Source organism: Lolium perenne, chromosome 1 (assembly GCF_019359855.2).
Source record: "Lolium perenne isolate Kyuss_39 chromosome 1, Kyuss_2.0, whole genome shotgun sequence".
Lineage (NCBI taxonomy): Eukaryota > Viridiplantae > Streptophyta > Magnoliopsida > Poales > Poaceae > Lolium > Lolium perenne.
Genome location: NC_067244.2, coordinates 17,484,264 through 17,556,352, shown reverse-complemented (window position 1 = coordinate 17,556,352; position 72,089 = coordinate 17,484,264). Strand labels below are relative to the sequence as shown.

The 72,089-nt window shown below is 42.9% G+C and overlaps 1 long non-coding RNA gene across 6 annotated transcripts; it reads left to right on the top strand.

The window, feature by feature from the left end:
• Positions 1-50,877: 50,877 nt before the first annotated feature.
• LOC127342970 (uncharacterized) lies at positions 50,878-56,910 on the top strand. 6 transcript variants are annotated; one of them, XR_007876995.2, is made up of 4 exons: positions 50,878-52,508; positions 52,802-53,281; positions 53,373-55,696; positions 55,782-56,910. It is a non-coding gene; the product is annotated as an uncharacterized lncRNA (long non-coding RNA). The 6 variants fall into 6 exon arrangements; XR_007876994.2 differs by having other exon boundaries at positions 55,772-56,910; XR_007876992.2 differs by lacking the exon at positions 55,782-56,910 and having other exon boundaries at positions 50,882-51,316; positions 51,445-52,508; positions 53,373-54,288.
• The last annotated feature ends 15,179 nt before the right edge of the window (positions 56,911-72,089 follow it).

Here is a 72,089-nt window from a genome sequence, read left to right as displayed (position 1 = left end):
AGAAGCGATAGCAGTATTTAGGAACAAGGCCTAGGGATTAGACTTTCACTAGTGGACACTCTCAACATTGATCACATAACAGAATAGATAAATGCATACTCTACACTTTTGTTGGATGATGAACACATTGCGTAGGATTACACGAACCCTCAATGCCGGAGTTAACAAGCTCCACAATTAATGTTCATATTTTAGTAACCTTATAGTGCAAGATAGATCAACATAACCAAATAGATCACATCAATACCATCATAGTAATAGTTAACTTCACAATCCACAAGAGATCATGATCATAGCCTACGACAAGAACCACATGGTGCACGCACTTGTCACCTTTACACCATGCAGGAGGAATAGAATACTTTAATAACATCACTAGAGTAGCACATAGATGAATTGTGATACAAAACTCATATGAATCTCAATCATGTAAAGCAGCTCATGAGATTATTGTATTGAGGTACATGGGAGAGAGATGAACCACATAGCTACAGCGAAGCCCTCAGCCTCGGGGATGGATTACTCCCTCCTCATCATGGAGGCAGCGATGGCGGTGAAGATGGCGGTGAAGACGGCGGTGGAGATGGCTCCGGGGGCAATTCCCCGTCCCGGCAGGGTGCCGAAACAGAGTTCTGTCCCCCGAATTGGAGTTTCGCGATGGCGGCGGCGCCCCTGGAGTCTTTCTGGAGTTTCGTCGATTGGTGTCGAGGTTTTAGGTCACGACGGCTTAAATAGGCGAAGAGTCGGAGTCGGAGGGGCCACGGGCTGCCCAAACCATAGGGGGGCGCGCCCCCCCCTGGCCGCGCCGGGGTGTGGTTTGGTGGCCCTGTCCCCCTTCTCTGGCCCTTCTCGTGTGTTCTGGATGGTTCCGGGAAAAATAGGAACCTGGGCGTTGATTTCGTCCGATTCCGAGAATATTTTGTTACTAGGATTTCTGAAACCAAAAATAGCAGAAAACAGCAACTGGCCTCTCGGCATCTCGTCAATAGGTTAGTTCCGGAAAACGCATAAAAATGATATAAAGTGTGAACAAAACATGTTGGTATTGTCATAAAACAAGCATGGAACATCGGAAATTATAGATACGTTGGAGACGTATCACGCCACTGTCTCCCCTTCAGCTCCCCCACTGGCACGCCGTTAGGCTGCCCCACTCACTGCCTGGCTGCTCGAGCTGCCGCTCGAGCCGCTGCTGCTGCCACCCGATGCCATCGCCATCGTGGTCATCGGGAAGGTGACGAGGAGGAGCCGTTTGATGACCCACAAGTATAGGGGGTGTATCGTAGTATTTTCGATAAGTAAGAATGTCGATCCCAACGAGGAGCAGAAGGTGTTGACAAGCAGTTTCGATGAAAGATTCACTGTAAATGCTCACAGACAAGTATTCAGGGGGTTTTGATGTAGCAGATAAACAAAGTACGAGTAAGTAAAGTGCGAGAGTTATAATTGCAGCGAGTGGCCCAATCCTTTTTAGCACAAAGGACAAGCCAGTTTGTTTACATATAATGACCAAACGTTCTCGAGGACACACGGGATTTTAGTCTAGTGCTTTCGCTACATATGGCTAATTAATCTTCATTGTTTTGATAAATGTTGTGTGGGTGAACCTATGCTAATGTACCGCCCTTCCTAGGACTAATACATACTTGTGATTATACCCCTTGCAAGCATCCGCAACTACAAGAAAGTAATTAAGATAAATCTAACCACAGCCTTAAACTCTGAGATCCTTCTATCCCTCCTGCATCGATATACCAACGGGGGTTCAGGTTTCTGTCACTCCGGCAACCCCGCAATTAGCAAACGAGTACAAGATGCATTCCCCTAGGCCCATAAAGGTGAAGTGTCACGTTGTCGACGTTCAAATGACACCACTAGAAGAATAACACCACAACTTAAATATCATAACATTGAATATTACTCAACCATGGTTCACTACTAACATTTAGACTTCACCCATGTCCTCAAGAACTAAACGAACTACTCACGGGACATCATATGGAACATGATCAGAGGTGATATGATGATGAATAACAATCTGAACATAAACCTTGGTTCAACGGTTTCACTCAATAGCATCAATAACAAGTAGAAATCAACACCGGGAGAGTTTCCCCTATCAAACAATCAAGATCCAACCCGAATTGTTACAGCAGTGACGATGTACAGCGGTGGAGACGGCGGTGATGATGATGTAGATGATGACGATGGTGATGGAGATGATGTCCAGCTCGATGACGGTGACGATGGCGTCGATTTCCCCCCTCCGGGAGGGAATTTCCCCGGCAGATCTTAGCCTGCCGGAGAGCTCTTTTCTCTCTGGTGTTCTCCGCCCCGCAGAGGCGGCTGTGACTCTTCGCGACTGTCACCCAATAATCATGAAACATGCAAAATAGATGAAATAACATAAGTATCATCTCCAAATACAAAATATATCAATGAATAACAGCAAATTATGATATAAAATAGTGATGCAAATTGGACGTATCAACTCCCCCCAAGCTTAGACTTCGCTTGTCCCCAAGCGAAACTGAACTCGGTAAACAGGACCACATGTTTATGGAGTGAAGAGTCGATAAATAAAATACGGACAAGAAGCATCATATTCATTCACACAAGACATTCTAGTAAACAACTTCCTCATATAATTCAACTTGAAACAAGTATAAGGTAATCACAAGTAAAGGTGCATAAGAAATCATAGTTGGTGATGGCAAACTTCGTTCTTGGTCAGAGAACAATTAACAGGTTATACTTATCTATCGAGCAGCGCTCTCATGTTAAAGTTTATATGGCACAACTTGCATACTCAATCATAATAATCTCCTCATAATCATCGATAACTCTCAAAGCTTTATTCATTCGGATAAAACTTGTACTAAACAGGGAAGAGTAAAAGACATGATGAAGTAAATCACAATATAGATGGTTTGATCACAACAACTCAAATGCTTGCTTGAGATGGAGGGAAATAGGTTTACTGACTCAACATAAAGTAAAAGACAGACCCTTCGCGGAGGGAAGCAGGGATTAAATCATGTGCTAGAGCTTTTTCAGTTTTGAAATCATATAAAGAGAATAAAAGTAACATTTTGAGAGGTGTTTGTTGTTGTCAACGACTGGTAGCGGGTACTCTAACCCCCTTGCCAGACAAACTCTCGAAGAGCGGCTCCCATAAAGTTTTATTTTGGGTTGGCACTCCTTCCAACCTTTGCTTTCACAAACCACGGCTAACCGAATCCTCGGGTGCCTGCCAACAATCTCATACCATGAAGGAGTGCCTTTTATTTTAGTTTTATTTAGATGACACTCCTCCCCTCCTTTGCTTTCTCAAGCCATGGCTAACCGAATCCTCGGGTGCCTTCCAACAATCACATACCATGGAGGAGTGTCTATTTGTAAAATTATGAAAGTTAATTAATCGGGGTTGGGAACCCCATTGCCAGCTCTTTTTGCAAAGTTATTGGATAAGTGGATGAAGCCACTAGTCCATTGGTGAAAGTTGCCCAACAAGATTGAAAGATAAAACACCACATACTTCCTCATGAGCTATAAAACATTGAAACAAATAAGAGATATTAAATTTTGAATTATTTAAAGGTAGCACACGAAGTATTTACTTGGAATGGCAGGAAATACCATGTAGTAGGTAGTTATGGTGGACACAAATGGCATAGGTTTGGGTTAAGGTTTGGATGCACTAGAAGCATTCCTTCTCAGTACTGGTTTTTGGCTAGCAAGGTTAATTAGCAAGCACAAGAGTTGAGGGAAACAAACAAATATACATGTGATAGAAACAATCATGCATCTTTCTTGTAAGCACAAACAATTTTAACTTCAGAATAATAAGCTATGAGCTAACAAGAAAAGAAGACAATGAAACAACTGCACGTATTTCTCTTTTCTACTTAAACCTCAAAGTGTTATTGCTATTGACCAATGCTAAGTTTGCCAAAACCAAATAGATTAACTCAATGCTCCCAAAGTGATACCAATACTAATAACAAGATCAATCATATAATAGAGATTGCAAACTAAAATAAGATGCGTAATATGTAAATGATAAGACTTCTCATTAATATTCCCTAACGATAACTCACACCAAGGGATACATAGACAACCAATTAAAGGGGAGATACTTCCACACTGCAACCCATCTTATATGATAACTTCCCTACTCATGATATGACACTACTTGATAGTAAAAGTAAAAAGGTAGTGATGATGTGATACCGCTACACTCCCCCAAGCTTGGAACAAACCAAGGGGATTCCAATACCGATGATGAATTACTCCTTCGGCGGTGGTGATGATGAATTCTCGACAAGCTTCTCAACAAGCTCCTGAAGCTCATCAATCTTGTACATGAGGTTGCGGATCATCTCCGAATTGTGCTCGACGCGATTAAGAAGTATGTCCGACGGCGAGTCCCAATTCTTGGAGTTATTTCCCCACCCTTCAAATTCAGGCTTCATCCTTCCTGTAGTGTTAGAACGATCTATATCCCAATTGCTAGGCAATGCTGCCTTGGGAGTCCTTTCAATTTGACTATTGTAAATTAGATTGCAGAAGGGGTGGTAAGTGCCTGAAGAAGATGTCTTTGGAGCTAGGTAATGATGTCGAACCCTTCCTCCGGTGCGAATTATTGCGCTGCTCTTTGCACTAAAAGGGTTATCCACCACCTCGATACTTGTGATGGTAGCACGCGGGTATGCGGGCGAGTCTTCCTCCACTTCTTTTTCATCTTCTTCCTTGACGCTCTCGTCCACCTCTTTCCACTCGGGATCTTGAATATCTTCATCCGAAAGCCCCTTGCCCTTGTTCTTGGAGACCATGGTGCTTCTAGATTGAGAACAGATCCTGGCAAAAACAGCTCGAAACAAAACACGTCGAGAAAACGATATACGGACCTCCAGGGGTCCGGGGGATTATATAGCAGGAATTTTTACGGCATAAGGAAAGTACCAGATCGAACCAGAGTCGGAGTGGGGCGACGAGGTGGCCACCTCATAGGGCGGCGCGGCCAGGCTGGGGCCCGCGCCGACCTATGAGGGCACGCCCTCGTGCGTCTCCTCCACTCCGTTTCGATCTCGTAATTTTTCATATTTTCCAAAAACAGCAAAAACATTGTTCGGAAAGTAAATCGTAAACTTTTTATTACTGTACTGTTACCTATTCGAAGTTGAGTTCTGGCGGACTGTCAATTTGACCTTTGATGAAAGCCTCCGGTGTTTCCACTCGAATAACATCAACATCTTCATTATAAGAATCACCTGAGATATAATGCTTGAATCTTTGTCCATTCACCACTTGTGTGGCATTGCCTTGGAGAGAGCTAATTTTAATTTCTCCTGAACGATACACCTCCTCAACAACATATGGTCCTTCCCATTTCGAAAGTAATTTCCCTGCAAAGAATCTGAGACGAGACCGATACAATAGGACTTTATCCCCAATATTAAATTCTCTTTTGATAATCCTTCTATCATGCCATTTCTTAACTTTCTCTTTAAAGAGTTTAGCATTTTCATAAGCTTCACTTCTCCATTCATCTAGAGAACTCAATTGTAGCAACCTCTTCTTACCGGCAAGTTTAGGATCTTTATTTAGTTCTCCTACAGCCCAATAAGCTTTATGCTCTAGTTCTAAAGGTAAATGACAAGCTTTTCCATAGACCATTTTATAAGGTGACATTCCCATCGGATTTTTATAAGCAGTTCTATAAGCCCATAGTGCTTCCTTCAATTTACTATCCCAATTCTTTCTAGTTTTATTAACAGTCTTTTCCAAGATAGATTTAATCTCTCTATTTGATAATTCTACTTGCCCACTAGTTTGAGGATGATAAGCGGAAGCAATTCTATGATTAATACCATATTTAGCAAGAGTTTTTCTAAAACCACCATGAATAAAATGAGAACCTCCATCAGTCATAATATATCTAGGAACTCCAAATCGAGGAAAAATAATATCTAAAAGCATTCTTAAAGAGGTCTCACCATCAGCACTTTTTGTAGGTATGGCTTCCACCCATTTAGTAACATAATCAACAACAAGTATATGAGTGTTACCTTCTGAAGAGGGAAAAGGTCCCATGAAGTCAAATCCCCAACAATCAAACGGTTCAATAACAAGTGTATAATTCATAGGCATTTCATTGCGTCTGGAGATATTACCAACCCTTTGACATTCATCGCAAGATAAAATAAACTTCTTTGCATCTTTGAAAAGAGTTGGCCAATAGAAACCTGATTGTAGAACCTTTTGCGCGGTTCTATCTCCGGCGTGATGTCCTCCATAAGCACTACCATGACATTTACTTAATATCTCTTGTTGCTCATATTCGGGAACACATATTCGCAGAATACCATCCACTCCTTCTTTATATAAATGTGGGTCATCCCAAAAATAATGCCTCAAGTCATAAAAGAATTTCCTCCTTTGCTGAGCTGAAAAGGTTGGAGGCAAGTACTTGGAAACAATAAAGTTAGCATAATCAGCATACCAAGGACTGTCTCGCGAGCTCACCTTTATTACAGCCAATTGTTCATTTGGAAAACTATCATTAACAGGAACAGGATCATAAGCAATATTTTCCAATCTAGACAAATTATCAGCAACAGGATTATCAGCACCTTTCCTATCTACAATATGTAAATCAAATTCTTGCAACAGAAGTACCCATCTAATAAGCCTTGGCTTAGCATCTTTCTTTTGCATAAGGTATCTAATTGCAGCATGATCAGTATGAATTGTAACTTTTGAATCAACAATATAAGATCTAAACTTATCACAAGCAAAGACTACAGCTAACAATTCCTTTTCAGTAGTAGCATAATTTCTTTGAGCAGCATCAAGGGTTTTACTAGCATAATGAATAACATTCAATTTTTTATCTACTCGCTGTCCAAGAACAGCGCCTACAGCAAAATCACTAGCATCACACATAATTTCAAAAGGTAAGTTCCAATCAGGAGGTTCAACTATAGGAGCAGTTGTTAAGGCTTTCTTTAGAGTTTCAAAAGCTTCCTTACAATCATCATCAAAAACAAAAGGTACATCTTTTTGAAGAAGATTAGTAAGAGGCTTTGAAATCTTGGAGAAGTCTTTAATAAATCTCCTGTAAAACCCAGCATGACCAAGAACACTATGAATACCTTTAACATCCCTGGGGTAAGGCATCTTCTCAATTGCTTCAACTTTAGCTCTATCAACTTCAATAGCTCTCTAGGAAATTTTATGTCCCAATACAATTCCTTCATTAACCATAAAGTGGCATTTCTCCCAATTAAGAACAAGGTTAGTTTCTTCACATCTCTGCAAAACTTTATCAAGGTTCCGCAAGCAATTATCAAAAGATTTCCCATAGACGGAAAAATCGTCCATGAATACTTCTACAATACTCTCGCAAAAGCCATGGAAAATAGCAGACATGCATCTTTGAAAAGTAGCAGGAGCATTACATAGACCAAAAGGCATACGTTTAAGCATAAGTTCCATAGGGACAAGTGAAAGTGGTTTTCTCTTGATCCTTTGTTTTAACAGCAATTTGTGAAAACCCAGAATAACCATCAAGAAAGCAAAAATGAGTATTTTTGGATAACCTTTCTAACATTTGATCAATAAAAGGCAAAGGGTAATGATCTTTCTTAGTAACTTTATTAACTTTTCGATAATCAATGCACATTCTATACCCTACAACTACTCTTTGAGGTATGAGCTCATCATTATCATTAGGCACAACAGTCATTCCTCCTTTCTTAGGAACACAATGCACATGACTAACCCATCTACTATCAGCAATAGGATATATAATACCAGCTTCAAGAAGTCTTAATACCTCATTTCTTACCACATCCTTCATCTTAGGAATTAGACGACGCTGATGTTCAACAATAGGCTTTGCATCATCTTCCATATTAATGGCATGTTGGCAAATAGAGGGAGAAATCCCCTTCAAGTCATCAAGAGTGTAGCCAATAGCACCTCGGCGTTTCTTCAATATTTCCAATAACCTTTCTTCTTCAAACTCTGAATGCTTAGAACTAATAATAACAGGATATATTTTCTTATCATCAATATGAGCATATTTAAGATTATCAGGCAATGGTTTTAAATCAAAGACGGGATCTTCCTTTGGTGGTGGTGTTGTACCCAGATCTTCTACCGGTAAATCATGCTTAAGAATAGGTTGACGAAGGAAAATTTCATCAAGCTCATTTCTTTCTTCCCTAAAAACTTCACTCTCACTATTCTCTAAATGTTCTGCAAAGGATTATTAGGAGCAAGAGCAATAGATGCACACTGTTCAACTCTAAAATCATTATTAGGCGAATCACCTTTATAAGGAGTTTTGGCAAATTTAGAGAAGTTAAACTCATAAGATTCACCAGCAAATTTAGTCAAAATTTTCTCTTTCTTGCAATCTATAACAGCTCCACAAGTATTTAGAAAAGGTCTACCAAAAATGATAGGACAATACTTACTAGCAGCAGAACCAAGTACCAAAAAGTCAGCAGGATATTTAATCTTACCACATAGAACTTCCACATCTCGAACAATACCAATTGGAGAGATAGTTTGTCTATTAGCTAGCCGAATAACCACATCAATATCTTCAAGTTCACAAGAACCAATTTCGTGCATAATCTCCGTGTAAAGCTCATAAGGAATAGCACTAATACTTGCACCAATATCACATAAACCATAATAACAATGATCACCAATTCTAACAGATAGCATAGGAACACTTGTTTTCTTGGACTTATTAGGATGTGAAACAATATTAGAGGCATCTTCACAGAAAATAATATGACCATCCTCCACATTTTCAGTCACAAGATCTTTAACTATTGCAACAGCAGGTTCAACCTTTATTTGTTCTTCAGGTTCTATAGGTTTCTTTTCACTTTTATTAACCGCACTATTTATAACAGAGTACTCCTTCATTTTAGCAGGGAAAGGAGTTTTTTCAATATAAGCTTCAGGAATAACATGATCAACAGTTTCAACTACAACACATTTATTTATAGATGAATCAATTTTATCTTTATATGGTTCATGATACTTATCAAAGTTCTTCTTAGGCAATTCATAATGAGAGACAAAAGCTTTATAAAGATTTGCAGCAACTTGAGAATCAAGACCATAAGTAGCACTCATATTACGAAATTTATCAGTATCCATAAAAGCTTCAATGCATTTATAATCATAATTTATACCTGATTCCCTATCCTTGTTGTTCTCCCATCCTTCAGTATTTTCCTGGATCCGATTAAGAAGGTCCCTTTTAAACTCTTCTTTGTTGCGTGTGAATGATCCAGAACAAGAAGTATCCAGCATGGTCTTGTCTTGAAAAGAAAGTCTTGCATAGAAATTATCAATAATAATATTACCAGGAAGCTCATGAATGGGGCATTTGAGCATTAAAAACTTCAATCTCCCCCACGCTTGGGCAATACTCTCTCCATCATGAGGCCAAAAATTATATATGCGGTTCCGATCTTTGTGAATTTCACTTGGAGGATAGAACTTAGAATAAAACCGGGGCACAATATCATTCCATTCAAGAGAATCCCCATTATCCAGTAATTTATACCAATGCGCCGCTTTACCAGACAGCGATATAGAGAATATTTTCTTCCTCACTTCATCCATAGCAATACCTGCACACTTGAATAAACCGCATAATTCATGTAAGAACAGTAAATGATCTCCAGGGTGGACAGTTCCATCCCCTGTATAACGGTTATCCACAACACGTTCAATAATTTTCATAGGTATTTTGTATGGTATTTCTTCCTCACCTGGCGCCTCATCCACTACCTTTGCAGTAGTAGTAGATTTTCCAAATAAAAATTCAAGAGAAGATCTCTCCATAATGAATTATGGCAGCAGGCAGAAATAAAATCAGCACAAACAGTAGAAGTTTCCCTTACCAATTCCACTTACCAATAGCGCTTCACTCCCCGGCAACGGCGCCAGAAAATAGTCTTGATGACCCAAAAGTATAGGGGGTGTATCGTAGTATTTTCGATAAGTAAGAATGTCGATCCCAACGAGGAGAAGAAGGTGTTGACAATCAGTTTCGATGAAAGATTCACTGTAAATGCTCACAGACAAGTATTCAGGGGGTTTTGATGTAGCAGATAAACAAAGTACGAGTAAGTAAAGTGCGAGAGTAATAATTGCAGCGAGTGGCCCAATCCTTTTTAGCACAAAGGACAAGCCAGTTTGTTTAGTTACAATGACCAAACGTTCTCGAGGACACACGGGATTTTAGTCTAGTGCTTTCGCTACATATGGCTAATTAATCTTCATTGTTTTGATAAGTGAACCTATGCTAATGCACCGCCCTTCCAAGGACTAATACATACTTGTGATTATACCCCTTGCAAGCATCCGCAACTACAAGAAAGTAATTAAGATAAATCTAACCACAGCCTTAAACTCTGAGATCCTGCTATCCCTCCTGCATCGATATACCAACGGGGGTTCAGGTTTCTGTCACTCCGGCAACCCCGCAATAAGCAAACGAGTACAAGATGCATTCCCCTAGGCCCATAAAGGTGAAGTGTCACGTTGTCGACGTTCACATGACACCACTAGAAGAATAACACCACAACTTAAATATCATAACATTGAATATTACTCAACCATGGTTCACTACTAACATTTAGACTTCACCCATGTCCTCAAGAACTAAACGAACTACTCACGGGACATCATATGGAACATGATAAGAGGTGATATGATGATGAATAACAATCTGAACATAAACCTTGGTTCAACGGTTTCACTCAATAGCATCAATAACAAGTAGAAATCAACACCGGGAGAGTTTCCCCTATCAAACAATCAAGATCCAACCCGAATTGTTACAGCGGTGACGATGTGCAGCGGTGGAGACGGAGGTGATGTTGATGTAGATGATGACGATGGTGATGGAGATGATGTCCAGCTCGATGACGGTGACGATGGCGTCGATTTCCCCCCTCCGGGAGGGAATTTCCCCGGCAGATCTCAGCCTGCCGGAGAGCTCTTTTCTCTCTGGTGTTCTCCGCCCCGCAGAGGCGGCTGTGACTCTTCGCGACTGTCCCCCAATAATCATGAAACATGCAAAATAGATGAAATAACATAAGTATCATCTCCAAATACGAAATATATCAATGAATAACAGCAAATTATGATATAAAGTAGTGATGCAAATTGGACGTATCACCGTTCAACGACGCCACTCCCTGCCTCTCCCCTCTCTCCTTTCATCGCCAGCACCACCTACAGCCGTGCCTAACCCCCTCCGGGACCCTCTGCCGCGCAGATCTGCAGCGAGGAGACGACGACGGCGATGCACCGGCGACGCCCGTGATGCAGACGTCGCCAAGCAAGGCGACGACGACGTGTCCGAGCACCGCCAGGACGCCCATGAGCCGCACGCCCACGCCACCAAGCCACCTACGCCAAGCCACGCCACCGCCGGCCGATGGTAAGCCCCTGGCCGCCTCTTTCCTTCTGCGCCGGCGAGCGCCACGCGCACGTCGTGGACACGACGGCTCCGAGCCGTCGGATCCAGATCCAGCGGCTGCATGGCCCATGCAGCCACGCTGGCCATGCACGGCCTGGCCCTCCATGGGCCCCTAGCCCCTTTTTCTTTTTATTTTTCTCCGTCGCACGGAGAGCCCCACTGGGCCGGCCCATCACTGCCGCAACGGCACGGCCCAGAGCTTTCCCGCAAAACGAAATTGTTTAAAAAAATTAAACATCAAATAAAAATTGAAATCTGCCAGTGTACTTTTTGCAAATAACTTATGTTTGGTAGATCTAAACGAGGTGATTCCAATTGCAGTAGAACCAGGATAAAAATATCTATCCAATGCCACTAACCTTGTATTTTTAGGATTTTTGTACGATTTTTAATGTATTAAACATGACCAATGTATTCTGGTTAGTATTCTTAATTCTAAAAATCGGAAAATTAATATTTTTGAATGAATCCAATTGGGTTGATCTTGTTTTATCAATGTCCATATAGGAAAAATACTAACAGACACTGTTCATAAAAATTTAACACTGTTTGCTAGTGTATGTGTGTCACATGCAATGATAGAACTAAAATCTTATTGGTTTATTCAAACCTTTGACACCTTTTGATTTTAAAAATAACCAACACATCAATTGTTAATGCCAAACAACTCCCCTGCATGTTTTGCATCTTTTATGTAATTTACCCTTGGTTCTTATGTTGTGTATTGATTGTATCTATCGTTTACTTTTGCGACGCTAGATACGAACGAGGGTGAAGTAGAAGGGGAGGAGTTTGGAGAAGAACTTGAGGAAGACCAGGGACAAGCCAACCAAGGCAAGCCATCTTTGACCTCTGATGTGGTGTCCCTTTTGATATCATTTTAATGCTATCCATAGTCTCTTGATTCTATGTGTGTTGCTCTATCCTCTTGATGTCATGTATGCTTGGATACAAGCATGGTAACCCTAGTGGTTACTTCCTCTCCTTTTATTTTATCATGTTGAGAGCATGGCAACATGGCCGTGCTACCCCCTTCATGGTTATCTTGTATGCTTAGCTTGAGTATGCGTCACCTCGAGTCACAAGATACACCACACCCCTTTTATAGTATAGAGGTATCAATGCCATGATCTTGGTGTATTCTCAAATTGAGATGAGTACGCCTATGCACCCAAGTACTAATGTTTGGTTAATACTATAGTACATTCAAGTAGGAAGATAGCGTCACAAAATCTGAGAATTTAATCCAACATGTGTTGTCTCATACATGCTTACCTTAAGCAAGTATGAACTCTCTTTTTATCACTCACACAACCCCTCAATGGCATGATGATCACCATCTAGGCCATGGTGATATTGTTAGATTCTTCTCATGAAACTTTAGGTTGGGAACCCCTCAAGGTTTAACTTGTTGTAAATGTTTTGAGAAAAACCTTGGGTGAGGCAAGCTTACCCAAGCGTAAGGTTTATGAAATCAAATGACCTTAATAAAGAGGTTGGCAAGGTGTTGTATGTTGGTCGTTGGCCAAGTGGAAGTGGTGTGAGTTGGAAGGGTTTTAAAAACGGGCACTGCGTATAAGTGTTCGCCGTCACAACTTTACTTGCGCAACCACATTACTCAAAGTGGGCACGGGCTTAGTCGGACGTCTGTTGAAATTGGCATGAGCCACCTTCACAACTCTCTAGGAGGGTCACGATGACCTCTTATGCCGGGTTGCGCTCTGGAGGAGGTAATACACTATAGTTGCCTATAGCCGAACGATTACTGAGGGTCTTCCGTCGTGGTGCCGGAGATACGCTCAAAAGGAGGTATGCTGCCAGGGTGCCGAGAAGGACTCATGTCAAGGGAGACAAGCGGAAGACTATGACTGACTATCCGATACTCGCATACTTTAGTATGACCCCGGCAGATTTGTTGGTTCTTGTGGGGAAAGTGCGCGAACTCTGCAGAGTATCAATCTATTCTAATAGCCGCGTCCGCGGTCATGGATGGGTTGAAATGGCCGACCTTAACATGGGCTTGTGTTTTGTCTTGACAAATGTTTTGCAAAGGAAATGTTGTGTTGGATGTACCGGAAGGGTACGGGAAGGGCGTGTCTCGACCATATGGAGATGGTCGTGGAAAAATAAAACAAAGTGACGTCACTTTTCAAAAGGAAGGAGTGAGGCTGACTAAATCCATCCATAAAGCCGCCAAGGAAACGAAGTTCGTTCCCTTTCATCAAGTGGGTAAGGTAGGCAAACCACTTAAGCTTTGCCTTAGATGACGGAACAAAGCTAAGAAGTAGGCTGAATGGAAAAAGGAAAGGGACAAGGGTGGTCGTCGCTTGGCGCGAAGGCTGCTGGTTCGGTGCGGTACTAAAGGTCCTCGGACTTCCAGGCGGTTTTTCTTTTGGGCTGCTGTGAACCCTTGGATCTCGCCATGTTTCATGTAGAGGAACTCTTCTTTAACCAAGATATAGAGATGTCATAGGACTTCCCTAGCATTCCCATCAATTGAGATGGCGGTATGCTAACTCTTCTTTAACGAAGATATAGAGATGTCATAGGATATCTTTTGAAGTATCTTCTTTAACAAAGATATAGAGATGTCATAGGATCACCCCGAGTGTCCCCATCACTTGAGATGCCGGGATGCTATATCCACAAGAGAAACCGACTCTCTTATGCATGCTATATCCACAAGAGAAACTGATTCTCTTATGCATGCTATAGCCACAAGAGAAACTATTCTCCCTCTCTTGTCTCCTTTAGTTAGCATATGTTATCACCCTTGTGATGGTTTGCGAGTACAATTCCAAATGTGCTCACGGCTTTTGTCCCTGGCTATTTACTTGGCCAGACTATGAGGAGGACTATGAAGATGACGGAGGCTACCAGAATGACTATGCGACCTAGGACGATCTCCAAGTCAGCTGTCTGTAGGTCTAAGGCATGACTTGGGCCCGACAATATTGACGTGTATCCACTTCCGTGTTTGTGTGAACTTGCCAGAAGTGGCATTTGTGTAAGACTGGGTCGTGTGACCCTATTGTTGTAAGACTATTTATTCGGTACTTGTAATGGATGTTGTAATCTGGATATTCAGTTCGGTTATGTTCTCACAGCAGACTGATCATGGGGTCGTGAGTGGAATGCATAACAGGGTATTTTGGACAGTTAGTCCGGGGTCCCCACACAGGACCTCCTGAACTCCATGATGAGCAATGCTTGGGGGAAGGCGGATGTTGAACCTTCCGAGATTCAACTCCATAAGAAGGAAATCAGTGACTTCTTCGACCAGCTCCTTGTCAAGCGCAAGGTAAACCGATATTCCCAGTAGCCCCCAAGTATCGAGACGGAAACTAGCAATAGTTATCGCTTTGATACTTAGAGTAATATAAACTGAAAAAATTAAAGTTTCGTGGTAGCCCCCAAGCGTCATGGCGGAAATTTTCTGGCAATGATGCTTCGGAAGAATACACACAATATATGAATGCCTCCGGAAACTAATCCGAACACTGACTTTTTCAGGAGCAGCAGGCGCTGCACTATGAGCTGAACGAGAAAATCTCCCTGCAGCGCCACGTCACATTGAGCCAGGCGGAGGATATCCAGGCTAGCAAAGAAAGAATTTCGGAGCTGGAAAAACAACTGGCAGAAGCCCAAGGTAAGGTTCCGACCTAGTCTATCGTTATTCCAAATTTCTACTTTGAATTTATCTTGATTTATCTTTTAATAGGTGCATCTTCCTCCCTTGCCACCACATCCTCCGAGCTCGAGAGCCTGCACTCCGCCTATCAGGATTTGGAGACCAAATTTGCGGAGGCGGACAAGAAGCGGGAGCAGGCAGAGAAACAACTGGCGGAGAAGAAACCTAAACTTCTTCAGAAAGAGACGGACTTTGTAATGAAGCACAAGGCTGACAGCGACACACTGCAAAAGCTTCAAAATGAAGTTCATGGGCTCCAGAACTACATGACTACCGCGGAGAAAGGCTGGTACCTTCTCAACGGCGATGTCATGTGTAAGAATCTGGAAACCAAAGAATCAAACGAATCCGCCAATCTCAACTGTTATTTGACTCTGACATTTTTGTGCAAGGCCCCTTGGTTATGATGAAGAATGCCGCAACCAGGTCCCCCATGACGATCTTATCCTGCTTGCCGGAGATGATTCTAAAGATCTGATTTCCGCGAGCCGGAAGATCTGCCCAACTTGAACCTCAAAGATAGCAGAACCTACAACATCAATGATCTGATCAAGAAGATGGATGTTCTGCAGGAACTGGTTGTGGATCTTCAAGCATCTTCTGCCAGGGGCGCAGCCCAGATGTCACTGGCCATGTGCTTGGTGCGGTCTCCTGGTCTGGATATCGATCTTGCCACCACCGGAGTTCCTCCGAATGCAGATGTAAATGCTTTACTAGATGCATGCAGTGGCTATGATACCCGGATCGCGCGCCGCATTCGCCACGACGAATTCTATGACAAGGTTGTGCTGCCAGCTGATGAAATCCTCGAGGCGGAATATGCCAAAGAGCGAGAAGCGGAGGCGCGACCTGTCGGATCCGGCGACGAGGACCAAGTCACATGGACCAGCTCGAAGGACAAGTCCAAAGACGGCGCCACTTCTCCGACAGAGGGAGCCGAAGATGATGATGAAGAAGATGTTGTTTCGTCTACGGCTAAAGAAGCGGAAGATGAAGTGGCACAGACTGAAGATGGAGTCGGCTCTTCTCCGACTAAGGAGAAGTAAAAACTTGATCCTGCAGAAAAACAATGCATCATTTTGGCCCCATCGAGGGTTTGTAATATATAACTTAAATTCTTAAGTAGTTAGGAACGAAAAAATTGCATGGGCAGAAAAACTTATCCTGCTATCCGTTATATATATTTGCATGTTTTATTTATTGGAAAAAGCAAGTGCTAGTTTCTAAGTTTTCCGGCTTGCTCACTTGACCTTCCACAAGCCGGAAGACCTTCAATTGGAAACTCTCGCCTGCGGCGACGAAGCCCAATGGCAATCCATCAATAACCGCGGAAACAAGCCCCCAGCCAAGGTGTCGAAAGTCGCTACCAGGAATCCATGAGTTCGCAACAGAGAACTTATCCACCAAAAAACTTAAGCTTATGTCCTGAAGAATGATTTTTGAAAATCACAACTTTCATACACACCTAGGCGGAAAAATCCAGCTCTGCGGTTTTAGTCGGAAAACATACGCGATCCAAAAATGAATAACTAAAGGAGGTTAAAGACTCAAAGAGTGAATGATAACCCACAAGTATAGGGGATCGCAACAGTCTTCGAGGGAAGTAAAACCCAAATTTATTGATTCAACACAAGGGGAGGTAAAGAATACTTATCTACACTACTTAAAAAGGAGGAACATGTTTCTTATTCTGCCAACATCAATACATTAAGTTTTGGTCGTCCTCCCGTTCCGTAAACTCCGCACGCGCTTACCTGGGCCAGGCCAACATGGGACGTCGCCCTAATCCCGTCAAACCTCCACCTTGCACGCATGCTTCCACTATCCTCACGTGTGGCCGCCGCCGGCCTCTCATCATACACAAAATAGGATGAGTGTGCCACCGCCGCTCCGCCGGAGACGACACTCCCCATGGCACCTGTCAACACCCGGATTTTTAAGTCTGGATGCCTATTATGTCATACATCGCAATCCCAGGAAATTGTTGTTGCGAGGCATAATAGTTAAGTATCGCAGTCATCATTCATTACAAACCATAATGTCTTACAAATTGGAATCACATGATCCATATTACACGAATAGTTGATCTAATGATCAACGAACAAACACAAGTTCATAGTGGAAGCGTAAGATACGAGGACTCTCTAGTCCACAGGCCAACGCTTGACGTTAGAAGCTCCTAGTTGTGGTAGACGTCCTGCTGATCGTCATCCTCGTACTGCTGCTCGGCTTCATATTCTGGCCATTTGAATAGCCAGGGACAAAGCCGTGAGTACTTTAAGTACTCGCAATCTAATACTAAAGTAAGTACTAACATTACTATTGAGAGTGTTCTAAGCTCTAAGTTTATTTGCATAAAGCCAATTTTAGTTGATAAACCTTTTCGTAAACGACTCCCCATGTGCTAACTAACTCAAGTGGGAACATTAGTGTCATTCCCACAACTCTGTTGTGATGCAAATTCAAGTCACCGTTCAAGTTCAAGTTCAAAAACACCAGTCACATAGATGTAAATTCTGATGACGGAAACAGTATGGCCTTTCCAATTGTCCATATCCACGGACGCGGCTATTTGAATAGTTCTACACTCTGCAGAGGTTGCACACTTGTGCCATAACATTTGATTACATCCGTCAGGGGTAAAACCCTGAATAATCGTAACTCAGTACGCGGATCATCAACCGTTAACCTTTCACTTACACACCCTAGTATAGGCACCTCTCCCCATGAGCTTGGCCTCCCGGTGAAAACCAACTGTTAACCCGGGAACTGCACAGGGCTTGGCCATACAATTCACCTCAATTCACATCATTTCTCAACAACGGAGGCAGCCTCAAGCGTAACCCCTATGACGTGTGTTCAGAGGGAACCCATACTAAGACACATAAATTTCCAGCTAAGCCCTACCTATAATCAGGTATTGTGGGGGTACTCAATAATTGGAAAGGTATCGCATCCAACTCAATCATCAGCTTTAGTTATTTCACCTAGTCAAATCATGTCATATTCACCTTCAAAAATCATTCAATGGAAGTGACTCATCATTCCAAGGTTTTCAACTTCATCATTTCATAAACACATGTTCCCATCTAGAGTAGTCCTTTTTAATTTAGCACTAGCATCTAGGTATGAGGGATGCTAAGTACTTTGCTTTGCTTCTAGGCTAACCTTGATACTCTTGTACTAATCCAATACTAATCAAGTGAATCATAAATCAAAAGTACTTTGATAAAACAAAAGTAAATAAAGCTTGTAATGTAAAACTGGGAAATAGGATCATAAGCATAAAGTAAATGGGGTAATGCCTTGCTCATGGTGAGCTTTGCACTTTGCAAGAGTATTATCTTGCCTTGGTTGGGGAATTGGTCAAAGTGGTCTTCTTCTCCTTGGAAGTAGACCTCCTCCTCCTCCTGGTACTCCTCGGTACTAGCGTCTAAAATACGAATACGGGGTACACAATCATCATACTAAACTAGGCACACTCATGAGCTACACACTTTAAACTAGCATCATACATTAATATTGAGTTGGTGGGTGTGCTCTTCTTATCATTTAAGAAAAATAATTTCCTCTCATACTAATCTTAAATGTTACTTTGAATTATTTAGAGAAATAATTTCCTCTCATTATCTTATTAAGATTTAATTTCTCTTATGCATAATATGTGACCTAGGTTGACCCAAGTCAACCTCTTCACACTAATCATTTTGAGAAAATGATTTAAATGAGGTGAGCACCTCATACAATTTAATTCTAGCATAGCAAAGATTTAATGTCACCAACAATTTCTATAAGACCTAAATGACCAGAGTCTCTACTTCATTGGCAATTGGTGGTGACAAGATTTAAATGAGAGAAACTCCCTCATTAGATTTCTTAATAGTTTTGGACAATATCTTTGACTAGAAATAGCCATAAAGTCATTTAAATGAACTAAGCCATGATCATTCAAAGTAAGCATGGCATATTTTTGTAGAAACAATTAGTATAAGTGAAATGTGAATTATTGGAGGTGGAATTAACTGAAAAGCATTTATGGTTGATTTTGAAGAATTATTATAAGGCAGAAAAGTCCCTGCCTTGTTTATTTTTTCACATTATTTCTACAATAGATCTAGGGTTATAACCAGTGGCATTGTGTAGATAATTTCCTAAGGTTTCCAAAAATATCAAGTTTGTAAAATTTGGCCGAGTAGATTTGTCCCTATTGAAATTTAAACTTGGCATCAGATTGCATATTTCATCTATTCTGGAAAATTTGAATTCAAACTAGTGGGCTCGCGCGGGAAACTAGCTGGGCTGCAGAGAGAAAAAGGATTTGGGCCAGCCCACTTCGCGTCCAGTGCGAGCAGGCTGTCTGACTGCAGGTCCCATGCGTCAGTGGGTCATAACGACCGAAGCGGTACGCGCATGTCTGCACCGTAGGATTAGGCGAGGATCAGACGGACGACGAGCGTCGTCGTCTCCGACGAGAGATGGCTACTGGTGCGGCGACGGTGGGGGGTCGGAGGCTCACCGGCGGCGCGGCGATGGTCCGAGAGAGGTTGCAGAGAGGTTGTCGACGACGGTGAAGCAGATGGAAGCAGCGGCGTCTCCAACGGCGGCCTGGATCGATGGCGCCCTTCTCAGCACCTCCGCGGGCACCGAGCTTCAAATTCCGGTGAGGCAGCGGCAAATGTGGAGAAGGGAGAGGCTAGGGAGGCTCAGTGGTGAGTGGGAAGACTGATGGTGTGGCGAATTTGAAGAAGGGAGAGCTCCTTTTATAGCGGCGAGGCAGTGCCGAAGGGCGGAGCTAGGTCGTCGTCGTCGCCGTTCCAATGTCGCGAAGGGGCAAGGCATGGGCGCTACGGGTTGCTGGTGTCCTGGCAGGGCTGACGCGCGTGATGGCGGTGAAGACGAGGGTCTACAGCGGCGGTGAGCTTGACGGGAGCGCGCAGGTCATGGCGGTCGGTCGTGGATGCGCTCGTCACCTGTGGCATTCCCGCGGGCAGGTGACCGTGTCCAGGAGCGTCAGGGTGGCATCGCGCGTCGACTGGCGCTGAGAGCGAAGGCGGAGGTGACGCGAGGTGGTGGGCGTCGTCACGCTCTGGCGCGTCCAGGGCTGGCGCCATGCGCGCTCTGGCGCGTGCATGGGCATGCCTGGGCGTGTCTGGGCGTGTGTGTGCTGACGCGTGCGAGCTCATTCTTGGTCAAGGGGTGGCATGAGCGTGTCCAGGGAGGCGAGAGGAAGCTAGTGGACATGGTGGTTCGGGCCAGAGATGGCCAGAGGTGAGAGTGGCATGGTGGTGGCATGCCATGCCACGGCATGGCAATGTTTGTCAAGTTGGCTGTGCTCCAGTGCTTGGCAAGTGGTGGAGGTGATGCCTTGAGGTGAGAGGAGGGTCCAGTGGTGCAGAGAGGGCAGGGTTGGACCAAGTCCAAGGTAAAAATTCAGTATGGGCACTTGTTTCACCCCTGCCTGCAAGGTGTTTGTGGTAATGCCCGCAAGAAAAAGATTTTTGAAATTTGAAAAGATTTTTGGTGGAGTGTAACCATATAATTAGAGAAGTAGAATGGAGGTGGTGGTGGTCAAAATGGTGTTGATATGCAAAATCACATTTGGCACATGATCTTACATATGTTTCAAAGTCCTGACTTTGCTTGCTTGCCATTTGAATTTGAGACAGAGTTAGAGGTGGGTCCCTTGAGCAAAGTTGTAGTCCTTGATGAGATCTTGGAAGAGGTGCAAAGAGTTGGCCAAGTGTAGAAAGAGAAAGTAGAAAACCAGGGGCTCAAAGTGGGTATCATGCTGAAATTGTCACATATGACCATAATCACATGTGAGCTCAATTTTGATTCAAATTTGATTTGAATTGAGTTTGATTGATTCCAAAAGTGTTAATAAGTGTTTAGTATCCATTTACAACTAATGGTGCAAACCAAAATGGCCTAGATCAAAGATTTGTAAAAATGGCATAGGCCATATGTGGGTGTGAAGTTAATTTTTAGAATTTCTTTTCTATTTTATTTTTATTTGACTTTGGATGATCAAGTGATCATTGTTAGGGTTTTAGAATGAGAGTAACACATAAACAAGCATCAAGGCAAAAGCACACTCAAATAAATTAATAGGGTGAGCTATATGCATAGTCCTATATGATGAGAAAAAAGTTTTTGTTGGCTCTGATTTTTGGGTTCTTGAATTCTCTCTCTTGTTTCCTTTTATTGAAACTTGGGATGTTACAAACCCTTCCCCCTTACAAAAGATCTCGTCCCGAGATCTAGAGAAAACTAGGTACTAAAGAGATCTGGGTATTCCTTCTTCATGTCTTCCTCGCGTTCCCAAGTTGCTTCTTCTTCGGTGTGATTACTCCATTGTATCTTCAGGAACTTGATACTTCTGGTGTGGGTGGTCCTGAATGCTTCTTCAAGGATGCGAATCGGCACTTCGCGATAGGTTAGATCCTTGTTGATATCAATGGCTCTGTGGTCGATGTTTTTGAATACTTCGGTCTTCTCCGGCACTTCTAGGCACTTCCGAAGCAGTGAGATGTGAAACACATTGTGTACGGCGGACATCTCTTCCGGCAGTTCCAGCTGATATGAGACTTCTCCTCGGCGACTCAGAATTTTGAATGGTCCGACATATCTGGGGGCGAGCTTTCCTTTGAGTTGGAATCTCTGCATTCCATTGAGGGGTGAGACTTTGAGATACACAAAATCTCCGATCTCGAATGTCATCTCTCGGCGTCTCTTGTCGGCGTAGCTCTTCTGTCTTGACTGGGCGGTCTTGAGGTACTCGCGGATCTTGTGCACCTTCTCTTCGGCTTCGCGGAGAACATCGGGGCCGAAGACTTGACTATCTCCGACTTCCGACCAGTTCAGAGGGGTACGGCATTTCCTTCCGTACAGGGCTTCAAAGGGGGCCATCTGTAAGCTGGCTTGGTAGCTGTTGTTGTAGGAGAATTCTGCATATGGTAGGCAGTCTTCCCATTTGGATCCGTACTCTAGCACACAGGCTCTCAACATATCTTCTAGTATCTGGTTGACTCTTTCGGTCTGTCCGTCAGTCTGTGGGTGGTAAGCTGTGCTGAAATTCAGACGGGTTCCTAGTCCTTCATGCACTTTCTGCCAGAATCTTGAGGTGAATTGTGATCCTCTATCTGACACAATTGACTTCGGGGTTCCGTGCAGGCTGACTATTCTGGATATGTATAATTCTGCGAGCTTTGGGCCTTGGTATGTGGTCTTGACGGGGATGAAATGTGCCACTTTGGTCAACCTATCGATGACTACCAAAATGGAGTCATTTCCTCGGCTAGATTTGGGCAATCCTGTGATAAAGTCCATACCGACAGAATCCCATTTCCACTCCGGAATCTGCAAGGGTTGCAACAGTCCTGCGGGGCGTTGATGTTCTGCCTTGACTCGTTGACAGATATCACACTTGGCGATGTAGCTTCCTATCTCTCGCTTCATTCCGTGCCACCAGAATTGTTCCTTTAGGTCTTGGTACATCTTGGTTCCTCCAGGATGAATGGAATACAGTGTATCGTGAGCTTCCTTCATAATGACTTGCTTCAACTCTGAATCTGACGGTACACACAGGCGTTCGTTGTACCAAAGAACTCCTTCTTCATCTACGGTGAATCCTGGTGCCTTTCCTGCAGCTATCTGGTTCTTGATTCCGTCAATGCTGGCATTTCCCTGCTGGGCTTCCTTTATTTGGCTCATCAAAGTGGGTTGGAGCTCAATGCTGGCGAGGAATCCTTCGCTCACTAGTTCTAGTCTGAATTGTTCAAACTCTTGGTACAGGCTTGGTTGCTCTATTGCGATCATGGAGTTTAACTGACACGGGAGTCTGCTCAAAGCATCCGTTACCACATTGGCCTTGCCGGGGTGGTAGTGAATTTCCATGTCGTAATCTTTGATTAATTCAATCCATCTGCGCTGTCTCATGTTCAGCTCCTTCTGGGTGAAAATGTACTTCAGGCTCTTGTGATCGGAATATATCTCGCATCGATTACCCATGAGGTAATGACGCCAAACCTTCAGGGCTAACACTACGGCTGCTAACTCCAAGTCATGAGTTGGATAGTTCTGCTCATGTTGCTTCAGTTGCCTTGATAGGTAAGATATCACTTTGCCTCCTTGCATCAACACACATCCAAGACCAGTCTTGGATGCATCACAATAGACATCGAATGGCTTGGTGACGTCGGGCATGATCAATATTGGGGCTGTGGTTAATCTGAGCTTGAGTAGCTGAAAGATTTCTTCACATTTGTCATTCCAGTCAAATTTCCTGTCCTTCTTCAGCAGTTGCGTCATTGGTCTTGCGATGCTTGAAAATCCTTCTACGAACCTGCGGTAATATCCTGCTAATCCCAGAAATGCTCGGACTTCAGTCTGGGTGGTTGGGGCTTTCCATTCCTCAACGGTTTTGATTTTTGCGGGATCTACAGCAATTCCTCCTGCAGACAAGATGTGTCCCAGGAATCCTACTTCTTTCAACCAAAACTCACATTTGCTAAACTTGGCGTACAACTGATGCTGCCTAAGGGTTTCTAAGACCACTTCCAAATGTTGTTCATGTTCTTCTTCTGATTTGGAGTAGATAAGGATGTCGTCGATGAAGACAACGACAAACTTATCCAGGAATTCCATAAAGATCTTATTCATGAGATTCATGAAGTAAGCGGGGGCATTGGTCAGTCCAAAGGACATGACATTGTACTCATACAGTCCATATCTGGTGGTAAAGGCAGTCTTGGGAATATCTGTTGCTCGGATCTTCAGTTGATGATAACCTGTCCTCAGATCAATCTTCGAGAATACTTGGGCACCGGTTAGCTGGTCAAACAGGTCTTCTATCTTCGGCAAGGGATATTTGTTCTTGATGGTGACATCGTTAAGCTTACGATAATCCGTAACCAAACGAGTGGCACCGTCCTTTTTATCCACAAACAAAACTGGTGATCTCCAAGGCGACGCACTTGGTCGAATCAGACCTTTGTACAGCATATCATCCAGTTGCTTCTTCAGTTCCACTAACTCTGCGGGGTTCATTCTATAGGCTCTCTGGGCTATAGGTCCTGTTCCAGGGATTAACTCGATGATAAACTCGATATCCCGATCCGGGGGCATACCGGGTAGATCATTCGGAAACACATCAGGGTATCGACAAACGACCCTGATTTGATCCAGAGTTGGCTTAGCTACACTGTGGTTGCAGGTGAAATTTCTGGGTAGCTTTTCAGACAAGTGTTCTATTATTATTCCGGTGCTACTAGTCATGGTGATGGCCTTCTTGGCGCAGTCTATCAATCCATGATGTTTCGCCATCCAATCCATACCCAGGACTACTTCCAATCCTTTTGTTCCCAGAACAATCAAGTTTGCATAAAAGTCTATTTCATGGATTCTGATGGGTACATCTTTGCAAAATTTTCTAGCTTTAGTGGTTGATCCAGGTATTTGAACTATCATGACATGTTTCAAGCTGATTGGTTGAATCTTACTAGTGCACACAAAATCTTCTGTAACGAACGAATGCGATGCTCCAGAATCAAACAACAATCTTGCTGGTATTGAGTTAACAGAGAACATACCCAGCACCACGTCAGGTGCTTCCGGGGCTTCCTCGGCGTTCATGTGGTAGAGGCGACCTCCGCGGTTGTTCGGGTTGTTGGGGACGAACTTTTTGCCGGTGGAGACACGGCGTTGCTGCTGAGCTGGTGGTGCCGGGTTGCCTGCGAGCTTGGCGAGCCTCTTGGGACACTCATTGGAGTAATGCCCCACTACACCACACTCATAGCAAGTGATGGTGGTCTTGTCCTGCTTGTTCGCGACGGGGATTGCATTGCTCCCGGTCCTTGGTGCGGTGTTGGTGTTGTGGTTGCTGTTGTTGTTGTTGGGGGCTCTCGGTGGAGCGCGGTTGTAGTTGTTGTTGTTGTAGTTGCTGTTGTTGTTGTTGTTGTAGTGGCCTCCTGGCCTCGAGTTTCCTCCACTCCGGTTCTGATAACCGGGGCGCGAGTTCTGCATCGGTGGCTTGTTGTTTCTCGGAGTGAAACCTCCGCTTGAGCTAGGGCGATATTTCTGGGGGTGGCCTGATCCACTCTGGTTCATCATGCGGCGCTTGCGGTTCTCGCTGGCTTGGTGCAGTTTGCCTTCCATTTGGATGGCGGCCGGAGTCAACAAGGGCTTCGAGGTCGGCGAAGGGGATGTTGATCAACACAGTCTGCATCTCATCATGCAGTCCGTTCAGGAACCTTTCCTTCCTCTTCTCCGTAGTGTCGGTCTCATCCGGGGCGTACCTTGACAGTGTGAGAAACTTGTCGCGGTATTCCACCACGGACATCCGGCCTTGCTTCAGTTCACGGAACTCATCTCTCATCTTCTTTATCAGACCCGGGGGCACATGGTACTTGCTGAACTTGAGCTTGAAATCAGTCCAATTCATAAACTGTCCCGCGTTCATGGCACGGGTGCTTGTCCACAAAGCTCTTGCTGGTCCTGCTAAGTAGTGCGTGGCAAACAGAACTTTCTCATTCTCTTCAACTCCAGCTACTTCTAGATTGTTCTCCATAGTTTGGAGCCAATCATCTACATCAAGTGGTTCCTCAGTCTTGCTGAAAACTGGCGGGTTGGTATTCTGGAAGTTCTTGAGCTTGGATCCTGGATGATCATGGTGGCCTTGATTGTTGTTGGCAAGCTGTTGAAGTGCTGCAAGGTTGGCTTGCCTTTCGGCTCTTTCGGCTTCTCTACCTTCCAGCATAGTTTGCAACATCTGCATCATTGCTTCTTGAGTCGCGTTGTGAACCGGAGGGGCCATCTGAGCATTGAGATAGATCATGAGATAAGAGGGAAATTCTCTATGGCTTGTTTTGTGTTTTAGGTTCAAAAAAGATTAAAACTTGAGTCTCTTCATGATAACACAAACATAAATTCATTCATGACAAACAACACACATTACAAGCTAACACACTAAGGGTTTTAAGAACCCTTCTTCTCCAAGCTACGATACATGGGGCGGGATACAACTCACACCTACGATAGTGCATAAGTGAACTACTCCTCATCCTCATCCACATCTATGGCAACATGGTCATCTTCTCCAGCGTCGAGGAACTCGTAGTCTTCCTTCTCGGTGTTCTCATCTTCCTCAAAGTCGTCGTCGTCACTCAGGAAGGCACTTCCTCCCTGAATGTCATCTCCATCTTCCTCCATCTTCTTCATCTGTTCCTCCTGGTCCTTGATAGTGGCCTCAAGCGCAGCTATCTTTGCGCGGAGGCGGGTGATGGTGGCATCCTTCTTTGCCCGCTGCTGGCGGAGAGTCTTGCGGTCGTTGTTGAGGAGCTTGATGGCTTCACCTTGCTCGATGATGTGGGCGTGAGTCTGGTTGGCGTACTCACGCGCGTGGTCGAGGTCCTGCTGAGTGTGGTACAGGATGAAGTCCAGGTGCTCCACATGGTGCTTCAGCTCCGGGTGGGGTGACATGTCCATGGGCTCTCCAGCGGAGTTACGCCTCGCGAGGTGAGAAAAGCGAGGGCTCCTGAGTGCCTCCCCGCTCATCCCGCACAAGCGTGCGAGGGCCTCCCGAAGTGCGCGGGCGGGTCCGTCCAGCCAGTTGCTCTCCCTGAAGGAGAAGAGGATCCTCTCAGAAGTGGGAGTCTCCATCTTGCCCCTCAAGTCAGCGGTGATGATCCACTGCAACTCGCCTCCTGGCTGGTCATTGACCTGCACTCCATGGAACTCCGGGTGTGGGCGACCAAGGTGATCGGAAAGGGCGTTGAGGTCGTGCTCAAAGACCAAGCTTCCCCCGTTTCCGAGCTGGTAAAACTTCGTGTTCATGGGCTCCATCTGAAAGTGAAGGATTAAGTTAGAGAAGTGAACAAGTGTGGCAAAATTTTAGTGATCTTTCTAAGGAAGAGCATGACTTCTTATTTTTCCAAAGAGCACAAAGAGAAGACAAAGACTAAGTTCTTCAGAAATACTTCATTCATTTTTTTTTGAAACTAATCTTTCAGAACGTCCATTTCTAACTAGGGTTTCCTAAGGTCAAACAATGGCTCTGATACCAACTTGTCAACACCCGGATTTTTAAGTCCGGATGCCTATTATGTCATACATCGCAATCCCAGGAAATTGTTGTTGCGAGGCATAATAGTTAAGTATCACAGTCATCATTCATTACAAACCATAATGTCTTACAAATTGGAATCACATGATCCATATTACACGAATAGTTGATCTAATGATCAACGAACAAACACAAGTTCATAGCGGAAGCGTAAGATACAAGGACTCTCTAGTCCACAGGCCAACGCTTGACGTTAGAAGCTCCTAGTTGTGGTAGACGTCCTGCTGATCGTCATCCTCGTACTGCTGCTCGGCTTCATATTCTGGCCATTTGAATAGCCAGGGACAAAGCCGTGAGTACTTTAAGTACTCGCAATCTAATACTAAAGTAAGTACTAACATTACTATTGAGAGTGTTCTAAGCTCTAAGTTTATTTGCATAAAGCCAATTTTAGTTGATAAACCTTTTCGTAAATGACTCCCCATGTGCTAACTAACTCAAGTGGGAACATTAGTGTCATTCCCACAACTCTGTTGTGATGCAAATTCAAGTCACCGTTCAAGTTCAAGTTCAAAAACACCAGTCACATAGATGTAAATTCTGATGACGGAAACAGTATGGCCTTTCCAATTGTCCATATCCACGGACGCGACTATTCGAATAGTTCTACACTCTGCAGAGGTTGCACACTTGTGCCACAACATTTGATTACATCCGTCAGGGGTAAAACCCTGAATAATCGTAACTCAGTACGCGGATCATCAACCGTTAACCTTTCACTTACACACCCTAGTATAGGCACCTCTCCCCATGAGCTTGGCCTCCCGGTGAAAACCAACTGTTAACCCGGGAACTGCACAGGGCTTGGCCGTACAATTCACCTCAATTCACATCATTTCTCAACAACGGAGGCAGCCTCAAGCGTAACCCCTATGACGTGTGTTCAGAGGGAACCCATACTAAGACACATAAATTTCCAGCTAAGCCCTACCCATAATCAGGTATTGTGGGGGTACTCAATAATTGGAAAGTTATCGCATCCAACTCAATCATCAGTTTTAGTTATTTCACCTAGTCAAATCATGTCATATTCACCTTCAAAAATCATTCAATGGAAGTGACTCATCATTCCAAGGTTTTCAACTTCATCATTTCATAATCACATGTTCCCATCTAGAGTAGTCCTTTTTAATTTAGCACTAGCATCTAGGTATGAGGGGTGCTAAGTACTTTGCTTTGCTTCTAGGCTAACCTTGATACTCTTGTACTAATCCAATACTAATCAAGTGAATCATAAATCAAAAGTACTTTGATAAAACAAAAGTAAATAAAGCTTGTAATGTAAAACTGGGAAATAGGATCATAAGCACAAAGTAAATGGGGTAATGCCTTGCTCATGGTGAGCTTTGCACTTTGCAAGAGTATTATCTTGCCTTGGTTGGGGAATTGGTCAAAGTGGTCTTCTTCTCCTTGGAAGTAGACCTCCTCCTCCTCCTGGTACTCCTCGGTACTAGCGTCTAAAATACGAATACGGGGTACACAATCATCATACCAAACTAATTTACTAAACTAGGCACACTCATGAGCTACACACTTTAAACTAGCATCATACATTAATATTGAGTTGGTGGGTGTGCTCTTCTTATCATTTAAGAAAAATAATTTCCTCTCATACTAATCTTAAATGTTACTTTGAATTATTCAGAGAAATAATTTCCTCTCATTATCTTATTAAGATTTAATTTCTCTTATGCATAATATGTGATCTAGGTTGACCCAAGTCAACCTCTTCACACTTATCATTTTGAGAAAATGATTTAAATGAGGTGAGCACCTCATACAATTTAATTCTAGCATAGCAAAGATTTAATGTCACCAACAATTTCTATAAGACCTAAATGACCAGAGTCTCTACTTCATTGGCAATTGGTGGTGACAAGATTTAAATGAGAGAAACTCTCTCATAAGATTTCTTAATAGTTTTGGACAATATCTTTGACTAGAAATAGCCATAAAGTCATTTAAATCAACTAAGCCATGATCATTCAAAGTAAGCATGGCATATTTTTGTAGAAACAATTAGTATAAGTGAAATGTGAATTATTGGAGGTGGAATTAACTGAAAAGCATTTATGGTTGATTTTTAAGAATTATTATAAGGCAGAAAAGTCCCTACCTTGTTTATTTTGTCACTTTATTTCTACAATAGATCTAGGGTTCTAACCAGTGGCATTGTGTAGATAATTTCCTAGGGTTTCCAAAAATATAAAGTTTGTAAAATTTGGCCGAGTAGATTTGTCCCTATTGAAATTTAAACTTGGCATCAGATTGCATATTTCATCTATTCTGGAAAATTTGAATTTAAACTAGTGGGCTCGCGCGGGAAACTAGCTGGGCTGCAGAGAGAAAAAGGATTTGGGCCGGCCCACTTCGCGTCCAGCGCGAGCAGGCCGTCTGACTGCAGGTCCCACGCGTCAGTGGGTCATAACGACCGAAGCGGTACGCGCATGTCTGCGCCGTAGGATTAGGCGAGGATCGGACGGACGACGAGCGTCGTCATCTCCGACGAGAGATGGCTACTGGTGCGGCGACGGTGGGGGGTCGGAGGCTCACCGGCGGCGCGGCGATGGTCCGAGAGGGGTTGCAGAGAGGTTGTGGACGACGGTGAAGCAGATGGAAGCAGCGGCGTCTCCAACGGCGGCCTGGATCGGCGGCGCCCTTCTCAGCACCTCCGCGGGCACCGAGCTTCAAATTCCGGTGAGGCAGTGGCGAATGTGGAGAAGGGAGAGGCTAGGGAGGCTCAGTGGTGAATGGGAAGACTGATGGTGTGGCGAATTTGAAGAAGGGAGAGCTCCTTTTATAGCGGCGAGGCAGTGCCGAAGGGCGGAGCTAGGTCGTCGTCGTCGTCACCGTTCCAATGTCGCGAAGGGGCAAGGCATGGGCGCTACGGGTTGCTGGTGTCCTGGCAGGGCTGACGCGCGTGATGGCGGTGAAGACGAGGGTCTACAGCGGCGTTGAGCTTGACGGGAGCGCGCAGGTCATGGCGGTCGGTCGTGGATGCGCTCGTCACCTGTGGCATTCCCGCGGGCAGGTGACCGTGTCCAGGAGCGTCAGGGTGGTGTCGCGCGTCGACTGGCGCTGAGAGCGAAGGTGGAGGTGACGCGAGGCGGTGGGCGTCGTCACGCTCTGGCGCGTCCAGGGCTGGCGCCATGCGCGCTCTGGCGCGTGCATGGGCATGCCTGGGCGTGTCTGGGCGTCCGTGTGCTGACGCGTGCGAGCTCATTCTTGGTCAAGGGGTGGCATGAGCGTGTCCAGGGAGGTGAGAGGAAGCTAGTGGACATGGTGGTTCGGGCCAGAGATGGCCAGAGATGAGAATGGCATGGTGGTGGCATGCCATGCCACGGCATGGCAATGTTTGTCAAGTTGGCCGTGCTCCAGTGCTTGGAAAGTGGTGGAGGTGATGCCTTGAGGTGAGAGGAGGGTCCAGTGGTGCAGAGAGGGCAGGGTTGGACCAAGTCCAAGGTAAAAATTCAGTATGGGCACTTGTTTCACCCCTGCCTGCAAGGTGTTTGTGGTAATGCCCGCAAGAAAAAGATTTTTGAAATTTGAAAAGATTTTTGGTGGAGTGTAACCATATAATTAGAGAAGTAGAATGGAGGTGGTGGTGGTCAAAATGGTGTTGATATGCAAAATCACATTTGGCACATGATCTTACATATGTTTCAAAGTCCTGACTTTGCGTGCTTGCCATTTGAATTTGAGACAGAGTTAGAGGTGGGTCCCTTTAGCAAAGTTGTAGTCCTTGATGAGATCTTGGAAGAGGTGCAAAGAGTTGGCCAAGTGTAGAAAGTGAAAGTTGAAAACCAGGGGCTCAAAGTGGGTATCATGCTGAAATTGTCACATATGACCATAATCACATGTGAGCTCAATTTTGATTCAAATTTGATTTGAATTGAGTTTGATTGATTCCAAAAGTGTTAATAAGTGTTTAGTATCCATTTACAACTAATGGTGCAAACCAAAATGGCCTAGATCAAAGATTTGTAAAAATGGCATAGGCCATATGTGGGTGTGAAGTTGATTTTTAGAATTTCTTTTCTATTTTATTTTTATTTGACTTTGGATGATCAAGTGATCATTGTTAGGGTTTTAGAATGAGAGTAACACATAAACAAGCATCATGGCAAAAGCACACTCAAATAAATTAATAGGGTGAGCTATATGCATAGTCCTATATGATGAGAAAAAAAGTTTTTGTTGGCTCTGATTTTTGGGTTCTTGAATTCTCTCTCTTGTTTCCTTTTATTGAAACTTGGGATGTTACAGCACCCTCGTCATAACCCACTCCACCGGTTTGTCATGCTCTGGGCCCTGGAAAATTGGATCTCGCTGGCCTCGTCTAGGCCCGTCGCCACCTGCCACCTCTCCTCCATCTCACAGCCGCCCTCGACCGGCGCCGTCGTCACGGACGACTCTGCTCCCTCTTCCGTAAAACCCCGCCGCTCACTCTCATGACGCCGTGTTGAGGACCCCGTGCATCCCCTCCCATGACAAGGACCGACATGTCTCTCCCTCCCTCTCCCTCTGAGGTCCTTGCACCTTCGCCGCCAGCGAGGAGGAGCAGCCGCAAACAGGTGGGGGGCGACAAAATGAATGGCGGCTGAAAGCGGACGTGGTGCGGGCTGGCGGACGGCGAGGAGGAGAGGGGCCAGCTGAGCGTGGCTGGGAGGTTCTGCATTCCGTGGAAGAGGAACTCAATTATCACTTTCCAGTCACGTTCCAGCGCCATGGTTGGGGGGTTTCATTAGCGAGTCATGTGTGTATTTTTATTTGCATTTTTGGTATACAAGGTGTTTGATGGAATTACCCTGTAGGTCTGCACATCCATCTTGATTCTGAAGAATGCCACATCGCTGCTGGAGAATAAGGATCCTCTCAAGGTTGAAGGTGATGCTAGGCTTGCCAAATTAATAGAGTAGGTTCAGAGAAGCTTGTCAAATTGTTGCATAGTATGTTTAGTAAGATGATGGCTAACTAACCTTGTGCAGGTCATTCGTTGGTCCTAATACTTACACAGATCTATTTTAAAGAAATGAGTGACTAGGTACTAATTAACTTAAATTTATTTTATTTGTGCATGTATTTGTAAGATATGTGCGTATTTGTAAGGTATCCATTTAAACATTGTGAAACCTGATGACATAGCCCATTTTATGTTGTAAGTTTTGCCAAAACTATGACGGCCGACTTTTATTACTATATATGGGTACCCCGAGCATGGTGGGTGCTCAGGTGAGATATTCTCCACACGCAACCTCAATCCTTAATTATCTTTTTGCTTCTTACACTTGTAGCCCAAGAATTGTTAATGCCGCTGCCATTTCAGGTTGGCGGAATGCTTCTGCAATTATATGGATTTTCAATGTTGTGCGGTCATGCCTTCAATTTGGAGCTTGTTGCAATTCTCCAATGGCTTGCTTGTTTAGAATTAAAACTGCACCATGAAGAGACACCCAACAGGTTTGAGTCTCTGAATCAGAGGAAAGCAATCTCTTGAGGTTATGAGATGTAACAAATGGAGCTTATGATTTTGATGCTTCTCTTCTATGTGTTGTTTCTATACTTTGAAGACATTGTGTTGTTGCTATACTTATACTTAGAAGACACTATATAACTTTGGACTTGCTGCAAATGCAGCATTGGTGCAGACAAGTGGGCTCTACAGCACAAATTAATTCCGATTAAGTTGCAAAGCCTGTACTGTGATGGTTACATGTTGGTTAGCTGTGTTCTTGTTTTGTACCCATTACTTAACTCTCTCTTCTATCTGTGCACATCGTTTCAAGATTAGTATACACATAGCATGTTGTCAGGTCATATTCACCAATGTGTCAAACATTGAGGTCTGGAAGAATAAGCGGCAGCAAGCTATTAACTCAAAAGTTGGATGACTTTAAAACTTTATTGAGTATGTTAATGTCCTATTCAGGTATTTTGCGAACCTATCTTCTTTTCTCTAATATTTTGTTAAAAAGTATTTGTTAAGTTTCTGGTCAATCCTTGGAGTATTCATAACAATAAAAGAACCATAGAACTTATTTTGTTTGTCTCATAATTGAAATGGAATTTAGATATTAGTCTATTATCTGGTCATCTAGATTTTTTTCCCAGTATACTACTGTCCATGACACGCGACATCATATTTTGCTTACCTAATACCTTCTCATTGTTGTCAAACTATTTTTTTTTGTAGTATAAGATTGTATTGCTCTCATTATATTAGGATACTTGCCAGATACAATGTTACTAGAGTATGTACTATTTGACACCCTGAGAATTGCATTCTTGGGATTCTATTTTACACATCATTTGCGGTATTTTTTTCAATCTTGTGTGTAGCGTATCTTGGTTAAATAATAGAATTGTCTACTTAATACATATAACTTTTTAGTTAAACATTCCAGTGAACACATCTAAACAAATGCATTGTATCGAGAGTGGGTTATGCTTTCTTGATTTAAGTTCTAAGTGGATACATTATTTGTCATTTTTCTAAGTATTGTAGCTTTTTCTGATATTTCTTTCATCCAGTAGGTGTATGCCACTTGCTTGCTATGACTATTTATGTGTTTTATGTAATTCGGACAAATAATACTTAATGTTTTATTAAATGATATGCTGCACTGATTCATGCATTCAGTTTCTGAAAGAGGTAGTTGATAAGAAAATGCCGATCAAGATGTTGTCATTTTCTATTTAAATAAGATGTTGTCTTTTTATTCTATGTTTTGTTCAAACCTTCAGGCATGCCCTGTTCCTCAATGGTTCATGCTATCTTCTGCCTGTGTTGATGATTACCCCCCGGTCTCCTCTCTCAAGTCCTGTCTGGCATCTCGGATGCCCTCCCCTGCCCCCATGCCCTCGACGCCTCCCGCATCTCCATCGTCCTCCGCCTCACAAACCGACGGTGGGTGTGCCGCCATGGCGGCTGGAGGGAGGGAGCTGCTCACCTGGACGCTTGCCAAGGCTGCTGCCACCGATTCGCTTGACCCGTGTCACCGATGGAACTGCTCACTTGGGAGCTCACCAAGGCCGTCGACCGCGGGCATCGTTGGTGGACTAGACCCATTCGCCTGAATTCATCCTCTTTTGTTTTATGTTCTGCATTCAATTAGTGTTCAGATCCAATTTTTCGTGTTTGAACTTCATGAATTTCTTCAGTGTTTTTGTTAAGGTGGATGATTTCGAGCAGGAGAAGCGCACCACACGCCTCACAGTGGATGGGCAGTTTGAGGATTTCAATCAGGTGCACTTAGGGGAATCGGACTTAGAGTTTGGGAATGATGAGGAGGAGATTAACGACAATGAGGTCATCAATATGAAGCCCCCACCGGTAGGGTTGTGGCCACCACCGCATCATCCCAGGTACGGTCTCCTCCTGGGATCTCCCGATGGAACTCCCTCGGTACTGTTTAGTGCTATCAGAATCTTATCTTTAGGTATAAAATTAGCATTTAAATGTGGCTGCACAATTACTTCATTTCCGTTTATCTCTACATTGCCAAGTGTTATAATGAAATGTGCTGCACAAAAGAATCAAAGTTGATGGCCTGTATGTACTTAAGTGCAACTTACATGGTGTTTATGTGATGATATTGTAGGATTATTAAGTTTGTTCTTCAGATATACAATGGAAGTTTTTCTTCAATAGTTAATTAATCATTTGGATTGCATGTAGACATTGACACCATTCTTTTTCATTCATGCTTCCATCTTTGCTAAAGATCATTTTACTATTGTTTAGGCAGTTCATGTTGTTTCTTAGATCTTTCCGAATTAGACATAATATGTGGTCACCACTTCTTTGTTGTTACTCAAGCTTTGTATACGATTTGAGTCGCACATTATCCTATGATTTTAGTTGTGTGCTAAAGATTGGATTTCATTTTTGTTATTTATCCACACGATCTAGGGCCATGTGCACGCATCTGATGTTCCACTGCAAACATCATTTCATGTTTGTTGTTTGTTGGATAATGATCTATGAGCAAGCCGGGTTATCTAAGCTTCATCATTGGGAATCCATCTCTATGCATTTCCCCTGTTCGATAAAATTTTCTTGGTAATGATTGTTAATACCTTATGACACCAGCAAGAGTAGGATAAAACCCTTACTCCACTTTCTGCAGTGGCTTCGATGAGCATGGAGTTGCTGACCATTGATATACTGCTTTTATTTCTGAACATAGATGTTATTTGCCAATGTCATAAGTGTGTTCTTTCACCTGCATCCTTCTATGATTCTCCCGACGTCTTCAACGAGCCCATGCCCTATTCGCCAACTTTGGATATATAGTGCTGGAATACCATAACATAAGATTTATTTGGTTCTTTTGTTCAATTGTACCACTAACTATTAGGAGAACTGTCGATGGTTTCAGGCTGAGAGCATGTCCCGATGGTTCTCTTGATTTATTGTAGCTGATTTAAAATTTATTAAGTTTTAGGATTCCTTTAGTATCTCGTAATCTGTACACTTTGGAAACTTTGGATTTCTTTATGGACTAGGTTTTGCATAATTCATGTAATCTGGTCGTAAAGTCTCAAAATTTTGTATGTAAATTCTAAACTGAATTCTCTGTTGAAGTTTAGTGAAAAACTATCTAACTCAACTAACTGGTGTTTTGACCTGCCTCTTGTTATTTCATTTTATTTCCGCACACTGAGATGCAATATATTTTTAATGATCTAAAGAAGAAAGTAATTGTTTTAACGAGGGAGTAGCATTTTGATAGCAGCGGAAGCTTATTGAACACTTGAGGCAGCGAATCATCCTATCACCTGATGTCATTAACTTGCTCTAGAAATATGTTCAGAAGTGGAAGCTGGGATGGTGTCCCGTCCAAGGATGGGAAAAAATAGAAGGGGTAAAATGTGACACATGATTTGCTTAATATGGTAAGATGTAGCATAACTTCTTAAATGTTTTAAAGTAGCTCTCAAGGAACTTTGTATGCACAAAAGTATGTCATGTAAATTTGATCATCAAGACATTATGTTGCCGGACTCAAGAGAGATAAGATTGCGACTGTATATATGATTTTTTTGGAGTTCTATTGCTTTCCAAACATAAGTAACAATACGAGAGATTCAGTGCTGGTATTTGTCTTCTCAAAAAAATGAGCACCCGACCTCAAAACATATATTCATGTCCATTTTTTATTCTTTATCATTGATTGAGTTAATACACTTGGGAAAAAAACATGGGGTGCAGTTTTTACTGCCATTCAGTAGCAAAAAAATATCCTTCACATTTTTTTTTGAAAAATTGGTGATTAAGATCTGCAAATTATGTGGGTACTTTACATGTACTTTGCCTACTAAAGGTATATATGCACCAATTGTCTAGAAAGGCATTTTAAAATATAAAAATAACTATGTAAACAAAGATTGTCTATATTCGGACATATTATGCTTGCAAACAAAGTTTAAGGAAAATATAACAATTTTGCGTCTTGTGAAATAAGATAATTTTTATTCTCCATTATGACTGTTCACAAGACTTTTTTAGAGAATTTACAGCAGGAGAGTGCCCTCTGTGTATTTTACTATCAAGGTATTTTTACAAAAAAGAGTCTATGTACAAGGTTCACCAACGTTGGAACCCAAAAGTCATATCCAAACAGGAAGAGACGACCTTTTTATTAACACTTGCCTAAATTCTAAACGAAAGTAGAAGCTCAAAGCCTAATTAATTTAATTATCTCTTCCATTACATTGAACCGAGAATGCCAATATTAGCACGAATCGTATGGAAATGTAACTCGATATTCAAACAACTATTCAGAGTTCCTAGAGCTTCTTGTACGGCTTGTTGGAAAACCTGTGCTGTACACGGTAGAAAAGGGAGGAGTGCTACACATATATAAGAGCGATCAGGTCCTGGGGTGAATGGAGGTTTTATTTAACTCTGCAGCTGAGGATGGTCAGGTCTTGGGAAAGTTGTCTCTTTCAGGTTTGAATGTCTGGCCGGATACCATCAAAGTGTGCTCTATTATGCGTTTTCAAAATATTCACAAGACTTTTTATTTGTCTTTCTACTACTGGATCAAATATTGACTATATATTTAGATATATTATTTTAGATTTGACAATGTGGTGTCTCATTAAAAAGGCGGAATATTTTCCTATGGGAAGCGATGTTTTCATCAACAAAAGGGTGCCTGTAGTGATTTCGTCAATCTCAAAACCATCCGGATTAATTTCTTGGACTCAGTCTCTCAGAGGTGCTCATAGGGGTACAGTGCGTTCATAGGGGCGACTGTGTGGACATTACTGTGTTTGGCTAAAAAAACAATTTACATAGCATAACGTTCTCCCGTGGCAACGCACGGGCAAATGTTCTAGTAAGCCTTAACAACTGAGTTGTCAATTCAGCTGCACTTGGAAAAGCACAAGTAACAGGGGTGATGTGAAAGCAGCAGTAATATGGGAGCAATAGTAACAGTAACACAGCAGCAGTAACAGTAACACAGAGGCGATGGCACCAGAAAGTAGTTGATACTACTTCCAATGACATATAGAACGAGTATATGATGATGAGAGATGGACCGGGGTTCCCAGCGATCTACACTAGTGGTAACTCTCCAATAACAAGTGGCAAGTGTTGGGTGAACAAATTACAGTTGGGCAATTGATAGGATTGAAAGCATTAAGACAGAACATCAAGATTATTAATCATGTAGGCACGTTTTCCATATATAGTCATACGTGCTCGCAATGAGAAACTTGTACAACATCTTTTGTCCTACCAGCCGGTGGCAGCCGGGCCTCAAGAGAATCTACTGGCTATTAAGGTACTCCTTTTAATAGAGCACCGGAGCAAAGCATTAACACTTGGTGAAAACATGTGATCCTCATACCTACGCCTTCCCCTCCAGTTGTCCCAATTTCTATCACTTTGGGGCCTTTGGTTCCGGACATAGACATGTGCATACAACTTGTAGATACAATCTAAGCAATAATTATAGAGCTTAAATCTAAGATCATGCCACTCGGGCCCTAGTGACAAGCATTAAGCATAACAAGATTACAGCAACAATAGCTTCACAAACTTTATAGATAGACTAATCATAATGTATAATCAATTGGATCCCAACAAACACAACACCGATTACATCAGATGAATCTCAATCATGTAAGGCAGCTCATGAGATAATTGTATTGAAGTACATGGGATAGAGAGTACCAACTAGCTACTGCTAGAACCCGTAGTCCATGGGGGAACTACTCACGGAGCATGATGGAGGCGGTGGCGTCGATGGAGATGGCTTCCGGGGGCACTTCCCCGTCCGGGTAGGGTGCCGGAACATAGACTTCTGTCCCCCGAATTGGAGTTTCGCGATGGCGGCGGTGCCCCTGGAGTCTTTCTGGAGTTTCGTCAATTCGTATCGCGTTTTTAGGTCGAAAGGGCTTATATAGGCGAAGAGGCGGCGCAGGAGGGGCACCAGGGCGCCCTCCCCATAGGCCAGCGCGGCCAGGGGCCTGCCCGCGTGGCCCTATGGTGTGGGGGCCCCAGGCCTCCCCTCTGACTCCCCTTCGGTGTCCTGGTCCGTCTCGGTGAATTATGATGTTTGGTCTTCGTTTCGTCGAATTCCGAGAATATTGCCCGAACAGCCTTTCTGGAACCAAAAACAGCAGAAAACAGGAACTGGCACTTCGGCATCTTGTTAATAGGTTAGTTCCGGAAAACGCATAAAAACATTATAAAGTGTGAGCAAAACATGTAGGTATTGTCATAAAACAAGCATGGAACATTAGAAATTATAGATACGTTGGAGACTTATCAGTGAACCACATGATTTGTTTCAATGATCATGTATCATAGATATTACAAGGTATGTAATGCGAAAATTGCTAAGTGTGGAAAGGACGTAGCTGTGATATATTCCAGGGACGATCTGTTTCATCGTAAATGTCATCCAGATCCTCCCGTTTGCGTTTCCGATACCAATTGGCAGGTCTATCCTTTAACTCCCGGAAATCAATGAGGTATTAAGATCCGTTGTGAAGCACTTTGCTGATGACGAAGGGTCCTTCCCATGGAGATTGCAACTTATGGTCTTTCACCTGTCGAAGGCGGAGGACCAAGTCCCTGTCATAAACGAGCGGTTCCGAACTTGATGACTATGGTAGTGTCGGAGCTTCTGCTGGTAAATGGTGGAACATTGGTCAGCTAGGTTTCGAGCTTCTTAATCAGGTCCACAGATAGCTGTCTAGCCTCGTCAGTAGTTTCTTCATTGTAGGCGGAAACTCGCGGTGAATCGTGGATGATGTCGAAGGGGATCACAGCTTTGGATCTGTATACCAGGAAGGCAGGAAGAATGGAGTAAATCCGGGTGACCTGTTAGGGGTAGTTCGTAAAATCCACAAAACAGAGTCTAGCTCCTCATCCCAAGCTCCGGCTGCGCGTCGTAGCGGTTCATCAAGGCGAGGTTTGATTCCGGCTAGTATAAGACCGTTGGCTCATTCGACCTGACCATTAGATTGTGGATGAGCCACAGATGCAAGGTCAAGCCGGATCCCTATGTCATGGCAATAATCCTTGAGTTATCCTTGTGCGAAGTTTGTGCCATTGTGTGTGATTATGTTGTGTGGGATGCCGAATCTCATCACGAGGCTACAATTTTTTTTAGTGTCGTAGCACCATCAGATTTTCTCACTGGCTTTGCCTCGATCCACTTACTGAACTTGTCAATAGCGGCCAAAAGGTATTCAAAACCACCAGGAGATGATTTCTTTAATTTCCCGACCATATCGAGCCCCCAGACCGCAAACAGCCAAGTAATAGGGATGGTCTTCAACTCCTAAGCTGGAGTATTTGGTTGAGTAGCATAGTATTGACAACCTCGGGAGGTTTTTACCAGCTTCTCAGCATTTTATTTAGCTGTGATCCAATAAAATCCTAACCGGAAAGCTTTTGAAACGAGGGACCTGGGAGTGGCGTGATGCCCGCAATCCCCTGCATGGATCTCTCTGAGGATTTCGATGCCATCTTGATTTGATACGCACTTGAGAAATACCCCGTTTGCACTTTGTTTGTAGAGCTGTCCATCAACAATTGTGTAGGATCTTGCTCGCCTGATGATCTGTTGTGTGAGGACCTCGTCCTCCGGCAACTTTCGATCAATGAGGTAGTCCAGGAACGGCTGCGTCCAGGCCTTAATGATAGCCATCACTTCCTTAGCTGGAGATACTGCCATATCCAGTTTTTTCGAGTTAGCGCCCTTCACCGAGGGTATCCGTAGGTGCTCCAGGAAGATTCCAGGCGGAATTGGTTTTCTGCCGGATCCGAGCTTTTTACAGCATATCAGCCGCTGCGTTATCGTCTCTTTGGACGTACTTGACTTCATATCCGAGGAAGAACTTGGAGATCTCGTCAACTTCGTCTCTGTAAGCCGCCATAACGGAGTTTCTAGCGTTCCAGGTTCCGGCTACTTGTTGTGCCACCAGGTCGGAATCTCCGCAGCATATGATGTGCTTGATCCCAATTTCCTTAGCGATGCGCAGACCGTGTAGTAGAGCCTCGTATTCCACCATATTGTTTGTAGCTTCGAAGTGAATCTGTAGGACGTACTGCATTTCTTCTCTGGTAGGTGACTTCAGGGTGACTCTATCCCCCGAGCCTTGATGTTGCTTGGATCCGCCAAAATGCATGACCCAGGCTTCTGGTTCCGGCACAGGTGTGCCCTCCGGCGCTTCAGTCCAATCCGCGATGAAATCCGCTAGAACTTGAGACTTGATCGCGGTTTTGGCTTCGTAGTTGATGTCAAAGGCAGAGAGTTCAATGCCCCACTTTGCTACACGCCCTGTTGCGTTAGAGTTATTGATGATGGTTGATAACGCGTGAAGCACACGTCTGTTGGGAACCCCAAGAGAAAGGTGTGATGTGTACAGCAGCAAGTTTTCCGTCAGTAAGAAACCAAGGTTATCGAACCAGTAGGATATGAAGGCCACGTGAAGGTTGTTGGTGGAGGAGTGTAGTGCGGCGCAACACCAGGGATTCCGGCACCAATGTGGAACCTGCACAACACAATCAAAATACTTTGCCCCAACTTAACAGTGAGGTTGTCAATCTCACCGGCTTGCTATAAACAAAGGATTAAACGTATGGTGTGGAGAGTGATGTTTGTTTGGAAAGAACAGCAGAGAACAATGATTGTAGTAGATTGTATTTCAGATGTAAAAGAATGGACCGGGGTCCACAGTTCACTAGTGGTGTCTCTCCAATAAGATAAATAGCATGTTGGGTGAACAAATTACAGTTGGGCAATTGACAAATAGAGAGGGCATAACAATGCACATATATATCATGATGACTACTATGAGTTTTACTTAGGGCATTACGACAAAGAACATAGACCGCTATCCAGCATGCATCTATGCCTAAAAAGTCCACCTTCGGGTTAGCATCCGCACCCCTTCCAGTATTAAGTTGCAAACAACAGACAATTGCATCAAGTACTGTGCGTAATGTAAACAATACAAATATCCTTAGACAAAGCATTGTTGTTTTATCCCTAGTGCCAACAGCACATCCATAACCTTAGAACTTTCTGTCAGTGTCCCAGATTCAATGGAGGCATGAACCCACTATCGAGCATAAATACCCCCTCTTGGAGTCACAAGTAACAACTTGGCCAGAGCCTATACTAGCAACGGAGAGCATGCAAGATCATAAACGACACATATATGATAGATCAATAATCAACTTGACATAGTATTCCATATTCATCGGATCCCAACAAACACAACATGTAGCATTACAAATAGACGATCTTGATCATGATAAGCAGCTCACAATATCTAAACATGATAGCACAAGAGGAGAAGACAACCATCTAGCTACTGCTATGGACCCATAGTCCAAGGATGAACTACTCACGCATCAGTCCGGAGGTGGGCATGGTGATGTAGAGCCCTCCGATGATGATTCCCCTCTCCGGCAGGGTGCCGGAGGCGATCTCGTGAATCCCCCGAGATGGGATTGGCGGCGACGGCGTGTCGGTATGTTTTCTCGTATCGTGGCTCTCGGTACTAGGGTTTTCACGACAGAGAGATTAAATAGGCGAAGGGGCAGAGTCGTGGGACGCTCGAGGGGCCCACCCCATAGGGCGGCGCGGCCAGGGGTGGGGCCGCGCGCCTCGTCGCCCCTCTTCGTCTCCTCTTCGGACTTCTGGAAGGCTCCGTGGAAAATAAGACCGTGGGCTTTTGTTTCGTCCAATTCCGAGAATATTTCCTGTGTAGGATTTCTGAAACCAAAAGCAGCGAGAAAACGAGAGCGGCGCTTCGGCATCTTGTTAATAGGTTAGTGCCGGAAAATGCATCAAAATGATATAAAGTGTATATAAAACATGTGAGTATTGTCATAAAACTAGCATGGAACATAAGAAATTATAGATACGTTTGAGACGTATCAAGCACCCCCAAGCTTAGTTCCTACTCGCCCTCGAGTAGGTAAACGATAACAAGGATAATTTCTGAAGTGACATGCTACTATCATAATCTTGATCAATACTATTATAAAGCATATGACATGAATGAAGTGATTCAAAGAAATGGTAAAGATAATGACTAAACAACTGAATCATATAGCAAAGACTTTTCATGAATAGTACTTTCAAGACAAGCATCAATAAGTCATTCATAAGAGTTAACTCATAAAGCAATAGTTTCTTAATAGAAGGTTTTGAAGCAACACAAAGGAAGATATAAGTTTCAGCAGTTGCTTTCAACTTCAACATGTATATCTCATGGATAATTGTCAACACAAAGTAATATGATGAATGCAAATAAGCAAGTACGTAAGAATCAATGCACACAGTTGACACAAGTGTTTGCTTCTAAGATGGAAAGAAGTAGGTAAGCTTACTCAACATAAAGTAAAAGAAAGGCCCTTCGCAGAGGGAAGCAGGGATTACTCATGTGCTAGAGCTTTTTATTTTGAAAACATGGAAACAATTTTGTCAACGGTAGTAATAATTCATATGTGTTATGCATAAAACCTCCTATAAGTTGCGAGCCTCATGCATCAAATACCAATAGTGCTCGCACCTTGTCCTAATTAGCTCGGATTTCCATGGATTATCATTGCATTACATATGTTTCAACCAAGTGTCACAAAGGGGTACCTCTATGTCACATGTACAAAGGTCCAAGGAGATAGGTCGCATTTGATTTCTCGATTTTGATAGATCTAAAACTTCAGGACATCCATACCGGGACAACATAGAAAAAAATGGACTCCTCTTTAATGCTTAAGCATTCAACAACAGATAATATTCTCATAAGAGATTGAGGATTAATGTCCAAGATGAAACTTCCACCATGATACATGGCTTTGGTTGGCGGCCCAATGTTCTTCTCTAACAATATGCATACTCAAACCATTCAACTTATGGCAAATCGCCCTTACTTCAGACAAGACGAACATGCATAGCAACTCACATGATATTCAACAAAAGTGTAACAGTTGATGGAGTCCCCAGATAACATGGTTACCTCTCAACAAGCAACTTATAAGAAATAAGATACATAAGCGACATATTCTTTACCACAATAGTTTTTAAGCTACTTTCCCATGAGCTATATATTGCAAAGACAAGGAATGAAATTTTTAAAGGTAGCACGCAAGCAATTTACTTTGGAATGGCAGAAAAATACCACATAGTAGGTAGTTATGGTGGACACAAATGGCATAAGTTTTGGCTTAAGGTTTTGGATGCACAAGAAGCATTCCCTCTCAGTACAAGGCTTTGGCTAGCAAGGTTGTTTGAAGCAAACACAAGTATGAACCGGTACAGCAAAACTTACATAAGAACATATTGCAAGCATTATAAGACTCTACACTATCTTCCTTGTTGTTCAAACACTTTTACCAGAAAATATCTAGACTTTAGAGAGACCAATCATGCAAACCAAATTTTAACAAGCTCTACTGTAATTCTCCACTAATAGGTTCAAACTACATGATGCAAGAGCTTAAACATGATCTATTTGAGAGATCAAAACAATTTGCAAGTATCAAATTATTCAAGACCATATACCAATTACCACATGGAGCATTTTCTGTTTCCAAACAAATAGCAATGAACGAAGCGGTTTTCAACCTTCGCCATGAATATTAAAAGTAAAGCTAAGAACACCAGTGTTCAATATGAAAAAGCGGAGCGTGTCTTTATCCCACACAAGGAATGCTAGGATCCGAATTTATTCAAACATAAACAAAAATAAAAGAATACAGACGCTCCAAGTAAAGCACATAAGATGTGACGGAATAAAAATATAGTTTCACTAGAGGTAACCTGATAAGTTGTTGATGAAGAAGGGGATGCCTTGGGCATCCCCAACCTTAGATGCTTGAGTATTCTTGAAATATGCAGGGATGAACCACGGGGGCATCCCCAAGATTAGACTTTTCACTCTTCTTGATCGTATTATATCATCCTCCTCTCTTGACCGTTGAAAACTTCCTCCACACCAAACTCAAAACAATCTCATTACGGGGTTAGTGCATAATCAAAAATTCACATGTTCAGAGAGGACACAATCATTCCCAACACTTCTGTACATTACCCAAGGCTACTGAAAGTTAATGGAGCAAATAAATCCACTCAACATAGTAAAAGAGGCAATGTGAAATAAAAGGCAGAATCTGTCAAAATAGAACAGTCCGTAAAGACGAATTTTTTAGAGGCACTTAACATGATCAGATGAAGAAGCTCAAATTTAATGAAAGTTGCGTACATATCTGAGGATCACTCATGAATTTTCGCAGATTTTTCTGAGTTTCCTACAGAGAGATCTACTCAAATTCGTGACAGCTAGAAATCTGTTTCTGTGCAGGAATCCAAATCTAGTATCAACCTTACTATCAAAGACTTTACTTGGCACAACAATGCAATAAAGTAAAGATACAAAGGTATTGCTACAGTAGTAACAAGCACCTTGACTCAAATATAAAACAAAAATTGCAGAAGTAAAATAATGGGTTGTCTCGCATAAGCGCTTTTCTTTAACGCCTTTCAGCTAGGCGCAGAAAGTGTAAATCAAGTAACATCTAGAGAAGAAGCATCAACATCATAATTTGTTCTAATAATAGAATCAAAAGGTAACTTCATTCTCTTCTAGGGAAGTGTTCCATACCTTTCTTAAAAAGGAACTGATATTTAATATTTCCTTCTTTCATATCAATAATAGCACGAACAGTTCGAAGAAAGGGTCTTCCCAAAATAATAGGACAAGACGCATTGCATTCAATATTCAAGACAACAAAATCAACGGGGACAAGGTTATTGTTAACCGTAATGTGAACATTATTAATCCTCCCCAAAGGTTTCTTTATAGAATTATCAGCAAGATTAACATCCAAATAGCAATATTTCAATGGTGGCAAGTCAAGCATATCATAGAGTTTCTTAGGCATAACAGAAATACTTGCACCAAGATCACATAAAGCATTACAATCAAAATCATTCACCTTCATTTTAATGATGGCCTCCCAACCATCTTCTAACTTCCTAGGAATAGAAGCTTTAAGTTTTAATTTCTCTTCTCTAGCTTTAATGAGAGCATTTGTAATATGTTTTGTAAAGGCCAAGTTTATGGCACTAGCATTAGAACTTATAGAAAGTTTTTGCAAGAACTTAATAACTTCAGAGATATGACAATTGTCAAAATCAAAACCATTATGATCTAAAGCAATGGGATCATTGTCCCCAATATTCTGAAAAATTTCAGCACTTTTATCACGAACAGTTTCAGGCAGTTTTACATGCTTTGTATTAGAAGTAGAAACATTGCCAACACCAATTATTTTGCCATTGATAGTAGGAGGTTTAGCAACATGTGAAGCATTAACATTACTAGTGGTGGTAATAGTCCAAACTTTAGCTACATTATTCTCTTTAGCTAGTTTTTCTTCTCTTTCCCACCTAGCATGCAATTCAGCCATCATTCTAATATTGTCATAATTCGAACTTGTATAGAGTTTTTTGTAGCAAATGACTTAATATCTTTATCTTCATTAGGCATAACTTTCAGTTTTAAAAGATCAACATCAGCAGCAAGACTATCAACCTTAGAAGCAATTTTACCAAGCTTTTCTTCAACAGATTTGTTAAAAGCGGTTTGTGTACTAATAAACTCTTTAAGCATGACTTCAAGACCAGAGGGTACACTCCTACTATTGTTGTAAGAATTACCATAAGAATTACCATAACCATTACCATTATTAGAAGGATATGGCATATAGTTGTTACCAGAATTATTCCTATAAGCATTGTTGTTGAAATTGTTACTTTTAATGAAATTCACATCAACATGCTCTTCTTGAGAAACCAATGAAGCTAAAGGAACATTATTAGGAACAACATTAGATCTACCATTAACAAGCATAGACATAATAACATCGATCTTATCACTCAAGGAGGAGGTTTCTTCAACAGAATTTACCTTCTTACCTTGAGGAGTCCTTTCAGTGTGCCATTCAGAGTAGTTGATCATCATATCATCAAGAAGCTTTGTTGCGGCACCAAAATTGATGGACATAAAAATACCTCCAGCAGCTGAATCCAATAGGTTCCGTGAAGAAAAAATTCAATCCTGCATGAAAGGTTTGGATGATCATCCAAGTAGTCAGTCCATGGGTAGGGCAATTCTTTACCAAATATTTCATTCTTTCCCATGCTAGGGAAACATGTTCATTATCCAATTGCTTAAAATTCATAATGCTACTTCTCAAAGATAAAATTTTAGCGGGAGGATAATACCTACCAATGAAAGCATCTTTACATTTAGTCCATGAATCAATACTATTCTTAGGCAAAGATAGCAACCAATCTTTAGCTCTTCCTCTTAAGGAGAAAGGAAACAATTTCACTTTTTATAATATCCCCATCTACATCCTTATACTTTTGCATTTCACAAAGTTCAACAAAACTATTAAGATGGGCAGCAGCATCATCAGTACTAACACCAGAAAATTGCTCTCTCATAACAAGATTTAGTAAAGCAAGTTTAATTTCATAAAATTCTGCTGTAGTAGCAGGTGGAGCAATAGGAGTGCATATAAAATCATTATTATTGGTGCTAGTGAAATCACACAACTTAGTGTTCTCAGGAGTATTCATTTTAACAGTAATAAAAATAAGTAAAGCAAACTAAATTATGTAAAGTAAAACAAGTAACTAATTTTTTTGTGTTTTTGATATAAAGAAAGCAAACAAGACAGAAAATAAAATAAAGTAAAGCAAGACAATAAACAAAGTAAATAGATTGGATGTGAGAGACTACCCTTGCAGCGTGTCTTGATCTCCCCGACAACGGTGCTAGAAAAAGAGCTTGATAACGCGTGAAGCACACGTCCGTTGGGAACCCCAAGAGGAAGGTGTGATGCGTACAGCAGCAAGTTTTCCCTCAGTAAGAAACCAAGGTTATCGAACCAGTAGGAGATGAAGGCCACGTGAATGTTGTTGGTGGAGGAGTGTAGTGCGGCGCAACACCAGGGATTCCAGCGCCAACGTGGAACCTGCACAACACAATCAAAATACTTTGCCCCAACTTAACAGTGAGGTTGTCAATCTCACCGGCTTGCTGTAAACAAAGGATTAAACGTATGGTGTGGAGAGTGATGTTTGTTTGCAAAGAACAGCAGAGAACAATGATTGCAGTAGATTGTATTTCAGATGTAAAAGAATGGACCGGGGTCCACAGTTCACTAGTGGTGTCTCTCCAATAAGATAAATAGCATGTTGGGTGAACAAATTATAGTTGGGCAATTGACAAATAGAGAGGTGATACGTCTCCAACGTATCTATAATTTCTGATGTTCCATGCTTGTTTTATGACAATACTTACATGTTTTGCTCGCACTTTATAATGTTTTTATGCGTTTTCCGGAACTAGCCTATTAACAAGATGCCAAAGTGCCAGTTCCTGTTTTCTGTTGTTTTTGGTTCCAGAAAGGCTGTTCGGGCAATATTCTCGGAATTCGACGAAACAAAGACCCAAGATCTTATTTTTCCCGGAAGGCTCCAGAACACCGAAGGGGAGTCAGAGGAGGGCCAGAGGGCCACCACACCATAAGGCGGCGCGGCCAGGCCTGGGCCCGCGCCAGCCTATGGTGAGGAGCCCCCAGGCGCCCCCTTGCGCCGCCTCTTCGCCTATATAAGCCCTTTCAACCTAAAAACGCGATACCAATTGACGAAACTCCAGAAAGACTCCAGGGGCGCCGTTGACATCGCGAAACTCCAATTCGGGGGACAGAAGTCTCTGTTCCGGCACCTTGCCGGGACGGGGAAGTGCCCCCGGAAGTCATCTCCATCGACGCCACCGCCTCCATCATGCTCCGTGAGTAGTTCCCCCATGGACTACGGGTTCTAGCAGTAGCTAGTTGGTACTCTCTATCCCATGTACTTCAATACAATGATCTCATGAGCTGCCTTACATGATTGAGATCCATCTGATGTAATCGGTGTTGTGTTTGTTGGGATCTGATGGATGATACATTATGATTAGTCTATCTATAAAGTTTGTGAAGTTATTGTTGCTGCAATCTTGTTATGCTTAATGATTGTCACTAGTGCCCGAGTGGCATGATCTTAGATTTAAGCTTTATAATTATTGCTTAGATTGTATCTACAAGTTGTATGCACATGTCTATGTCCGGAACCAAAGGCCCCAAAGTGACAGAAATTGGGACAACTGGAGGGGAAGGCGTAGGTATGAGGATCACATGTTTTCACCAAGTGTTAATGCTTTGCTCCGGTGCTCTATTAAAAGGAGTACCTTAATATCCAGTAGATTCCCTTGAGGCCCGGCTGCCACCGGTTGGTAGGACAAATGATGTTGTACAAGTTTCTCATTGCGAGCACGTATGACTATATATGGAAAACATGCCTACATGATTAATAATCTTGATGTTCTGTCTTAATTCTTTTAATCCTATCAATTACCCAACTGTAATTTGTTCACCCAACACTTGTCACTTGTTAGTGGAGAGTTACCACTAGTGTAGATCGCTGGGAACCCCGGTCCATCTCTCATCATCATATACTCGTTCTATATGTCATTGGAAGTAGTATCAACTATTTTCTGGTGCCATCACCTCTGTGTTACTGTTACTGCTGCTGTGTTACTGTTACTATTGCTCTCATATTACTGCTGCTTTTACATCACCCCTGTTACTAGTGCTTTTCCAGGTGCAGCTGAATTGACAACTCAGTTGTTAAGGCTTATAAGTATTCTTTACATCCCCTTGTGTCGAATCAATAAATTTGGGTTTTACTTCCCTCGAAGACTGCTGCGACCCCCTATACTTGTGGGTTATCAAGACTGTTTTCTGGCGCCGTTGCCGGGGAGGCATAGCTCTACTCATAAGTTCACCTGGGGAGTACACTCTACCTCTCTCTCTGTTTTATTTAATTTTGTTTTGCTTAGTTTATTTTTGTCTAGTTTATTTGTGCTTAGTTTATTTCTGTCTAGTATTATTTTGCTTAGTTTACTTTTGTCTAGTTTGTTTTTGTCTTGTTTTATTTTTCTCATATATCCAAAAGTCCATAAAAATTTGAAAAACCAAAAAATTAAAAACTGTTGTTATGGAAGAATGCATAACCATGTTGGAGCTCATAGAATTATATAATAATTATAGAGAATCAAGAACTGGTAAAGTCATGAGTGCTGTGATAGAAAAATTGAATACAATTGCTGAAATCTTGCTTAAACGCCATGATATAAATTGTTGCTCTAAAGAGGATACTAAACATCTGAAATTCCAATGTGGCTTTAGTGAGGAAGCTTTAATTAAGAACTACAATTGGAATAACTATATTCACCTTGGGTTCGAAGAAGTAGAACAATTTGTCTTATTTATGGGAGCTTCTGAGATCGAATCCTTCATGTCTAAAAATTATGAAACTTGTGTTGTTTGTAAGGACCTTAAAGATTATGTCTCTTCTATCCTTAATTTTTTGCATAGAAAGCTACAGTAATAATCCTTATATCATTGATTATAAAGAGAGACTCATTAATGCACAAGAATGCACTCACAATTTGCAGGAACCTGTGGAAGAAGAAATTGATGAACCTGAACGCTCATTGGATGAAAAAGAGGAGGAAATTGATGAACCTGAAAGCTCATTGGATGAAAAAGAAGAGGAGAGTGATGAACAAAAGGAGGAAGAATGGAATAGCTACCCATACCAACCTTCTAATGAGAGTAACTCTTTATCTCTTACACTATTTGATTGTCCTTCATGCTTACCGAAGGAGGTTGAATGTTATGTTCCTGTGGATTCTCTTGAAATATTCCCTATGAGTAAAACTTGTAAAAATAATTATGCTACTTTTATCTATGATAATCCATGCTATTTTGATAAATCTCTACTATATTAAATGGATAGAGGTGGTGAGATGGTTGGTACGTCCGTCCTCTCTCCAGCACAGAAAAATAATCGGCAAATCCGGCCGCTCACACCCTTTCCTCTCCCGATTAACGCAAAAAATCAGGAAAAGAAGTTATCCACGCACGTCTCCTCCTCGAATGATCCCATCCAAGTGCCAACCACCCACGACTCCCACCGTCAAAGAGAAGAGCAGTGAACCCAAGGGCCATGGTGGAGATTTTGGCTCGCATCAGGGGACAGCCGTCGGCTGACGGCGCTAGGGTTTGCCGCCGCCCCTTCCCATTGTCTTCCGGCTCCATCGCCACAGAGAGAGGATGGCGCTGCTCCTCAACCTCGCGTGGCGGCGCGCGTGCCCCGTCCTTGGGCTTGCTCCTCAGTATCCGCACCATTGGTGCCCTCTCCTGCCGCTGCAACACCGGCGAACTCCCAGGCATCGACAACGCCCTACCCTACGTGGTGCAGTGCCATCTCCGGCAAGAGGGCTGCCGCCCTACCCTCCCATGTTCATCCGCGCCGCCACTTATTCGGGGAGGGTCGCCCTCTCGATTCGCCACGCCTCCTTCCACCACGCAACTTCTGTATATCTCATCTCCATACTTCACCAGTCCGAGTGCGTTGAGATGGCCGTTGTCACTGCTAGATCAAGGACATCAACGATCTATTTCTTCTGTCCGGCGAGCATCTAATTTCTTTTTCTTTTGCATAGCCTGCGGAGAAGCTTTGTTCGCTGCCCTCTATGCGAGCCCATGGCGTACTATTCTGGAGGTGGGGGATTCCTCTGTGTTGCCCACTGCCATGTCACCCATTCATTCAGTGTAGCGACGTTGTTTTACATGGATGGACAAACCAAGGTCATGGTGATGCTCACGAATCTGAGGGGTACAGGTGAGTCTGAACCGGCACACGAGGTTGTCCCAGCCAGTGTGAGATGCAACCTTAGTTTCAGAGTAGCATGAAGCATGATACGTGATTACTTGCTATTTTCCTGGTACATAACATTTGGAAAAAAAGGCTCATGTTTCAGATAAATAATAATGATTTCTATTCATTCAACAATTTTGGTGTAGAATCTGTTCTTGTCATATTAAGCATATAAATCATAGGAGTTGCTTTAGATTATTAGAATCATCTTTAGCTGACCAAGTGTGCAGATAATAACACTTCTTTGCATTGGAATCTCTCATCTAAATTACTACCAGTTAGCTTATGAAATTCATTGTTAACTAAAATTGTAAAGTAGCTGATTGCCTGAATGTACTGTAGTAGTAGATAGTAACGTTATCTGACCACGATAGTTGCTAGCAATGCAAACCATGCATGTTAAGTAGAGACTCTACATAGATGAGTGTTAGTTACGTACGCTAGCACACAGTGCACACACATGCAAGTGATTGTTAGATATTTACACCACCACCAGTTTCCAGTTTGTCGGTTCCTTCTTCATCACTCTTCTATAAATCTTCAAGTGAAGCCAAGGCTCTCCCTTCAACAGTTGTGAAACAAAAAGAATGACACTGGTCTATTTCGTTTAATTTATTTATTGACAATTCAATCATGTTTCATAGAATATCATGAATTAATTTCCCCTTGCACATCATTTCTTTTTGTTATGACTAGCATGGTGTTTTTTTACTGCTGAGCGCTTTGGGAGATGGAGATCCGGATACAGTGGCGGTGGTGGTGATGACAGGGAAGCTAGGGTGAGCCTGATCTAGCCGTTTGCAGCAACGAGAGCAGTTCAAGCAAGACAAGGCCATGGCCTCCAATGAGGTCAGTTCTCTTTTTCTTCCTCATCAAAAGTTGCATGTCTGCCATTATTTGAAAAACGATTCCTGATGATACGTGTATATCTGAGACTTGTGAGCATTCCACAAGGATTTGGATCCTCACGATACAGTATATATGACAATCATGGATCTTCTGAAAATCGTTCGCTTTTTGTGTGGAAAGAGAATGTGCATTTTGAAGCAATTGTTTGGAATTCATCAATCTAGAATTCAGTTGCAGAAAAATGTCTAACACGTTCATTATATATGACAATGAAGAATTTCCTGCCAATTCAGTTGCAGAAAAATAGTTTTTTTACTGCTGAGCATGTGGTCGGTGAGGTGGGGATTGGCCGGTGCGCCATCAAGCCCTCCAGGGGGACGACGCCAACGCACTAGCACCGATGGTCTCCCTTCCGATGCCATCAAGTTTCCCTGCTGACGCCACCGATTCTCACTGCCTCCGCCGCCACCCGAAGCTGGATCTGGACCTTCTCCTCAACTCAGGTAAACAAGCCATATATTTCCAATGGATGAGATCTGAGATGATTTGATCGTTGATTGGTGCTTCAAGGGTTGCAATATATAGCTGCCTATCTGATGACTGCTGCAGCCTGCAGGGTCTCACACGCTCTGGCCCCTGATGCATATTGATGCAACGCAAAAAATATAAGTGTCAGACAGAGAGCTAGGCAACAGATGAATGATTAGACGTGATTTTCAAGTAATGGTGTATTAATGATATTATATAAGAGAAGAACGTTGTCAATTTCATAGGTAGGTGGTAAACGAGAGATGCTATCCTTCTTAATCTTTGTCATCAAAAGTTTACTGTTCAGAACCTCCTAATGGTTTTACTACTATGCAGGTAAAAGTGCAAAAAGCAATGAATGGTGCGCAAGTGCATATAAGTTTACTTATCACTGGGTATAATTTCTTCATCTAATTTACTAAGCAGACTTGTCATCCATGAACTAATTATAGGAAAGAGAAACAACAGTTGATGGAACTGGTATGCTCATACCTCATGGTAACATATAGTGTTGACGATTATCTTATTTATCCGCATACTTACTTTCTTGCCACCGTATGCATTATCTGAATCCTAAGCTAATCTACGAGAGTGCGTTACTTGCTGTCTACTATGATTGGTGTGCACCTCATAAAACAAGTAGTGCTGTCATTTTTGTGCAATGAGTACTGGTATACCAATCTGATGAGCAGAGATTATGAATCATTTTTTTGTTGATTTTCCTCTTTTGTGTGATAGAAGCAGAAAAGAATGTTACTCTGTATTGAGATCTATGTCCATGGGGTGAATAATTGGATTTGAGTGGAAAGTGAGTAGCAACTTTCAGGCATTGTGAACTCTCATTTCAGATGGCACGGTGAGGAACTTCCATGTCAAGGCTCGAGGTCTTCCTCAACAACCTGGACGAAGAGGGTGGTGTCGCCGGCTGAGACTACATATTTTTCGTCGCCGCCCCGGTGACCCTCATGACAGAGGATCCCGAGGAAAATAGAAATCAGTTACTTCGCGTTCTTCAGCCTGTGCAGCACACACATTTGTCCAAGAAGGCCTGATCGAGCCGGCGGTGCATGCTCGCAGAGAATGCGGCAGTGCGAGGTCAGGTAGGAGAACAGCATTAGCTTCATTACTGTGTGCCCCGTCGTCATGGTTGGCGTGACGCCTGCGACGAAGGTCCAGACCGGCGTCCCGCTCATTCGCTCCTTGCTATCTGGCGAGACTTTTCACGTGAATAAAAGCATCTAAATTCTTTTCCCATCGTGTTCTTCTGTATCTCTTCTTGTGATGTCTTGTCAAGTGTGATGGTTTCAGGCAACCTGGCGATGGTCCAGACGCTGAAACCTTGGCTTCCATCACGCTGGTCCAGATCAGCGATCTGTGCCGCCAAGTTGACCGAGTCCTCATCCAGCAGGCCAACAGGCATGATGCAACAACGGCAATTAGCAAATATTTTGGGACATGCGCACATACATGACGTGCCCATGTTCTTGTTCTTTCTCCATTTCTCCATGACCCGCATTCTCTATTGACGCAAGCACTACTCATAGCCATCTATTGCAAAACTGATGCATTTTTCTGCTGTTTCAATTGCAGGTTTGCAGGATATTTACGATTTTGGCATCGCTCATGTGTTACTAACATACTATAAGTTCACCGCCGCTAGAAAATCCACCCGATGCAGGTCTTTCAAGCATTTAATGGCCAGCCCATCTTCTAGCATGAGTACATATTACTGTATTAGAACAATTGTGAAGCAGAACCAATTGATGCATGGACCTACAGAAAATAGAAGTATCCACTTATAGTATATACAAACTATTAAAGTTACGTGTGTTATTACAATGAACTTTAGATAATTACTATCGAAAGTGGACAATTTTTTGAATATGTATTTCAAACAAACAAAATAGTTATGAGTAGGAAAGAAATATTCATTGATGTTACTTTTTGTGGTTATAGTTTACTTATTTTTCATAGTTAGCTCCTTTCCTCCATTGATCCATACTAGAATTGTCCAGAGTTTCCTTTTCGTCAGTAAAAATGTGAATGATGAAAGTTATTTAGTGTAGAGATGAATCTACCAACTTCAGGAAAATAGCTATAATAATTCTAAAGCAGCATTCTTGTGTAAGTTCTCAAACAAAACTAAACTCATGATACATGTATTTCTGAAGGGAGAAATAAGGTTATCTATACTATATCAAATGGCTAGAGGTGGTGTTCGATGGTTTGTACTGTTTGGAAGTACAATATAATCTCAAGATCTCACCTTTTATTATTCTTTCTCCATGTGTAGAGAGTATACGGTTCTTCTCCAAGGTGAGTAGCAAACATGTTTTCTCGCTTCTTGATTCGAACCCTTGCCCCAATTGTAACAAAGCAAAAGTCTGGTCTAATGGCTCATCTGAATCTTCCTGTTGGTCTGAACGGACATAGCATTCTGATTGACTAAAGATGAAAATCAAGTTTTGATGCAGAGCTATTTCATGTACTGCAAAGCTTTCGCATCATTATACAAAGCCTGTAGGAATCAGCAGCCTTCCAAGAGCCCCCAGGACCACCGTTGCATTGTAATCGACCACGTCTAAGCTTCTGCACTGCCAACTTCCGTGCCAATGACATGTTTGTGCTCGCCGGGATATACATCATAATGTTTGAAGGCGGTAAGTAACATGCTCTCTTCTTTCACTTTGATATCTGAGCTACTCGACCACACTATTGATTGATTGTGTCCCCAGCTTCCTCCAGCAATGATAAATGGATCTTGGTCATCAGCAATTGACTTTGCACATACGGCCAAAGTGTATTTTCTCTAAGCAATTGGTTTTTTATGCAATTAATTCTATGGGTTGTCATGTAGATGGTGGCCTCTGTGGTTTGCAGGTTTAGGTCGTGTGAATGTGTCATGCATATCCGAGAAAATGTATAGCTTTTAAAGAACCACCTCACTGTATGTAACATTATTATGGATATTTAGATTATCATGTGTTTATAGAACAGATTAACCTAATCTATTATGTACAAATGTTATAACGTGTTTAATATCAACAATAATTTGTCAGTATACATGACACATATTTGTTGTGTTGCACGATATTTGTAGCGCTGAAATAATTATGGTTCTTTTAGTTCCAACGAGAAGGATGATACGTCTCCGACGTATCGATAATTTCTTATGTTCCATGCCACATTATTGATGTTATCTACATGTTTTATGCACACTTTATGTCATATTCGTGCATTTTCTGGAACTAACCTATTAACAAGATGCCGAAGTGCCAGTTGCTGTTTTCTGCTGTTTTTGGTTTCAGAAATCCTAGTAAGGAAATATTCTCGGAATTGGACGAAATCAACGCCCAGGGGCCTATTTTGCCACGAATCTTCCAGAAGTCCGAAGACGAAACGAAGTGGGGCCACAGGGTGCCCAAACCCTAGGGCGGCGCGGCCCCCCCCTTGGCCGCGCCGGCCTATGGTGTGGGGCCCCTGTGCCCCCTCCTGACTTGCCCTTCCGCCTACTAAAAGCCTCCGTGACGAAACCCCCAGTACCGAGAGCCACGATACGGAAAACCTTCCAGAGACACCGCCAACGCCGATCCCATCTCGGGGGATCCAGGAGATCGCCTCCGGCACCCTGCCGGAGAGGGGAATCATCTCCCGGAGGACTCTACGCCGCCATGGTTGCCTCCGGTGTGATGTGTGAGTAGTCTACCCCTGGACTATGGGTCCATAGCAGTAGCTAGATGGTTGTCTTCTCCCCATTGTGCTATCATTGTCGGATCTTGTGAGCTGCCTAACATGATCAAGATCATCTATCTGTAATTCTATATGTTGCGTTTGTTGGGATCCGATGAATAGAGAATACTTGTTATGTTGATTATCAAAGCTATGTCTATGTGTTGTTTATGATCTTGCATGCTCTCCGTTACTAGTAGATGCTCTGGCCAAGTAGATGCTTGTAACTCCAAGAGGGAGTATTTATGCTCGATAGTGGGTTCATGCACATTGACACACAGGACGATGTGAGAAAGTTCTAAGGTTGTGTTGTGTTGTTGCCACTAGGGATAAAACATTGATGCTATGTCTAAGGATGTAGTTGTTGATTACATTACGCACCATACTTAATGCAATTGTCTGTTGCTTTGCAACTTAATACCGGAGGGTTCGGATGATAACTTTGAAGGTGGACTTTTTAGGCATAGATGCAGTTGGATGGCGGTCTATGTACTTTGTCGTAATGCCCAATTAAATCTCACTATACTCATCATGATATGTATGTGCATGGTCATGCCCTCTTTATTTGTCAATTGCCCAACTGTAATTTGTTCACCCAACATGCTGTTTGTCTTATGGGAAAGACACCTCTAGTGAACTGTGGACCCCGCTCCAATTCTCTTTACTGAAATACAATCTACTGCAATACTGTTCTACTGTTTTCTGCAAACAATCATCTTCCACACAATACGGTTAATCCTTTGTTACAGCAAGCCGGTGAGATTGACAACCTCACTGTTTCGTTGGGACAAAGTACTTTGGTTGTGTTGTGCAGGTTCCACGTTGGCGCCAGAATCCCTGGTGTTGCGCCGCACTACATCCCGCCGCCATCAACCTTCAACGTGCTTCTTGGCTCCTCCTGGTTCGATAAACCTTGGTTTCTTTCTGAGGGAAAACTTGCTGCTGTGCTCATCATACCTTCCTCTTGGGGTTCCCAACGAACGTGTGAGTTACACGCCATCAAGCTAAATTTCTGGCGCCGTTGCCGGGGAGATCAAGACACGCTACAAGGGGAGTCTCCACTTCTCAATCTCTTTACTTTGTTTTTGTCTTGCTTAATTTTATTTACTACTTTGTTTGCTGCACTAAATCAAATACAAAAAAAATTAGTTGCTAGTTTTACTTTATTTGCTATCTTGTTTGCTATATCAAAAACACAAAAAAATTAGTTACTTGCATTTACTTTACTTATTTCATAATGTTTCCTCCTAAGTTTGTTCTTAAAGATGTACCGGTAGGTCGAGGGTCTATCATTGGGAAAGACAATATAGAAGATTTTTTCACTCATATTAGTACGGTCGAAGATTTTGAAGATAGACACTTGGCAGAACTTGCCCCCACTTATGAAATTGCTGTTGCTTCTTTAGTACACGCATTAGAAGCTAGATTTGTTAATCTTAATCCTGTGATTCAACATATGTTTCTTACACTCAGTGATATGGAAGAAGGAGAAAAGAAAGATTTTGTATTAGAAACCCTTCTTAAAGAATTTGGGGGAATAGCGAGAGAAGCTAGAAAAGTTTTCACTAAATATAATATGCTAGGTTCTTATACCAACTTTGCCAGTACCCTTGAGAAGATGGAAAAGGATAGACAAAAGTACACTAATAAAGTTAATTATGAGGGGGATATTAAAACATCAATACCTTGCAAGCTCTTGGGAATGTGTGAGGCACTAGAAAAGAATTTTGATTGGATTGTTCCTGAAGATTTGTTTGATGAGAGTAGCAAGCCCAAGACTAATGAAAAGGGAGCTTCTGAAACTCACATAGAAAAGATAATATGCATAGTTGAGAACACTCCACACCCCGCTGAGAATGCACCACCCTTTGATAATACTTGATACACACTTTCTGCGCCTAGCTGAAAGGCGTTAAAGAAAAGCGTTTATGGGAGACAACCCATGTTTTTACCTACAGTACTTTGTTTTTATTTTGTGTCTTGGAAGTTGTTTACTACTGTAGAAACCTCTCCTTGTCTTAGTTTAGTGTTTTATTGTGCCAAGTTAAGCCGTTGATAGAAAAGTAAGTACTAGATTTGGATTACTGCGCAGTTCCAGATTTCTTTGCTGTCACGAATCTGGGTCCACCTCCCTGTAGGTAGCTCAGAAAATTAAGCCAATTTACGTGCATGATCCTCAGATATGTACGCAACTTTCATTCAATTTGAGCATTTTCATTTGAGCAAGTCTGGTGCCATTTTAAAATTCGTCAATACGAACTGTTCTGTTTTGACAGATTCTGCCTTTTATTTCGCATTGCCTCTTTTGCTATGTTGGATGAATTTCTTTGATCCACTAATGTCCAGTAGCATTATGCAATGTCCAGAAGTGTTAAGAATGATTGTGTCACCTCTGAATATGTTAATTTTTATTGTGCACTAACCCTCTAATGAGTTGTTTCGAGTTTGGTGTGGAGGAAGTTTTCAAGGATCAAGAGAGGAGTATGATGCAACATGATCAAGGAGAGTGAAAGCTCTAAGCTTGGGGTTGCCCCGGTGGTTCACCCCTGCATATATCAAGAAGACACAAGCGTCTAAGCTTGGGGATGCCCAAGGCATCCCCTTCTTCATCGACAACATTATCAGGTTCCTCCCCTGAAACTATATTTTTATTCCATCACATCTTATGTGCTTTTTCTTGGAGCGTCGGTTTGTTTTTGTTTTTTGTTTTGTTTGAATAAAATGGATCCTAGCATTCACTTTATGGGAGAGAGACACGCTCCGCTGTAGCATATGGACAAGTATGTCCTTGGTTTCTACTCATAGTATTCATGGCGAAGTTTCTCCTTCGTTAAATTGTTATATGGTTGGAATTGGAAAATGATACATGTAGTAATTGCTATTAATGTCTTGGGTAATGTGACACTTGGCAATTGTTGTGCTCATGTTTAAGCTCTTGCATCATATGCTTTGCACCCATTAATGAAGAAATACATAGAGCATGCTAAAATTTGGTTTGCATATTTGGTTTCTCTAAGGTCTAGATAATTTCTAGTATTGAGTTTGAACAACAAGGAAGACGGTGTAGAGTCTTATAATGTTTTCAATATGTCTTTTATGTGAGTTTTGCTGCACCGGTTCATCCTTGTGTTTGTTTCAAATAAGCCTTGCTAGCCTAAACCTTGTATCGAGAGGGAATACTTCTCATGCATCCAAAATACTTGAGCCAACCACTATGCCATTTGTGTCCACCATACCTACCTACTACATGGTATTTTCCGCCATTCCAAAGTATATTGCTTGAGTGCTACCTTTAAAATTCCATCATTCACCTTTGCAATATATAGCTCATGGGACAAATAGCTTAAAAACTATTGTGGTATTGAATATGTAATTATGCACTTTATCTCTTAATAAGTTGCTTGTTGTGCGATAACCATGTTCACTGGGGACGCCATCAACTATTCATTGTTGAATTTCATGTGAGTTGCTATGCATGTTCGTCTTGTCTGAAGTAAGAGCGATCTACCACCTTATGGTTAAGCATGCATATTGTTAGAGAAGAACATTGGGCCGCTAACTAAAGCCATGATCCATGGTGGAAGTTTCAGTTTTGGACATACATCCTCAATCTCAAATGAGAAAATTATTAATTGTTGTTACATGCTTATGCATAAAAGAGGAGTCCATTATCTGTTGTCTATGTTGTCCCGGTATGGATGTCTAAGTTGAAGAATAATCAATAGCGAGAAATCCAATGCGAGCTTTCTCCTTAGACCTTTGTACAGGCGGCATAGAGGTACCCCTTTGTGACACTTGGTCAAAACATGTGCATTGTGATGATCCGGTAGTCCAAGCTAATTAGGACAAGGTGCGGGCACTATTAGTACACTATGCATGAGGCTTGCAACTTGTAAGATATAATTTACATGATACATATGCTTTATTACTACCGTTGACAAAATTGTTTCATGTTTTCAAAATCAAAGCTCTAGCACAAATATAGCAATCGATGCTTTTCCTCTATGGAGGACCATTCTTTTACTTTCAATGTTGAGTCAGTTCACCTATTTCTCTCCACCTCAAGAAGCAAACACTTGTGTGAACTGTGCATTGATTCCTACATACTTGCTTATTGCACTTATTATATTACTCTATGTTGACAATATCCATGAGATATACATGTTACAAGTTGAAAGCAACCGCTGAAACTTAATCTTCTTTTGTGTTGCTTCAATACCTTTACTTTGAATTATTGCTTTATGAGATAACTCTTATGCAAGACCTATTGATGCTTGTCTTGAAGTGCTATTCATAAAAAGTCTTTGCTTTATGATTCACTTGTTTACTCATGTCATATACATTGTTTTGATCGATGCATTCACTACATATGCTTTACAAATAGTATGATCAAGATTATGATGGCATGTCACTCCAGAAATTATCTGTGTTATCGTTTTACCTGCTCGGGACGAGCAGAACTAAGCTTGGGGATGCTGATACGTCTCCGACGTATCGATAATTTCTTATGTTCCATGCCACATTATTGATGTTATCTACATGTTTTATGCACACTTTATGTCATATTCGTGCATTTTCTGGAACTAACCTATTAACAAGATGCCGAAGTGCCAGTTGGTGTTTTCTGCTGTTTTTGGTTTCAGAAATCCTAGTAAGGAAATATTCTCGGAATTGGACGAAATCAACGCCCAGGGGCCTATTTTGCCACGAAGCTTCCAGAAGTCCGAAGACGAAACGAAGTGGGGCCACAGGGTGCCCAAACCCTAGGGCGGCGCCCCCCCCCCTTGGCCGTGCCGGCCTATGGTGTGGGGCCCCTGTGCCCCCTCCTGACTTGCCCTTCCGCCTACTTAAAGCCTCCGTGACGAAACCCCCAGTACCGAGAGCCACGATACGGAAAACCTTCCAGAGACGCCGCCAACGCCGATCCCATCTCGGGGGATCCAGGAGATCGCCTCCGGCACCCTGCCGGAGAGGGGAATCATCTCCCGGAGGACTCTACGCCGCCATGGTTGCCTCCGGTGTGATGTGTGAGTAGTCTACCCCTGGACTATGGGTCCATAGCAGTAGCTAGATGGTTGTCTTCTCCCCATTGTGCTATCATTGTCGGATCTTGTGAGCTGCCTAACATGATCAAGATCATCTATCTGTAATTCTATATGTTGCGTTTGTTGGGATCCGATGAATAGAGAATACTTGTTATGTTGATTATCAAAGCTATGTCTATGTGTTGTTTATGATCTTGCATGCTCTCCGTTACTAGTAGATGCTCTGGCCAAGTAGATGCTTGTAACTCCAAGAGGGAGTATTTATGCTCGATAGTGGGTTCATGCCTGCATTGACACCTGGGACAGTGACAGAAAGTTCTAAGGTTGTGTTGTGATGTTGCCACTAGGGATAAAACATTGATGCTATGTCTAAGGATGTAGTTGTTGATTACATTACGCACCATACTTAATGCAATTGTCTGTTGCTTTGCAACTTAATACTGGAGGGGGTTCGGATGATAACCTGAAGGTGGACTTTTTAGGCATAGATGCAGTTGGATGGCGGTCTATGTACTTTGTCGTAATGCCCAATTAAATCTCACTATACTCATCATGATATGTATGTGCATGGTCATGCCCTCTTTATTTGTCAATTGCCCAACTGTATTTTGTTCACCCAACATGTTGTTTGTCTTATGGGAGAGACACCTCTAGTGAACTGTGGACCCCGATCCAATTCTCTTTACTGAAATACAATCTACTGCAATATTGTTCTACTGTTTTCTGCAAACAATCATCTTCCACACAATACGGTTAATCCTTTGTTACAGCAAGCCGGTGAGATTGACAACCTCACTATTTCGTTGGGACAAAGTACTTTGGTTGTGTTGTGCAGGTTCCATGTTGGCGCCGGAATCCCTGGTGTTGCGTCGCACTACATCCCGCCGCCATCAACCTTCAACGTGCTTCTTGGCTCCTCCTGGTTCGATAAACCTTGGTTTCTTTCTGAGGGAAAACTTGCTGCTGTGCTCATCATACCTTCCTCTTGGGGTTCCCAACGAACGTGTGAGTTACACGCCATCAAAGGACACTTGAGCTAATTTGGATATGTAGCAGTGGAGGTGTGGGGCATGCAAACAAAAATAAGACGAACATCACACTCTATGTTACCCATTCAAATTCATATGCAATCTCCCAAGGTTAGATTTTCTTAAACCGACATAAAACGATGTGTGTAGAATTTTTTGTTTAACACGGTACTAATAAGATTGGATCTCTTCAGGTCTAACACGGTACCAAATGTTGTTATGTACTCGCCAAAAAAATATGAAGGCATGTAACATTCTAATCGGTAGCCAATTTGAAGGGGATAAAGTGACCAAAGCTACTCTTTTTGAACACATGTTGCTTAGTGAGTGATTTCCTTGAGTAGGGGCTTACTGATTGAAATATGATATATAGATGTCTGCAGATCATCCTTGGCGACTGGTCAAAAGCTTTGCTGGAGAATTTTCTTGTCCATGAATATAAAGGCTTTGTGGGATTTTGAACTTCGTCAATTTAAGGCTCTTCTTCTATATAAAGTTGCACTTATTCTTCTCTGGATGTATGTGGTTTAGCTGGTGAATTTGTAGTTCATTTTGAGTTGTTTACTCTGTGCTTGGTGGTTAGGCTAAGAAGAAGTAGAAATGATTGGTGCAAGTTCGTTCTGTTCTTCTTTATTTCTTTTACCAGAGGGGATTGATAGTTTCAAAAGGACCTGTTCCTTTATCTCTAATAGTGGAACCCGGAGAACTTTGTTGCTTCGTATGAAAAAAATATTTTCCACAAATATAATATATTGGGTTGTCAATATAGAGATCTAATCTGATTGCTTGTTGCCGTACTCAATATCAGCTTTTTTGTGGCTTTCTTTTAATAATTGGTATGTCACATTTGTGCATCACCGAGCATGCCCATGAAGGTGTGGAACTGGTCATAGGAAGTTTCCTATGGTGCATGATTGGATGGCCTGAGCGCAAGGTGATGGAAGACGATAAAGTGATAGGAAGTTATTTGGCCTCCTTTGCCAAATTATCACCAGTTAGGCATTTTTCACAAACAATCAGCCATGTACCGGGAGCTTGCGCTTGATTTAGATGATATATAGTGCTACTCATTTCTGTATGTTTTACATTGTTCCCTCGATGTATATCTATAGTAATTGATATGGGATATGAAAAGTTGACATGATAGTCCATAGTTGTGACGATGCGTGATGCGGATTTAACAATATAGGATTGATTTTTCAAAGAACATTAACTACTCCCTATCCCTTCATGGAATAAAACTTCTGATCTCTGGTTAGCAAATGCACTGAAATCATGTAATTTCTCTATAATAAAAGAACAATTTATTTGTTTGTTGTATATTAGTTGTTGATCGAGAGTTGATGGCAACATGACAATTCTTAGTCTGCATGGATAGTACAATGTTTAGATCTCCCTCCACTGCCCTTTTGTAAGAAAGATTAAAGAAGCTCCATTTTATCTCAAAATTGGTTAGACCTAGGAGCAGAGATTAGTCTGTCTCAACTTTGTATGCTTTATATATATCATGAATTATAGATGTTTTAATCATTGTATCTAAGCCTATTAAATTTATTTAAACCGTGGCAGCGCACGGGCATTCTACTAGTCTTATGATAATGCTTTGTCTGTGCCTGATGTCGCCCGAAGCAAATGTTTATGATAAAGCTCTAGATGATGGTCCTATGTTACTTGATAATATTAATTGTACTACTAATGAAAATGGGATTGGAAAGCCTATTAATATTAATTGTAGTTAGAGTGCCCACTACCATTCGTTGACAACAACAAACACCTCTCAAAACTTTACTTTTATGCTCTCTGTATGATTTCAAAACTTGAAAAGCTCTAGCACATGATTTAATCCCCGCTTCCCTCTGCGAATGGCCTTTCTTTTACCTTTATGTTGAGTCAGTTTACCTACTTCCTTCCATCTTAGAAGCAAACACTTGTGTCAACTGTGCATTGATTCTTACATACTTGCTTATTTGCATTCATCATATTACTTTGCGTTGACAATTATCCATGAGATATGTATGTTGAAAGTTGAAAGCAATTGCTGAAACTTAATCTTCCTTTGTGTTGCTTCGATGCCTTTACTTTGAATTTGTTGCTTTATGGGTTAACTCTCATGCAAGACTTTTGATACTTGTCTTGAAAGTACTATTCATGAAAAGTTTTGCTATATGTTATCTATTTGTTAGCAACTATAGATCATTGCCTTGGGTCACTTCATTCATCTCATATGCTTTACAATAGTATGATTAAGATCATGTTGGTAGCATGTCACTTCAGAAATTATCTTTTATCTTTTACCTACTCGAGGACGAGTAGGAACTAAGCTTGGGGATGCTGATACGTCTCCAACGTATCTATAATTTCTGATGTTCCATGCTTGTTTTATGACAATACTTACATGTTTTGCTCGCACTTTATAATGTTTTTATGCGTTTTCCGGAACTAACCTATTAACAAGATGCCACAGTGCCAGTTCCTGTTTTCTGTTGTTTTTGGTTCCAGAAAGGCTGTTCGGGCAATATTCTCGGAATTCGACGAAACAAAGACCCAAGATCTTATTTTTCCCGGAAGGCTCCAGAACACCGAAGGGGAGTCGGAGGAGGGCCAGAGGGCCACCACACCATAAGGCGGTGCGGCCAGGCCTGGGCCCACGCCATCCTATGGTGAGGAGCCCCCAGGTGCCCCCTTGCGCCGCCTCTTCGCCTATATAAGCCCTTTTGACCTAAAAACGCGATACCAATTGACGAAACTCCAGAAAGACTCCAGGGGCGCCGCCGCCATCGTGAAACTCCAATTCGGGGGACAGAAGTCTCTGTTCTGGCACCCTGCCGGGACCGGGAAGTGCCCCCGGAAGCCATCTCCATCGACGCCACCGCCTCCATCATGCTCCGTGAGTAGTTCCCCCATGGACTACGGGTTCTAGCAGTAGCTAGTTGGTACTCTCTATCCCATGTACTTCAATACAATGATCTCATGAGCTGCCTTACATGATTGAGATCCATCTGATGTAATCGGTGTTGTGTTTGTTGGGATCCGATGGATGATACATTATGATTAGTCTATCTATAAAGTTTTTGAAGTTATTGTTGCTGCAATCTTGTTATGCTTAATGCTTGTCACTAGGGCCCGAGTGGCATGATCTTAGATTTAAGCTCTATAATTATTGCTTAGATTGTATCTACAAGTTGTATGCACATGTCTATGTCCGGAACCAAAGGCCCAAAAGTGACAGAAATTGGGACAACTGGAGGGGAAGGCGTAGGTATGAGGATCACATGTTTTCACCAAGTGTTAATGCTTTGCTCCGGTGCTCTATTAAAAGGAGTACCTTAATATCCAGTAGATTCCCTAGAGGCCCGGCTGCCACCGGCTGGTAGGACAAAAGATGGTGTACAAGTTTCTCATTGCGAGCACGTATGACTATATATGGCAAACATGCCTACATGATTAATAATCTTGATGTTCTGTCTTAATTCTTTTAATCCTATCAATTGCCCAACTGTAATTTGTTCACCCAACACTTGTCACTTGTTATTGGAGAGTTACCACTAGTGTAGATCGCTGGGAACCCCGGTCCATCTCTCATCATCATATACTCGTTCTATATGTCATTGGAAGTAGTATCAACTATTTTTACGGTGCCATCACCTACGTATTCTTATTCTTTGCTGCTGTGTATTCTTTGTTACTATTGCTCTCATATTACTGCTGCTTTCACATCACCCCTGTTACTAGTGCTTTTCAGTGCGGCTGAATTGACAACTCAGTTGTTAAGGCTTATAAGTATTCTTTACCTCCCCTTGTGTCGAATCAATAAATTTGGGTTTTACTTCCCTCGAAGACTGCTGCGATCCCCTATACTTGTGGGTTATCAAGAGGGCATAACAATGCACATACATATCATGATGACTACTATGAGTTTTACTTAGGGCATTACGACAAAGAACATAGACCGCTATCCAGCATGCATCTATGCCTAAAAAGTCCACCTTCGGGTTAGCATCTGCACCCCTTCCAGTATTAAGTTGCAAACAACAGACAATTGCATTAAGTACTGTGCGTAATGTAAACAATACAAATATCCTTAGACAAAGCATTGTTGTTTTATCCCTAGTGGCAACAGCACATCCGTAACCTTACAACTTTACATCCTTTGTCCCTGCATTCAATGGAGGCATGAACCCACTATCGAGCATAAATACCCCCTCTTGGAGTCACAAGTATCAACTTGGCCAGAGCCTCTACTAGCAACGGAGAGCATGCAAGATCATAAACAACACATATATGATAGATCAATAATCAACTTGACATAGTATTCCTTATTCATCGGATCCCAACAAACACAACATGTAGCATTACAAATAGACGATCTTGATCATGATAGGCAGCTCACAAGATCTAAACATGATAACACAAGAGGAGAAGACAACCATCTAGCTACTGCTATGGACCCATAGTCCAAGGATGAACTACTCACGCATCAGTCCGGAGGCGGGCATGGTGATGTAGAGCCCGGTGATGATTCCCCTCTCCGGCAGGGTGTCGGAGGAGATCTCCTGAATCCCCCGAGATGGGATTGGCGGCGACGGCATCTCAGTATGTTTTCTTATATCGTGGCTCTCGGTACTAGGGTTTTCGCAATAGAGAGATTAAATAGGCGAAGGGGCAGAGTCGGGGGATGCTCAAGGGGCCCACCCCATAGGGCGGCGTGGCCAGGGGTGGGACTGCGCCCCCCTAGGGTGTGGCCGCCTCGTCGCCCCTCTTCGTCTCCTCTTCGTACTTCTGGAAGGCTCCGTGGAAAATAAGACCGTGGGCTTTTGTTTCGTCCAATTCCGAGAATATTTCCTGTGTAGGATTTCTGAAACCAAAAACAGCAGAAAACAGGAACTAGCGCTTCGGCATCTTGTTAATAGGTTAGTGCCAGAAAATGCATCAAAATGATATAAAGTGTATAAAAAACATGTGAGTATTGTCATAAAACTAGCATGAAACATAAGAAATTATAGATACGTTTGAGACGTATCAATGGTTGACAATGGATCCTTTCTCACAACTGTCACAGGATGCTCCTGGAAGTAGTGCCTCAGCTTCCGGCTACCTAGGAATAAGCCGTAGGCTAGCTTCTGAAAGTGAGGGTATCTTTGCTTGAATTCCGGCAGGACTTCGCTAGCGTAGTAGACTGGCCTTTGGACTCTGTATTCATGACCTTCTTCCTGTCGCTCCACCACGATTACTAGGCTGATGGCCTTGTTGGAGGGGGGGTGCCAAATAGAGGAGCATAGGATCTGACTCACTTGGAGCTGCTAAAATAGGTGGGGAAGAGAGTATGTTCTTCAACCCCTGAAGTGTTGCGTCTGTTGCGTCGTCCCAGACAAATTTGTCTGCTTTTTCAGCAGCTTGTAAAAAGGTAGTGCCTTCTCGCCAAGACGGCTTACAAATCTACTGATTGCTGCGACACAAACAGTTCGTCGTTGCACATATTTGATACAAGTTGGCCTCTTGATGCTCAGGATAGCCTTGTTCTTTTCCGGGTTAACCTCAATGCCTCTATGAGAGACAATGAAGCCAAGGAGTTTTCCTGCTGGCACGCCAAAGACGCACTTTAGCGGATTTAACATCATCTTCTAACGTCAAAGATTTTCAAAGTTTTCCGTGAGATCGCTGATCAAGTCGGATCCTTTCCGGGTCATGACCACGATATCATCGACGTAGGCGTGCACGTTCCAGCCAATTTGGTCCTTCAGGCACCACTGCATCGTACGTTGATAGGTGGCACCTGCGTTTTTCAAGCCAAAGGGCATAGTAACATAGTGGTAAGTGCCAAAGGGTGTGATGAACGAGGTCGCCTTTTGGCCGGACTTCTTCATCCGGATCTGATGATACCCAGAATATGCATCAAGAAAACACAGAAGTTCTGCCCCCGCCGTCGAATCAATGACTTGGTTAATGCGCGGCAGGGGGAACGGATTCTTCGGACAATGCTTATTCAAGCCAGAGTAATCGATGCACATTCTTAGTAATTAAGAATTATTTTTGGGTACAAGGACGGGATTTGCGACCCAATCGGTATGGATAACTTCTACTACAAAACCTGCCTCTAGTAACTAACTCCATTCCTATGGCGCGGTGCTTCTTATCTCCAAAGCGTCGCATAGCTTGCTTCACCGGTTTTGCACCCGGATTTATGTTGAGGTAGTGCTCGGCGAGTTCCCTTGGTACTCTGGACATGTCAGAAGGTTGACATGCAAAGATATCCATGTTAGCTCGGAGGAACTCGACGAGCGCGCTTTCCTATTTGGGGTCCAGGCTTGCTCCGACTAACACCTGCTTAGTGCTATCGCCTTCTATGAGGTCGTGCTTCTTGGTGTCTATCGCGGCCTTGAACGAGTTCTTCTGTTTGGAGATCTGCTTCTTGGTGGTCTGCATTTCACTTGGATCCACCGCGGCTCTGTAGCCTTGCAGCTCCTCTCCAGATATCATGGATTCTGCAAAGGCGGCTTCGCCCTCCTCGCAGTCCCTAGCTTTCTTGTAGTCTCCGGATACGGTGATCATACCGTTAGGGCCCGGAATCTCGAGCTTATTGTAGATGTAGCATGCCCTGGCGTTAAACTTGTGGTAGGTGGGCCTGCCAAAGATGCATGGTAGGAGCTCTTGAAGGGCACTACTTCAAACGTGATCATCTCTTCGTGGAAATTGTTAACATCGCCGAAGTTCACGGGAAGTTTGATGCTTCGTAGGGAGTTTGGCTTTTTACCTGGAACCACACCATGAAACTCAGTGGTGTTGTGCTTGAGTTGTTCCTTGGTAAAATTCATCCTCTCCAGGGTCTCCAGGTACGTGATGATCAAGCTAGCTCCGCCGTCCATAAGGCACTTGGAGAAGTCATACCCGTCAATGCGGGGACTTACAACCAGGGCGTAGCACTCTTTGCGGATGATGGTCGGGTGATCCGACCTGTCGAAGGTGCACGGTTTTTCCGACCACTTGACATACTGCGGCACAAACGGCACTATGGCGTTCAAGAGCCGGAGGGCCGATTTCTTGGCCCGGATCGTTGGAGTTCCGAGGAAGGTGTGGTAGGCACCAACACTATCTTTCATGAAGGGGTTGGATTTGTTAGCTGCGGAGCCCTCTTTGGGATCCGGCGAAGCATCATCCTCATCCATCGGCTCGGAGCTTTCCTCGTCCTTGTCTTTGTTCTTGCCCTTGCTTCCTTTGCCGCATGGGCGGTGCTTTCGGGCTCGCTTGTAGGCTGCTTATGGGTCAGTCTTGAGATCGTTGACCCATTTGCAGTTGCGGTTGGTGTGAGAGGACTTGCCAGTAGCCAGATTATATGGGCTAGACATGGCATATCCCTGTACTCTTTGTATGTCTGGGGAGCGCGGGTTCCGGCAACGGTGACTTCGTCAGTGCGCTGCTGGCCCCGGCCAGCTCCACCACCACGTCCGCGACCTCTTCCGCCTCCTTGACCTCGGCGTTGGAATGTCATGGCGACCATGTCGGATCCGCCGCTCTTCTGGTCTTCGGAGGGGTTCTTCCGCTTGTTGTTGCTATTGCTGCCGTTGTCACGGTTCTTCTTTTGCTGATGCAGGGGTATGGCTGTTGCTGCGAGGTCTCCGCCTGCGTCATCATCGACGGCAGTGTGGTTGCTGGCGATGTCGATCATGTCATCCAAAGTCAGCTTGTTCTCATTGACCAAGCAAGTAAGCTTATGCCGCAGCAGTCCCCCCCCCTCTGCAGGCCACCTATGAAAGCGTGCATAGTTGTGCGATTGTCTACGTTCTCACACTCGTTTCTGGTTGCTAACCATCGGGTGAGGAAGTTCCTTGATGTTTCACCCTTCGTCTGGATACATGCCTGCAGATCGCTTGTCGTGGCAGGTTTCTTGGAGGTGCCCCTGAAGTGTTTCTCGAAGGCATTCTTCAGGTCAAACCAGCAAAAGATGGAGTTCTTCTCGAGGTCGCTGAGCCAAATACGAGCTGGACCGACAAGGTACAACTGGAGCATGCGACAGGCTATGTTGGGGGTTCCTCCGGCGAAGGTTACTGCATTATAGTAATCCTCGATCCAGGTATCCGGCCTTTCACTTCCATCATAGTGCTTCAAGTTTCCGGGTAGTTTGAGGTTCAAGTTTCTTGGCCTTGGTTCCTCTCGAATCATCCTGCCAAAGCACTTTGGGCCAATGTAGTCGGGTCTGCATTCGTTGAGACGTTCCCGTGCGTCACGTGGGCCACCGCCAGGGGTCTTTGAACGGGAGCGGGATCTCCGGCCTCTGCCTCCGTATCAACACCCGGATTTTTAAGCCCGGATGACTATTATGTCATAGATCGCAATCCCAGGAATATTGTAGTTGCGAGGCATAATAGTTAAGTATCACAGTCATCATTCATTACAAACCATACTGTCTTACAATTGGAATCACATCATCCATATTACACGAATAGTTGATCTATTGATCAACGAACAAACACAAGTTCATAGCAGAAGCGTAAGATACAAGGACTCTCTAGTTCACAGGCCAACGCTTGACGTCGGAAGACTCCTAGTTGTCGTAGGCGTCCTGCTGGTCATCTCCTTGTTCATATTCATACTCTGTCCATTTGAATAGCCAGGGACAAAGCCGTGAGTACTTCAAGTACTCGCAAACTAATACTAGTGTAAGTGCTAGACATTTCTAGTAAGGTTTGCTAAGCTCTAGTTTATTTGCATAAAGCCAATTTTAGTTCACAAGTATTTGAGAAAAGCTTATTCAGGGGCTAACTAACTCAAGTGGGAACATTAGTGTCATTCCCACCCTTCAAGTGGTGATTTCAATTCAAATTCACCACTTCACAATTCATTTCACCATCATTTTCAAGAATTTGACATTGGAAACCGTATGGCCTTTCCAACCGTCCGTAACCGTGGACGAGGCTATTCGAATAGATTGACACTCTGCAGAGGTTGCACACTTGTGCCACAACATTTGATTTCATCCGTCGGGATTACCCCGAATCATCGTAACACAGTACGCGGATCATCAACCATAACCTTTCACTTACAAATCCTAGTATGAGCACCTCTCCCCATGAGCTTGGCCTCCCAGTGAAGACCAACTGTCAACCTGGGAACTGCACAGGGCTTGGCCGTACAATTCACCTCAATTCACATCATTTCTCAACAACGGAGGCAGCCTCGGCATAACCCCTATGATGTGTGTTCAGAGGGAACCCATACTAAGATGCATAAATTTCCAGTTAAGCCCTACCCATAAT